A 72,089-nucleotide genomic window follows, 5' to 3' on the forward strand; every position below is an offset into this window, starting at 1 on the left:
TGTTTGTCCTTAGGATAATTTAGGTTAAATAGTGTGTGAGCTTAGGGACTGATGACCTTAGCAGTTAAGTCCCATAAGATTTAAAAATAAATAAATAAATAAAAATAAACTTGCGGGTTATTCTGCACCAAGCAGATTAGCTCGCAGAGTTGCTTCAGCCAAGCTCGAGACAGGTTGATGAACATTTTAGGATACGTAACTAGTTTGCGCTGAACGTCTCAAATATAGAGAGGCAGCACTCAGCTGGCAGGTGGTAGTTCGACATTTCGATTCCCCGTTCAGTCATCGGGATTTAGATTCTCCGTAGTTTTATCTGCATCGCGCAAGGTAATGGCCGAGATGGTCCTTTGAGAACATCGCGGACGTAATCCTTCCCCATTCCGCGCTTGTGTGTTGTCTCTAATTCCCTCGTCGTCGACGGGACGCTAAATATATCTTTTTGGGGCTCTGTAAAAACAGTACCCTTATACGATCGCTTTCTTGTCCGTCCTCCTACGAACGGGTAGACGTATAAAGATGAAATTTCCGTCACATGCAGATACATGGACCCTTGGTGGTATAAGACACAGAAGCTTCTAAGTCAATGAAATCATTTCTGTCGCATATTTTAATGCACCCTGAACTCACTTGTGAATAACTATAGTGTGTTTCCAATATTATGAAAAGGACAGTTGCTAATCACCATGTAGTGGAGATGCTGAGTCGCAGATAGGCACAACAAAAAGACTGTCAGAAAGTGAGCTTTCGGCCAACAAAGCCTTCCTCGAAAACAGAAAAAATACACACACACACACACACACACACACTCACACAAACGCAGCTCACACACACATGACCACAGACTCGATCTGGGCTCAGCAGCCAGAGACTGTGGTCATGTGTGTGTGTGTGTGTGTGTGTGTGTGTGTGTGTTGTCGGAGTGCCCGAGCAGTTCTAGGCGCTATAGTCTGGAACCGCGAGACCGCTACGGTTGCAGGTTCGAATCCTGTCTCGGGCATGGATGTGTGTGATGTCCTTAGGTCAGTTAGGTTTAAGTAGTTCTAAGTTCTAGGGGACTGATGACCTTTAGAAGTTGTCCCATAGTGCTCAGAGCCATTTGAACCATTTTTGAACTATACTACTCAATAATATTGTTACATTCCGTCCTGGAATTCACATCCTTTGATTTTGTCTATAGAGTATTTCCCGTTGATCTACAATGATTAAATCCGGCAAGAACTAAAATTTCTCAGTACAAGTAAAGGAAAAAAATACGAGAATCGTTAACTTGTAAATATATTATATGAAAAAAGTATATATTTTCTCGTTTTTATCCGACGTCAGACTTGAAAGTAAAACCATCAGTAGTTCTGCATTCAGGCAGTGATGGGGTCGCAGTGGTAAAAGTCAAACGTCAGGCAAGCAATAACTGCACTACTCCGGCAAGAACTAAAATTTCTCAGTATAAGTAAAGGAAAAAAATCCGAGAATTGTTAATTTGTAAATATATCATACGAAAAAAGTATATCTTCTCTCGTTTGTTATCCGACGTCAGACTTGAAAGTAAAACAATCAGCAGTTCTGCATTCAGACTGTGATGGGGTCGCAGTGGTAAAAGTCAAACGTCAGGCAAGCAATAACTGCACTACTCATATGACGCGTTTCGGAATTTATTTATCATCAGATGTCCAACCTGAAGATAGCTTGGTAAACGGCTGAAACTGGCAGCCAAATAAAACAAATTTGGAAACTAGACGGCTGAAAGGTGTTTAACTGGACATTCTTTGTTTTGTGTTGTTGGTTTCTTCTTCTTCTTCCGTGTCCGGATGCACCAATTATATCTTCCGTGTTGTTGGTAATTCTTCCGGGTTATATGGCCGTGGTCCATGGAATTCATCTATTCCTAAAGTTTCGTCCAATGCTACGTTGGACATCTTCAGAGGTATGGCTGGTCCTGCCGGCAGGACTCAGCAGGACCAGCCATACCTCTGAAGATGTCCAACGTAGTATTAGACGAAACTTTAGGAATAGAAGAATTACATGGACCACGGCCATACAACCCGGAAGAATTATCAACTACAGTACCATCCGGTAGTAAAAGCCTTCATTGTATGAAAGCCTTCATTCTTTGTTGTGTGTTGGTGTTACCTGTGCAAGAGTCCGGTCAGTAGGTTCGTCATAAGGGATATAAATGCCCTGTTTCCTTTTTCGCTATTATTTTTATACCCACTACTTCGGTACAAGCTCTCTTACCACACACACGCACACACTCCTCGCTGTAGCTCCTCCCTTTTAAGCGGTTCCCAGACACGACAAAAGTCGCGTGCGCACTTTGCATCGCGCAAAGCGCCTCTCGACTGCGCCAAAACCCTGTCCGTTCGCTCGTTTATCACTCTACTGGACGGAGGTGCGCTAGCAGCGCGCAGAATCCCTCACATTCACAGGCAAGATCAAGACTGCGTGTCGCAGCGCCTGCAAAACACTTCTCCGTCTGTATGAGCAGGAGGAGGCGGTGCTGATTAACGAGCGAGGCGTTTAGCCGCGCCGGTCCATCCTGGAAGCTCGAAGCCTCTGACCACCCGTGTGTGTAGGCCTGCCAACCCCACCACATTGCGTGTCCAGTGCCTGCTCTGAGGACCCGGGCTTTCACGCCCCGGCAAGAAGGGAGCTATGCGCGCGAAATTCGCTGAAGCATCGGGGCTCATCCCCGGAAGGCCACTAGCTAATCTATCACTCGAAATTAGTCCGGCGAGAGGGCGTCGCCGGATTACGTTACACACTCGGTGCGCGGCCTAAACGGCTCGCACTGTTTATAGCAGGTCTTACTGGCCCTTTTAAACACGTTTGGGACATGTCTTGCGGCAGCCATTTAGAAAAACGTCTCGTAAGTGCGAGCTGTGTTCGAAAAAATAACAAAATTTTTGTTTTTGTTCTTGAGAAATAATTTTACGAGTGCTATTTGGAAAGTAAGGTCGAATCGAGCTTGAAATAGAAACCGTGTCCAATGAAGCTGTTATATCCTAGCCAGTAATGCCACCCGAGCCCGCTGCCAAAAGGTTGGCAGCATCAAAGTCCGGACGCCGTCCGCATAAGCAGCGCCAGCGAGACAGCAAATCGCCGCAAGTCTGCGCGCGCCACCGCTGGCTTCTGGCTTCTTAAGCGCTGGAGTCGCGAGCGCTAGGACAGTTCTGTATTCGCCGCTCAGTTGTATAATCGCCACCGAATTGTGTACTTGCTAGTCAGTTGTGTGTTCATCGCAGCAGAGTTGTTGTTTGTCGTCAGCCGACGCTGACCTAGCCGCTCCGACGCGAACTAGACAGATCTCTGTAGACACGGAGTTCACTATTGTGTTTCTGTATCTTCGTCAATAAAGATAAGTACCGACTTTTATTTAATCAGAGTGTTTGGGTTTTCATCTTTCTGTTCACTGTTCCAGCGGACCGGTCGGCCCGCTATTAAAAGTGTGGCGGTGACTTCGTAAGCCGTTTCTACAGCGAATTGTTTGTCGCTACGAACGCCGCCACAAAAGAAGCTTTGTACAGATATACAGAGGGCTCCAAAATAATGTATCCACTGTTTAAAAGTCCATAACTTGTAAACTAATTGACGGAGTTGTCTCAATTTTGGTGAAAGTGTAGCTTAAAGTCCAACTTAAAGATATCACTGAAGGTGTTCGAAATGTTCACCATTAACATCCACACACAAACGATGCCGCCGAACTGCAGCACGAACTACTGACTGCAACGTCTTCAATTGGATACTTGCACATGAATGTACGATGGACTCTCGAAGTTCATCCAATGTGCGTGGCTTTTGTCGATAAACGGCGTCCTTTAGTGTTCCCCACAGGTAAAAGTCCAGAGGAGTTAGGTCTGGGGAACGTGGTGGATACTCCATAGCACCTCTACGGCCTATCCATCTTCCTGGTAGATTTTCGTCGAGATACGCCCTAACACGATTTTAGTAGTGGGCTGGGGCACCATCTTGTTGAAACTAAACTCTTCCGTCTCCATACAAGTCTCGGATGGCAGGTAAAATGGATGTCTGTAGCTTCTGAAGGTACACCTCACCGGTAACTGTGGCGTCAAAGAAGAATGGCCCAATCAAGTCCCGGTAAGACAACCCACACCACACATTTACTCCTGGCAAACTTGAGTGACTCACTCTAGTTTCACGGGAACACTGTCTCACAGACTTCTGTGGTGAGCGAGTGAATTCTTGTAACACACGACGGGAGTTAGTTGGACTTGTTACTGTTACAGGTTGTCCAGATCGTTGTTTGTGTACATTTTTAACACAGCCTTCTGCTTCAAATTTGTCTCGAATGCGACGAATCGTTAAACGTGTCGGTGGCTCTGTTTGATATTCATTTCGCCATTGCCGTTGAACCTCATTAACGCTTTCGTACTTAAAATACCACTTCAAAACTGACTTCCTTTCATGCGATGTAAGCCATGCGGCAGCCATCTTTATTTGAGTAACTAGGTGCAACTAAGAACAAAACACTGACTATCTGGCGACTGTCATCTGACAAAACAAAACAACGCAATACAACGCTTGAGTGTCGATTCCGGAACTATAGACTATTACACTGCCAAAGATAAGACAACTCAGTCAATTATTTTGCCAGTTATGGACTTTTTAAACAGTGGATACAGTTTTTTGGACCCCTCTGTAGATTTGTGATGAGGTGGGGCTTTATAGCTGCCAAATAATTGAGAAGCTTCATACTAGATGACCATCAGCCGTTTATTTTTATACTCAGAGCAACAAGTTTCGATCAGCAGACCATTGCCAAAGCAAACCTAACCAGCTTGACAACTTCGATGTAGATAGAAAAATATGTACTGAAGAGCCGAAGAAACTGCTACACCTGCCTAATATCGTGTAGGAACCACGCGAACACGCAGAAGTGCCCAACACGACGTGGCATGGACTCGACTAAAGCCTCAAGTGTTGCCAGAAGGAACTGACAGCATAAATCCTGCAGGGCTGTCCATACATTCGTCCGAGTACGAGGGCGTAGAGATCTCTTCTGCACAGCACGTTGCAAGACTTCCCATATGTGCTCAATAACGTTCATATCTGGGAAATTTGGTGGCCAGCCTGTTTCAACTCAGAATAGTGTTCTTGGAGCCACTCTGTGGCAATTGTGAACGTGTGGGGTGTCGCATTGTTCTGCTGGAATTCCGTCGGAATGCACAATGAACAGCAATAGACGTGAGTGGATGCAGGTGATCAGACAGATGCTTACGTATGTGTCACCTGTCAGAGCCGTATGTAGACGTTCAGGACTCCAATATCACTCCAACTGCAAACGCCCCACACCATTACAGAGCCTCCAACAGCTTGACCGGTCCCCTCCTAACATGCAGGGTCCATAGATACATGAGATTGTCTCCATACCTGGACACGTCCATCCCCTCGATACAATTTTCAAATGAAACTTCCGACCAGGCAACATGTTTCCAGTTACCAATAGTCCAGTGACGATGTTGATCGGCCCAGGCGAGGCGTAAAGCTCTGTGTCGTGCAGTCATCATGGGTGGGCCTTCGGTTCGGAAAGCCCATATCCATCAACTTTCGTTGAATGGTTCGCACGCTGATACCTGCTGATGCCCCATCATTGAAATCTGCAACAATTTGCGGAATTATTGCACTTCTGTCACGTTGAGCGATTCTCTTCAGTCGTTGTTGGTCCCGTCTTGCACGATCTTTTTCGGGCTACATTGATGTCGGAGATTTGATGTTTTACCGGATTCCTGATATTCACGGTACACTCGCGAAATAGTCGTACGGGAAAAGCGCCACTACATCACTACATGGGAGATGCTGTGTCCCATCGCTCGCGCGCCGACTATGGTTCAAATGGCTCTGAGCACTATGGGACTTAACATCTGAGGTAATCAATCCCCTAGAACATATTTGATACCACACACCACGTTCGGCGAAGACGCACAGGTGGTTTACGACGATAGAGGAGAGAGCCATGTGGTTAGATATTGAACACCATAAGCGACACCATTTTAGAGTTTTTTACATTTTGATGACTATGTGGCGATGCACCTTGGAAGACACGGCTGTAACAAGGGAAGTAGCCACGATGTTTTAATTTTATTGTCAATTATATTGTGACGGGAGCATGTTCCATTTTAGCGAGTTTTAATAGGTTCTTTTACTTTTTATTATTCTGATGATGGAAGCTTGACTTCCGAAACGCGTCAATCTTTGTGTTTTACACTAGTGGTTGAGCCGATATATTTTTTAACACTGAACATTCATAACCACGACCTCTAATCCAGTATGGATAAAATCAAAACAAAAATGGACTTGTACCACTATTGAAATAAACCCTTCATATACTGTGAATGTAGAATTAGAACCCTGGCGTGTAACGCATGCGCTCTCGTAGTATATGGGCCACGCGGTCAGCAATTAGCGGACCGTATCCGCTAGCTATAGGGGGACATAGGGCGAATCAAAGGCGACAGCAGTGCCGACAAAGCGTGACCGTGGTAACGGCGGACAGCGCACTGTAGACAGGTAACGGGCGTAGGCGCCGGCGATGCCCGGACAACAAGTGGCGAAAGCGGAAAAGTTCCAAGGGCGCGCGGTTGCTGCCCCTTGGCTGGGACTTCCCCGGGGTTGTCTCCCTGGCGACGGCCTTGGCTTTGGAAGCCGCTACTCCATGTGACAACTGCGTGTTTTTTAACAGGACATGCAACGAACCGCACTAAAATCAACATGTGTCATAGTATTATTCACTTTCCACTCAGCTCTCGACGGAACTCGAAAAGATGATATTACCGGATCGTACTTGCTGCTGTAATTTATAACGTCGAGAGAAACGTCATTCGAACGTGCTTCTTCACTCCATATTGTGCCTGGGCGCTGATGAACACGCTGTTTAGCGCCCGTAAACCTCGAACCACACACACACACACACACACACACACACACATATTGTGCCGAGTAATTTCATCCGGTATTCCGAAGGATGTAGGTTGCAGTAGGTACTGGGAGATGAAGAAGCTTGCACAGGATAGAGTAGCATGGAGAGCTGCATCAAACCAGTCTCGGGGCTGAAGACCACAACAACAACATTCCGAACGCCTTTGTGTCAAAAAGTTTGGTAGGTAAAGGAACTGCTTTGTTTAGCAGCAGTTGCAGTTGAGCTCCATATCCCTGTGAATACCGCAAAAAATAAAGAAATAGTATAGGCAGCAATTGAGAGATTTATACCAAATAAATTAACAAACGACGGAGCTGATCCTCCTTGGTACACAAAACGGGTTAGACCACTGTTGCAGAAAGAACAAAACAAACATGCCAAATTTAAACGGACGCAAAATCCCCAAGATTGGCGATCTTTTACAGAAGCTCGTAATTTAGTGCGGACTTCAATGCAAGATGCCTGTAACAGTTTCCACAACGAAACGTTGTCTTGAAACCTGGCAGAAAATCCAAAGAGATTGTGGTCGTACGTGAAGTATGATAGCGGCAAGAAACAATCAATGCCTTCTCTGCGTGACAGCAATGGAGATTCTATCGAAGACAGTGCTGCCAAAGCAGAGTTACCAAACACAGTCTTCCGAAATCCCTTCACAAAAGAAGACGAAGTAAAAATTCCAGAATTCGAATCGAGAACAGCTGCCAATATGAGTAACGTAGAAGTAAATATCCTCGGAGTAGTGAAGGAACTTAAATCACTTAATAAAAGCAAGTCTTCTGGTCCAGACTGTATACCAATTAGGTTCCATTCGCAATATGCTTATGCATTAGCTCCATACTTAACAATCATATACAACCGTTCGCTCGATGAAAGATCCGTACTGAAAGACTGGAAAGTTGCACGGGTCACACCAATATTCAAGAAAGGTAGTAGGATTAATGCACTAAATTACAGGCCTATTTCGTTAACGTCTATATGCAGCAGGATTTTAGAACATATATTGTGTTCGAACATTATGAATTACCTCGAAGAAAACTGGCTATTGACACACAGTCAACATGGGTTTAGAAAACATCGTTCCTGTGAAACACAACTAGCTCTTTATTCACATGAAGTGTTGAGTGCTATTGACAAGGGATTTCGGATCGATTCCGTATTTCTGGATTTCCGTTAGTCTTTTGACACTGTACCACACAAGCGGCTCGTATTGAAATTACGTGCTTATGGAATATCGTCTCAGTTATGTGACTGGATTTGCGATTTCCTGTCAGAGAGGTCACAGTTCGTAGTAACTGACGGAAAGTCATCGAGTAAAATAGAAGTGATTTCTGGCGTTCCCCAAGGAAGTGTTATAGGCCCTTTGCTGTTCCTTATATATAAACGATTTGGGAGACAATTTGAGCAGCCGTCTTCGGTTGTTTGCAGATGACGCTGTCGTTTATCGACTAATAAAGTCATCAGAAGATCAAAACAAACTGCAAAACGATTTAGAAAAAATATCTGAATGGTGCGAAAAGTGGCAGTTGACCCTGAATAACGAAAAGTGTGAAGTCATCCACATGAGTGCTAAAAGGAACTTGTTAAACTTCAGTCACACGATAAATCAGTCTAATCTAAAAGACATGATGTCAACTAAATACCTAGGTATTACAATTACGAACAACTTAAATTGGAAGGAACACATAGAAAATGTTGTAGACAAGGCTAACCAAAGACTGCGTTTTATTGGCAGCACTCAGAAAATGTAAGAGACCTACTAAGGAGACTGCCTACACTACGCTTGTCCGTCCTCTTCTAGAATACTGCTGCGCGGTGTGGGATCCTTTACAGGTAGTACTGGCGGAGTAAATCGAAAAAGTTCAAAGAAAGCCAGGACGTTTTGTATCATCGTGAAATATGGGGGAGAGTGTCACAGAAATGATACAGGATTTGGACTGGACATCATTAAAAGAAAGGCGTTTTTCGTTGCGACGGAATCTTCTCACGAAATTCCAACCACCAACTTTCTCCTTCGAATGCGAAAATATTTTGTTGACGCCGACCAACTTGGGGCGGAACGGTCACCACGATAAAATAAGGGAAATCAGAGCTCGTACGGAAAGATATAGGTGTTCATACGAGATTGGAATATTAGAGAATTGTGAAGGTGGTTCGATGAACCCTCTTCCAGGCACTTAAATGTGATTTGCAGAGTATCCATGTAGATGTAGATGTACATGTTGCATCTGTACTCTTCACACAACGTGTCCCACAAACACCTGGAGTCTTTAAATCCGTACACGAACTTTGTCGTTCTAAAGTTTCATCTGCCTCGCACCCTGCGTGTCTATTAGAACAGCATTTAATCCCGCATTAATCCCGCGCACAGTGATAACACTTTTATTGGGGGATTTGTACCACGGTGCTAAACAAGACACAGTGGTGAGGGGTCGGCTCTCTAAGCTGGCCGGAGTGGCCGAGCGGTTCTATGCGCTACAGTCTGGAACCGCGCGACTGCTACGGTCGCAGGTTCGAATCCTGCCTCGGGCATGGATGTGTGTGATGTCCTTAGGTTAGTTAGGTTTAAGTAGTTCTAAGTTCTAGGGGACTGATGACCTCAGATGTTAAGTCCCACTGTGCTCAGAGCCATTTGAACCATTTTTCGGTTCTCTAATGGTCCTACCCGCCCGACATTCCGGCAATGAAAGTTTGTCGGTTTGGTCAGTCGGTCAAAACGCCAACACACGTCCAGTTTGTCGGTCGGTTGGTTGGTGCGTGTGTAGGTAGGGTAGCTGATTCACATAAAGAAACTCGACCTTGGCGGTCTGGTCAACTGGGCTCTGCTATCGCTTGTCTGTTGCGATTGGTCGCTACCAGAGAGTAGTGGAGGTTCTGCGCGACGTGTGTGCTTTGCTTCTGTTGTTGCCTGAGTGAGTGTGTAGTTGACAACGGCGGGTGAGTTTACCACCGGTGCTGGAAGGTGTTTGCTGCCGGAAGAAGCGGTGTCCACCCATTGTGCGTGAACGTAACAAAATTACCTTCTTTTAGAAAATGACGGAGGTGGAACTGCTTCCCGCGGCGATATACGGTAAGAGTGCGCTTCTTGTAAAATGTTGCATCGTAACTACTATCCTCGGGAGACCTTTGTAGACAACAATTGGGTGATAACTATGTTAGTTACGTATATTAACTAACTAAACGCGTTAATCTCTGCCTGAAATACTATAGGCTTCTACTTCAGTGCTTCGTAGCTGTATTTATACCTAGCTTGTGATGAATTGTGTTCGTGGAGTAATGATCGTACGCGAGGTAACTTGGTAGCAAGAAATGCGGACGCGGTGATTGGTTTATGATTAATAATTAGTTTAAAGGTTGTCGGTGAGAGTTACGTAGTTGCCCCTCCCCTCTTCCATTCCTCGTAGTTAGTGTATGATATATGTAAACAACATGCGTCAAAATATGCACCGCATGCTTGTGCTTTACCTAACATACGTTTCCTAAATTTAATTTGCAATTTTTGTTTTTATGCTGAAAAGTGAGTAAAATGTGGCCAAATGAGTTTACTAATGGGGCGAACGTAAACATTAGGCTACGCTATATGTCAATCCTTTACTACGATCGCTATTTAACATTAGTTGGCTTAGAACCGAACTGTAGCCTTTAGTTACCAGTAATAACACTACAGTAAAATTTTGGCTAGTTCATGTACCAATTGCACAATACCACATCGATATCTTGGGTTGTTGACGAGGCGTGTTGTTAGCCTATTGTATTGAGCGTACCGTGTGCGGAAGATACAGTTGTCAATATATATATTTCGCCTAGTTCACAAAATAAATTTATTGGTGGTTATTGTATGTTTCGGCTCATGTCTTCGAACTTGCGTAGAGCTCAGAATAATGGAGAATGTGAATAATGAATAATCGGCACTTACCGAGTTTAGGGGGACAAAATTTTCCAAAATATTTTTTCTTTTTGATCTGTTAGACTGTTGATCCCGAAGATGTTATTTATTTGGAAATACGGAAGCGGCCGATTCCGCCCGTCTGCTTTGACCCAAGACGTCACAAGTATGGCGGAAACGACCATAAACCACGATTCCAATATGACGCATATAAAGTCGTTCGGTACACATTATGAGGACGAAAATACATCGAAAAACAAAGACACACACGTTCCACAAAAAGCCTAATGACACTAACGGGGCAAGCGTCGGAAATAGGCGGTTTTTGGGTGGGGCAAACTAAATATAAACAAATTTAGACACCCACCCCCATACAAAACCACGCAAAACGACGAAAAAAACCGACATCACAAATCTCCCCAAATACCACTAAACACAATATCATCTGGAATCGGACACTTCCCTTGGCCTATATAGCTCAACAGCAGCTCCCGATCCCATAAATTAGGACCTAACACTTCCCTTGACCTGTTGTTGTTGTGGTCTTTAGTCCTGAGACTGGTTTGATGGAGCTCTCCATGCTACCATATCCTGTGCAAGCTTCTTCATCTCCCAGTACTTACTGCAACCTACATCCTTCTGAATCTGCTTAGTGTATTCATCTCTTGGTCTCCCTCTACGATTTTTAACCTCCACGCTGCCCTCCAATGCTAAATTTGTGATCCCTTGATGCCTCAGAACATGTCCTGCCAACCGGTCCCTTTCTTCTTGTCAAGTTGTCACAAACTCCTCCCCAATTCTGTTCAATACCTCCTCATTAGTTATGTGATCTACCCATCTTCCCTTGATCTATATAGCTCAAAAACATCTCCAGATACAAATACCAACAGCCACACATTGGGATCGAACACTTCCATTGACCTGTTATCCTTACGACATTTCCACATACAGCTCTCCCTGGTCCGAGACACCGGAACTTTAAGTAAGCCTAATTTCTTCACGACATGCGGAACACTTCAAGACTTCATCAAAAAATCCGAATAGTTGAAGAAATTTTATTAGAGACAACGCACTGTCCCCCATCATAGCCGACAACCGAAAACTGTTGACCCTGTCTGTCATATCCATACCTACCAAAGAAATAAAAAAATAAATGTCCCAAAATTCACACACGACGCCACACTCGCAAACTAAACCAAAAACATCACCTAACACACCACCAGACAGCACCACCGATCGCATCAAAACGACACTTACAAACACACCACTCTCACAAACTAAATTCCGCGCCGTCGTGACGTCACACACAACAGCGTTACGTCACGGGTCAAAGCCGACGGGTGGGATCGGACGCTTCGGTCGACCCATTTATTTTCATTCCCGATAAAAACTTTTTAATATATCGAGAGAAAAAAATTTTTAATGAAAAATATTTTTTCCTCAGTTTTTGATCGTACCAAGAATATGTTACTTGCTAACATCATTCAAGCTAAATCGTAGCCCATCAAAGCACTCGGATAAAATCGCCTCATTCAGTTTACACTAAAGTTAAGTAACAGTGTAGTTAAGTGTTAGTTCGCTGTTTGTACTGTGCGTTTGTTCTACTAACTCGTAATAACTAGAATTTTCCCTTATTTGACCGAATTTCGTATGATAAATTTATTCGACGTTTGCCGTGACAGTGGTTTAGCTATTGAATGGGCTGAAAAAGAGATGAAAAATGTCGTATTCGTGATCAGCATAGTCAAATTGACGGTAATCGGTAAAAAATCAAAGATTTCATGGGTGCCCCCTAAACTCGATAAATGCCGAACAATCTCTACGAATGTTTATTATTGATAATGTCACTCGTTTATCTGTGAGCGTTTGAGGCCAACGGCACGAGTCGAACACACTATGACCACAAATTTATTTTTCTATCTAGGTGAGAGTACTCTTTAATATAAATAAGATCGGAGATCCGTATAAGTTTTTCCTTGATTACAAAGACATAATTAATTATTACGTATTGAAAATGCTGGGGTCTGTGTATAGATGGTTGACAAAGCTGGCAACTCTCATAAACATTTGCTTTGTAAATGCGTTTTATGCAGTGTGTGAGCGTATATCTGTAAACAAGGATGTTTCATTTTTCGTGGAACCTGCCTTCAAAAACGGTTTAATATACAGAAACATTTTCGCCAGATGATAGAAGACAAAGTATTTACGTTGACTGTTTAAAACTCAATGATGCGTTTTCGTGAGTTTTCCAGAGTTGACAAAGCAAACGAATGTGAATTTTAGGTAAAATGATTAGTACACTGCCGTTAGTAATGTCGGTGTGAAGTTGCTGCGGCCAACGTACGCTCCGTACGTGACTAATTTTTCTTCATAAGTAACTGAAAATGCAAAGTAAATTCAGAAACACACTATTACATTAGGCGGATCTGGAACGAATATTTTGGTACATACTATGTGCATATTTCGTGGATCAAACATGGAAAAATGGAAGGAGCACAAAACGTAACTCACAGTGGACGGAAAAATTAAATCGAAGCTGGATGTAACAGAAATTGTTCACAGAGTATGAAAATGAATACCGAAATGTTCTGGTCGTATCATTGCCACTTAGTTTTTTGGTCCGTACTGCCAAATCTTTTGTTCTCATAGTTAATGCTAGATATTTGTGCGTATTATGCACCAAACTACACGATGGAATTTGTTTAACTAGTCGGTAAGTTTCCAGCAATTACCTTGTAGTCCTAGCTTGTATTAGGATACGTGCGTTAAATATGCATATTCGTTGACTTCGCACTCATAGTCAGACTGTCGCCTTCCGACTTGACCTGGACCTCGGTCTAAATTACATTACTCTCAGTAATATCAAGATTTCAGGATACCACTCTCACAACGTCGTCAGTATTTTAATGTGACACACAACCCGATGTGAAAGAACCAAGTGGTAATTTTTTCCCCTTAGTATTAATGGACGACCGATTCCATCGGTACAACCACTCACCTCCCAACAAGTCATTTAACAGAGTCAAAATTTCAGAGAGCCACTATCAAACACTAGCCCATATTTTTGGCGTTATAAATCGACCGATGTGAGTCTTCATATGTTTTTGTTGTTGTGTTCATCAGTCCGGCAGTTGGAGTGGCCGAGCGGTTCTAGGCGCTTCAGTCTGGAACCGCGCGAACGCTACGGTCGCAGGTTCGAAGCCTGCCTCGGGCATGGATGTGTGAGATTTCTTTAGGTTAGTTAGGTTTAAGTAGTTCTAATACCTCAGATGTTAAGTCCCATAATACTTAGAGCCATTTCAACCATTTCGTCTTCAGTCGAGAGACTGGTTTGATGCTGCTCTCCATCTTCATCTCCCAGTGCCTACTGCAACCTACATCCTTCTGAATCTGCTTAGTGTATTCATCTCTTGGTGTCCCTCTACGATTAATACCATCCACGCTGCCCTCCAATGCTAAATTTGTGATCCCTTGATGCCTCAGAACATGTCCTACCAACCAGTCCCTTCTTCTAGCCAAGTTGTGCCACAAATTTCTCTTCTCTCCAATTCTATTCAATACCTCCTCATTAGTTATGTGATCTTCCCATCTAATCTTGAGCATTCTTCTGTAGCACCACATTTCGAAAGCTTCTATTCTCTTCTTGTCTAAACTATTTATCGTCGTTTCACTTCCATACATGGCCACACTCCATACAAATACTTTCAGAAACTACTTCCTGCCACACAAATGTATACTCGATGTTAACAAATTTCTCTTCTTCAGAAACGGTTTCCTTGCTGCTGCCAGTCTAAATTTTATATCCTCTCTACTTCGACCATCAACAGTTATTTTGCTCCCCAAACAGCAAAACTCATTTACTACTTTAAGCATCTCATTTCCTAATCTAATTCCCACAGCATCACCCGATTTAATTCGACTACATTCCATTATCCTCGTTTTGCTTTTGTTGATGTTCATCTTATATCCTCCTTTCAAGACACTGTCCATTCCGTTCAACTGATCTTTCAAGTCCTTTGCTGTCTCTGACAGAATTACAATGTCATCGGCGAACCTCAAAGTTTTTATTTCTTCTCCATGGATTTTAATACCTACTCCGAACTTTTCTTTTGTTTCCTTTACTGCTTGCTCAATATACAGATCGAATAACATCGGGGAGAGGCTACAACCCTGTCTCACTCCCTTCCAAACCATTGCTTCTCTTTCCTGCCCCTCGACTCTTATAACTGCCATCTGGTGTCTTCATATGTTACGTTAGTTTAATAACGGAAAGACTTGATAAGTTATTTGTACATTAAAATATATGTAAAGTGGCACTCTGCGGTTGTCAGACGACGAATCTAAAGGTTCGAAGTTACGGAAATGTTTTAGCAATTTGCAGTTACTGCCGCGCTTGGTGATGGTTTCTTTACGTGAAAAATGGCAAGCTAGACGGCGGTTTGGGTTCAACGATAAACTGTCGGTTCACATAGTGACATTATTTTACGACACTATCATTAATATCTTTTTGTAATTTTTAGGGTTGTGTACCTCGCGCTCATACACGTATGTTCATATAACTTTTCGATTTATCGACTTATTTTTTCATGACAGTGCGATTTATCGGAAAATTCGATATATCTACGTTTGGTTTCGTAAATGTCTGTATAAGTTAATCCATGTAAATGGCTGAGGAAGTTAGTTCAAAGCCTTGTAATGTACCGCACTTACACTGGCTGCGACACAACTCCTTCAGTTTACTTTCGTAGTTTTATGTAGTACTTCCGCCCAAGCTTTCAATCTTAGCTGTCCTTCGCTATCGATTATGAGCGTACTCGAGAAATTTTCATTGTGTCGACGTCTCATTTACAGTTATGTGGGTGTTACATAGTGAGACACAGCTTCCGTGTCTCCACGTCTGTAAGTCGCATTGGAAAGATGTGATGTATTCGTTTGGAACTGTCTTGTTTCTCCCGAGGGGCTTTTGCAGCCCCGAAGCCGTCATAAAAACAGATCGCGCCATTGTAGCGGATGGCAAGTGGCCACATGTAACACCAGAGCCTCGGCTGGGCCACGTTACATAAGGGTGCTGCCACCTGTTGCCTGGCCTCCGAAACAGATGCCACCGAGCGGCTCGGCCTAGCAGATTTAGGTAGACTTATCTCATTTAACCATCTAACACACTGCACGCACCATTTCAGTTGCTTCCATTCTCTTCTTGTCTGTCGTCCGCGTTCCGCGTTTCACAATGTCTAGAGCCCGTACAATTTCTGAAAAGAGTTTTTGACTCTTCAATTTATGGACAATGTAGATACATTTGTCTTTCAGAAAAGCTTTCCTCGGTACTGCTAGAGTACACACTACAACCTCTTCACTTCTGGCATGGCTAGTTATTTTGCTGTCCAAGTAGCACATTTTCTAATATATAGTTCCTGCAATATCGAGTGATTTGATTCGGCTGCATTGCATGTCCCGTTTAAACTTTCTTGTTATTCATTTTATAACCTCTGTTCAACTGACTCTCAAACCCTTTTCACATAACGCGCGGAACTTTATCAGCAACAAACTTTTTTTTTCTTTATAATTTCTTCTCCGTGGACGTTCGTTCTGACCCCTTTCATGTCCCTCTTCTCTTAGAGATCGCAGTTTGGTTTCGTAGATTATAATTGAAGACGTAAAATCTGTAAACGAGTCCGCGATGATATTATGGCACTGTATTTGTAAAGGATCTTGACAAATAAAATTCAGCACACACAATAGTTTCCGCTGTATGTATTTCATCCCTGGTAAATTCGGTGTTCCGAACAGTGAACTCCGTGAAAGGTCCTTTGAAAGCTACGTGTTTTATTTGTAGATTGAAAACAATGTCACTTTCATTCAGTGCATCATCTGCACCACGGTTCGTTATTACTCTATGAGCCTAATTTCATTCAGTGCGTATACTCGATAGGCCAGGTTCGGCCTGACAGGCCGTTTCTGGTGCTGCCTACAAAGTAAGGAAACAAAGTCTGAGTATGAAACATCCTGGTTGATTAAATCTGTGTGCCGGACCGAGACTAACTCGGGACCTTTGGAAGAGAAATTGCCCACGGGAGTCAAAGGTCCAGAGTTCGAGTCTCTGACTGGCACAGAGTTTTAATCTGCCAGGAAGTTTCATATCAGCGCACACTCCGCTACAGAGTGAAAATCTCATTCTGGAAAGTCTGATTAGTTCAGTGTGCATCGACAACACTAGCAATCCAATTTGGCTTGTTTTGGGAGCATACCACGTTAGAGTGCCTGTTTCGTTGAGACAGCCTTACAAAATACATTAAACGTATTCGCAGTTGCGAATACGGACAACTTCCAAATATAGGAGGGCAAGACGACAATGAAAATTTTTCCCAGACCGAGACGCGAACCCGGATTTCCTGCGTGTAGCCAGAGGTCACCTCAGCAGGTTTGACGGCCAGACCCAAACTGTCGAACAATATCGTATTTACCCTCCGACACTAGGCGAGCGATTTCCAATTGAAATTTCTCCCCTGCATGGGAATATATATAATAGATGTGCGAATGCCGGCCTTAGACACATAGTTAACGGCATACGAAATATGTGGTTCAACAGAACAAAGCCACTGCCGCCTGACGAACGAAATACGAATGTATGGAATTCCGGAAATATTATGACTGAACTGAGGAATTTATAGCAAACGGAATGCAGCATGTCATTCTCGATGCAGAGAAGCCTTGAGGCCTAGACGAAGCGAATGTTACAGGTCCATTACTTTTCATAATACAGAGGGGTCCAAAAAATGTATCCACCGTTTAAAAGTCGATAACTTGCAGACTAATTGACGGAGTTGCCTCATTTTTGGAGGAAGTGCAGATTAAAGTCCAACTTAAAGATATCACTGTAGGTGTTAGAAATGGTCACCATTGACATCCACACACAAACGATGCCGCCGAACTGCAGCACGAACTACTGACTGCAACGTGTTCAGTTGGAAATTTGCACATGAATGTACCATGGATTCTCGAAGTTCATCCAATGTGCGTGGCTTTTGTCGATAGACGACGTCCTTTAGTGTTCCCCACAGGTAAAAGTCCAGAGGAGTTAGGTCTGGGGAACGTGGTGGATACTCCACAGCACCTCTACGGCCTATCCATCTTCCTGGTAGATTTTCGTCGAGGTACACCCTAACACGATTTTAGTAGTGGGTTGGGGCACCATCTTGTTGAAATTAAACTCTTCCGTTTCCGTACAAGTCTCGGATGGCAGGTAAAATGGATGTCTGATGTTTCTAAAGTACCACGGCTTTGTCTTCATGGACTTTCGGCGGCCCAGTAGATGCAATTGTGGCGATTTAATGTACCATCGAGTTTGAACTGTGCCTCATCAGACCACACAATCATCTCTGCAAACTCTTCATCGTTGCGCACCATGTTAGTAAACCACAGTTCTCCATTCTACGATCTGGGTCGTCGTCGTTCATTGCGTGTAGTAATCGAGGTATTCAGCACTTCCACTTTGCTGTCTTCAAAATTCGCCGAACACTTGAGCGACTCACTCCAGTTTCACGGGCACACTGTCTCACAGACTTCTGTGAAGAGCGAGTGAATTGTTGTTCACACGATGGGAGCTACTTGGACTTGTTACTGTTACAGGTCGTCCAGCTCGTTGTTTGTGTACATCTTTAACACAGCCTTCGGCTTCAAATTTGTCTCGAATGCGACGAATCGTTAAACGTGTCGGTGGCTCTATTTGATACTCATTTCACCATTGCCGTCGAACCTCATTAATGTTTTCGTACTTAAAATACCACTTCAAAACTGACATCCTTTCATCGAATGTGAGCCTTGCGCCAGCCATGGTTTACTCGAGTAACTATGTGCAACTAAGAACAAAACACTATCTGGCGACTGTCATCTGACAAAATAAAACAACGCAATACAACGCTTCTGTGGCGATTGCCGGAACTACGAACTATTACACTACCAAAGATGAGACAACTCCGTCAATTAGTTCGCCAGTTATGGACTTTTAAACAGTGGATTCAATTTTTTGGACCCCTGTGTATATGTAAATGATATAGCAGACAACATAGGAAGTTCCATGTGAGTTCTCGCGAATGATGCGGTTTTATACAGCTAACTAAGTTGGAAATTGGATTTAGAATCTGATACGGATTCCATCGGTAGAACTAGAATTTATACTTCATGAAGGTTCCAATAATCTATTCGAAAAGGCAGTGAAGCGACATGAAATCGGTTACAGGGAAGGTGAGAGGCAGACATGCTGTAATCATAGTTCGATGTATCAGGTGACCAGTGAAATTCAACATCGTAGGAAGAACCATCCACCAGGCTGTGTTAGGCTTCAAGTGACCAAGTCATGGGAATGATCGTTATTGCTATTAAACTGAAGTGACACAGGTTGTGGAATGAGACACATTCGAATTTCTCAAAATCTCTTGACTGTATTGTCTGTGTCCACTCGCCATTCGTTTAGAAGCCGGATTAAGGTGATATCGTATGTCGATATAGGGCTTAATAAGCGTAACCACCAAAGTGTCGCAGTACTGGAAAGGCTGGCAACTTTAACGCCAAACTGGTTCCCCCCCCCCCCCCCCCCCCAACTTCCGTTTCTTCTCTGCTGTTACGGCCGCAGCTGACGTGATATGTGGCGCAAGCTACTGGCCAGCTACGCCTAACTCTTCTTGCATCCTCTGTCACCCTTCAGCGTAAAGCCCCCGTAACAGCAGGGCGAGCACCCCTGCACCAACATCCCACCCTTCTCTTCCGATCGCATAAAATATTCTTCACGTATTTATATATATTTTCGTCCCTGCTCCAGTTCTTCCTCTTTTCCCTTCGCGCGTCTCCTTTATCCCTTAGCCTCCGCAACGTCGTGGGTGCTCCACGCGGTACTGTTCTCTCCGTGTTTAGCCCTTTTGTTTTATTCATAAAGCCGTCTCTTCTTTTTTTTGCGCGCATCGCTTTCACCGTTTTTCCCCCCCCTTCAGTTCTTCTAAAAGCTTCGAACAGCGGTTCTTGTGAAAGTCCAACCTCCTCCACGCACAATGCACCTCGCATCTGCTACCTACTTTGCAGAAGTCCTGCCGTGCGACAGTGTTGAAGGGGAAATTCCCTCCTTCCCATCGTCCGTACCTCCCTCCTTAAATGCAGCGACTATGATGGTGGGTGTTCATAGAAGTTGTTGTGACCAGCTGAAATTAGTTCGCTCTGGGTTCTTCGACTGTTCCTAGAGAAGCCTCATCAAACACGTGAAATTTCCATGGAACGTATATAGTCAACAATCAGCTGTATAATGGACAGACGACAATGAAAATTTGTGCCGGACCGTGAGTCAAACCTAGAATTTCCGTTTATCGCGAGTGGTCGCCTTAACATTGGGCTACACGAGCGCGACTCACGGCGAAACCCAAACTTCCATATGTTGTCAAACATGTGTGTACAACTTACACTTGTACAGTCATTATCTGTACTGAGCCCCCTGATCATTATGACCACCTACCTCATAGTGGGTATCTTCGGCACCGGTAACAGCCGTGACGCATCGTGACATGAAGCAAAACGGGGACTTGCTAACTTGCTGGAGGGAGTTGGTAAAATATCTACACACACAAATCACCTAATTCCCATAAATATTGCAGAGGGGCCGGTTCAATCACATCCCAGATGGGTTCCTTTAAACAGTCCAACATACTCCTGGCTTTGTGACAGGGTGCATTATCTTGTTGAAAAATGCCAATGCCGTCGGGGAATACAATCATCATGAAGAGGTGCAACCAGTGTATGATACTCCTTGCCTATCATGGTGCCTTGAACTGGACCCATGGATGTCCACTTCAGAGTGTAATGGAGCAGCCAACACCTTGTCTCCATCCTGTAGTACAGGTGTCAAGGAGTTGTTCTCTTGGAAGATGACGGATTTGCACCCTCTCATTGGCATGATGGTGGTGGTGTCAGAACTCATCAGACCATGCAATGTTATATCACTGCACCAATGTTCAATGTCGATGGTCAGGTGCCTATTTCAGTCGTAGATGCTGATGTCGTGGTGTAAACAATGGTACATGCGTGGGTCGCCGGCTGCGAAGGCTTATTGTTAGGAGTGTTCAGTGCACTGTGTGATCACACACACACTTTTTCTCTGCCCAGCAGTCAGATGTTAGTTCCAAAGTTCGCCACCTGTCCTGTTTTACCAGTCTGCCCAGCCTATGACATCAATCACCTATAATGAATGGTGGCCACCCAACCCCATGACGCTGGGATGTGGTTTCACCACATGTTAAAGGCACTCACCACGAGAAGTCGCAAATACCTGATGTGTCATGCATTTTCTGAAATGCTCTTGCCGAGCCATCGCAATCAACTGTCGGCCAAACTAATATCTCGTACCCTCTCCATTCCACACATGGACAGCATGTTCACAATACTATAAGAACCGTACTTGTGTCTGACTAGCATTCCTTCCTCGCCATGTAATGCTGTTATTGCCTTGATGAGTTTATAATGATAATAGGTCAGAGGTCATAATTTTATGGCTGATAGGTATATATTCCTTTACAGGTGAGGTATTTTAATTAAGTCACTTGCCACATTTCAGCAGAGAAATAAGATATTGTGGTGCCTGTGTTATTCAGAAGTGCAATGCAAAGTTCATTGTGACACACAGGCTGTAACTTGACAAGTGTCTTTTTTTCCATATGCTTCGGTTAAGAATTGGCACAGGGTTGGCATGGTCAATAAACAGGTTTAGAGTGATTAAGTTGGATTACCCTCCTGTGGCTGACCTGTTACCTCTGAACAGGGATTATCTCTACCCCAAATATCTGCATGGAGTGAAATTCATGTGAAGTTTTCTTAAAATTTACAAATTGTGTAACTGGGACAGAACCTGGGTGCCAACCTATTACGCACCTATTGGGGTGTGGGAAACTGTCTAAACACCACATCCAGACTGACTGACACACAGACTCTTGCCATTAGTTGACTGGGTGGATTTAATTGAGAGCCAGTGCACCTCTGTGCTTCGGAAGCAGTGCTTAACGTGCACGGTTACCTAGGGGGTCATAAAATTGATATATATCCTCACGATATATATTTAGATGTAGATTACAATGATATCTAAATAGGAGTTCTTATTTCATCATTATGTCATCGTCTGCTAACTTAATAATTTCATGCTATTAACATTTATACAAGTGGCAGTCCTGGTCTAGTGGATGGAACACTAGATTGGTCCTGGGTTCAATCACAGATTGGGATGTGGGGTTTTTCTCATTTCATTTCCTCCAAAATGGCTTCAGGTCCACTCAGTGTGCTATCAAATGAGTGTTAGGAATCTGTCCGATGGGGAACAGGCAACTGGGACCCGGGGTTTACCACCCACACCTCCTTTTCCCCAGAGTGAAGAAAGACTGCACACTAGCTACAGTGAGGTCAATAGCTTGGTCATGGGCTTCTGACACACGTTGTACCTCCACTTTTCCTTTAATGCGTACACACATGCCACTGTCTTGATTCACCAGTCAGAAATTACTTTCTCCATATGGTTAAACCCACACTATGTAGTGAGTTATTCACAAAATATGTTTACCATATGCCATTAACATTAGAGATTCACTGCAAATTGTGTAGGTTTAACTAAAATGATCTTCTGAAAAGAAATTGTTGTTTTAGTTAATTATGGCATTGGTGATTTCATAATTGATTTTGGTTCTGCTGGTTTCAAACTTCAATTTGAGGTAGCAAGGGTTAATTGTTTCATGTGTGTGAAGCCTCTTACCATGTAAGTAGCAATGTAATCACTGTTTTTAACAAATAATTTTGTTTCTGTATTTGGCAAGTTGGAATACTCTTGCTATAGGCAAGCTGTTGACGGTTGTTAAATGCAGCTGCAGGGAAAAATAGACAAGGACAAAACTAAATAAGTTGTTTACTAACTGAAGAATAAACATTAACATGGACCTTGTGAAGTATCGGTTGATCTCATCAGGATATTTGGAGCGTATGTAAACTATGTTCGTGTATCATACAAATTCATCTCTGCAATGTTTGCCATCTGTAGTCACTTTATAGTGTGATTAAAATGCTCATTCTAAAAGATATTTTCTTACGACCTGATCTTTTCTTAAATGGTTTTCTGAGATGTTTAACTAAACTAGTAGTATGTGGTATTTGTAGCCAGACTTTGTGCTCTTTCTTCATATCAGTTAAACACTAAATCCACTTTATTATTTTACGTGTGAGTCATTTCTGATATCAATGATAAACTGAAATGGAAATGGAAATGTCGTGTGGATAGGGCCTCCCATCGGGTAGACCGTTTGCCTGGTGCAGGTCTTTCGATTTGACGCCACTTCGGCGACCTGCGCGTCGATGGGGATGAAATGATGATGATTAGGACAACACAACACGCAGTCCCTGAGCGGAGAAAATCTCCGACCCAGCCGGGAATCGAACCCGGGCCCTTAGGACTGACAGTCTGTCACGCTGACCACTCAGCTACCGGGGCGGACGATAAACTGAAAATAGGAGGTACCTTCAGTTTATCAAGAGAGGTGCACTGCTGAACATCTGTGGAAGTTATGGAGGAAGGGTTAGAGTTTACCAACAGTTAATCTTGTATTTGGGAGACAAGAATAGGTTCTCAGGGTCAACAAACAGATTCAAATCTGAAAAGGGTTTTGTGAAGTGGAGTGGGCACAGTCCAAGCTTTTCTAGCTATCACTGACCTGCCTCGTGGCGGGGCATTCAAAAATATTTACTTATTTCACAAATGTCATAGCAGGAGATCTGGAAACACAAGGTAAATGAAATCAGCTTGTGACTTAGACTAGACAGGAAATTCACTACAGACAAGCATTCGCACACAGTTCCTGACTGGACATAATTTTAAGTTTCTTCCCAACATTAGTCAGAATGTTTTGTTGCAGTTTCTTAGCATAATCACTGTGTCGTGTTTCCATATTTACTATTCATTAGTCATCAGTGTTTCATCAATCAGTACAAACCATTAACTTTTCTTTCTGATGCTTTCAAAATTTATCAACTGATCTAATTGTGTTCAGTATTCATGTTGTTCTAAGAATGAAGTCTCAGATGAACAAGGGATTGAAACTAGTAATTTCATATTTTCACCCTGCTGTTTTTCATTATATACATTAAGTATACACCTGCATTACTGAAGGTACAATGATTCTAAATAGGCTTACAACAAGAGCACTTAAATGGCCAAAATATCATCACAGTAAACATCACATGTGAGAAAGATATGCAGGAAACTAGAGGAAACATATGTATAAACATATTGCATTTATGAAAAAAAGTGAAGCATGTCTGTCACTTTGATATTTTATTACCTGTTTGTTAGACTTTAAAGCTGTAAGATATATTTATTAAAATTATGTAATTCAGTTTCCATTAGCTATTGGAGCTAATGAGTAAAGTGACAAGAAAAATTGTGTATAATTTTCTGAATACATCAAGACCTAAATTTTTGAAAGGAAAAGTAATTCATACTAGCATCATTACTTCTAAGAATGCTAAGATTTAAAAGCTTATGGTATGAATATAAACTGTAGGTTTCTATAGAAGACTAGTTACCTATGTTAGAACCACTTGTGCTGCACTATTTATTTACTGTAGAATAACACGAAATTTTTTAATCGTCAAATGACAGCATACGTGTGTTGAATAAGATCACATTCTAATGGTTCATCAAACAGTCAAGTTAACATAATTTAATTAGCTATTAACTTAAGTTAATTACCTATTAAGAACTAATATAATGCAACAATATTTACTGCTTTTGAAACTGTGTATTATAGATAAATTAAGTGGTAGTAATTACACAAGTGAAAAAAATTTGCATGTAAAAACAAACAGATTTTTATGTTTTGGGAAGGTTGTTGCAGCAGAAAAATTAATGATCTCAGCATTCAGTAACCTATATTTCATAGTGTGCTTCAGCAACATCATTCAAATTATTATTATTATTTCTTTTCTTTCTCAGACGTTACTTCTGGTTAAAAATGGAAAGTGACGCAGATCATGATCAAGCGTGACTTCCTTTTAACTGTACGCTACATGTTACATTGCATTTAGGGACTTTTGGGTAATTGGACAAGTATCAATAATTACAGATTTCTGTAGTCGTATATATACGTTTGAATGTAGCTGTATTGTGTTGATGTACTGGTGGATATTGTGTGGCATGACTGCTGTAGTCGATAGAATAATCGGTATAATGTCAACTTTATCCTGATGCCACATGTCCTTTACTTCCTCAGCCAGTTGGATGTATTTTTCAATTTTTTTTCCTGTTTTCTTCTGTATGTACGAGGGCAGTTCAATAAGTAATGCAACACATTTTTTCTCTCGGCCAATTTTGGTTGAAAAAACGGGAAATTTCTTGTGGAATATTTTCAAACATTCCTGCTTCGTCTCGTATAGTTTCATTGACTTCCGACAGGTGGCAGCGCTGTACGGAGCTGTTAAAATGGCGTGTATAACGGATGAGCGTTGCAAACAATGGGTAGTGATCGAGTTTCTTTTGGCGGAAAACCAGGGCATCCCAGATATTCATAGGCGCTTACAGTATGTCTACGGTGATCTGGCAGTGGACAAAAGCACGGTGAGTCGTTGGGCAAAGCGTGTGTCGTCATCGCCGCAAGGTCAAGCAAGACTGTCTGATCTCCCGCGTGCGGGCCGGCCGTGCACAGCTGTGACTCCTGCAATGGCGGAGCGTGCGAACACACTCATTCGAGATGATCGACGGATCACCATCAAACAACTCAGTGCTCAACTTGACATATCTGTTGGTAGTGCTGTCACAATTGTTCACCAGTTGGAATATTCAAAGGTTTGTTCCCGCTGGGTCCCTCGTTGTCTAACCGAACACCATAAAGAGCAAAGGAGAACCATCTGTGTGGAATTGCTTGCTCGTCATGTGGCTGAGGGTTACAATTTCTTGTCAAAGATTGTTACAGGCGATGAAACATGGGTTCACCACTTCGAACCTGAAACAAAACGGCAATCAATGGAGTGGCGCCACACCCACTCCCCTACCAAGAAAAAGTTTAAAGCCATACTCTCAGCCGGTAAAGTCATGGTTACAGTCTTCTGGGACGCTGAAGGGGTTATTCTGTTCGATGTCCTTCCCCATGGTCAAACGATCAACTCTGAAGTGTATTGTGCTACTCTTCAGAAATTGAAGAAACGACTTCAGCGTGTTCGTAGGCACAAAAATCTAAACGAACTTCTCCTTCTTCATGACAACGCAAGACCTCACACAAGTCTTCGCAACCGAGAGGAGCTCACAAAACTTCAGTGGACTGTTCTTCCTCATGCACCCTACAGCCCCGATCTCGCACCGTCGGATTTCCATATGTTTGGCCCAATGAAGGATGCAATCCGTGGGAGGCACTACGCGGATGATGAAGAAGTTATTGATGCAGTACGACGTTGGCTCCAACATCGACCAGTGGAATGGTACCGTGCAGGCATACAGGCCCTCATTTCAAGGTGGCGTAAGGCCGTAGCATTGAATGGAGATTACGCTGAAAAATAGTGTTGTGTAGCTAAAAGATTGGGGAATAACCTGGTGTATTTCAATGCTGAATAAAACAACCCCTGTTTCAGAAAAAAAAGTGTTGCATTACTTATTGAACTGCCCTCGTATGTTGTATTGGGTATGGATATTTCGATTAGTTGTGTTAATATCTTCTTTTTATTGGTGAGTATGATGTCAGGTTTGTTATGTGGTGCTGTTTTATCTGTTATAATGGTTCTGTTCCAGTATAATTTGTATTCATCATTCCCCAGTACATTTTGTGGTGCATACTTGTATGTGGGAACGTGTTGTTTTATCGTCATTATTATTACCTTCTTTCCTTTATCAGACCTTAGGTCTGATTAAAAATTGAAAGTGACGCGGACCTTGATCAAGTGTGACTTCCTTTTAACTGTACGGTATATGTTACGTTGCATTTAGGAACTTTCGGGTGATTGAACATGTATCAATAATTACGGATTTCTGTAGTTGTATATATAAGTTTGGATGTAGCTGTATTGCATTGATGTACTGGTGGATATTGTGTGATATGACTCCTGTTGTTGGTGATATAATTGGTATAATGTCAACTTTATCCTGATGCCACATGTCCTTGACTTCCTCAGCCAGTTGGATGTATTTTTCAATTTCTTCTCCTGTTTTCTTTTGTATATTTGTTGTTTTGGGTATGGATATTTTGATTAGTTGTGTTAATTTCTTCTTTTTATTGGTGAATATGATGTCAGGTTTGTTATGTGGTGGTGTTTTATCTGTTATAATGGTTCTGTTCCAGTATATTATTATTATTATTATTATTATTATTATTATTATTATTATTTTTAATTTACTGAAATTATATGCCACAGTATCTTGGTTGGTACAAGTAGTTAAAGGTAGTATAGATATTAGTAATGGGAGTAATGAGATTTTGAAAACAGCATGAGTCCCATTACTTTCCATGGTTTGGATTAAGTACTGGCTGGAACACAACTGAAATAACATAATAGGTGTGGTATCAGTCAGGAAAAGAATGAAGGATTCTCTGATGTCGATCTCAAAGTGAGAAGTAGCTGTCGGAATGTTCTCTTATATGAGCTGTTTATTCATATTTGTGATTCGAAAAAAAATCAGGAAATAATTTTGCAGAGCAACAGTTGAATGCTTACATTAATCATCACGCCGGTAACACCAGTCTGCTGTCCATCGGGTCTGGCTGGGGAAATGCAGTCTCTACTGCTATTTCAGGAGGAGCATCTCTTCGTAATGACCAAGTGAATTTTATCACAACTCAGGGTAACGGCAATGTCTTTCTATACTAGTAGCTGTAGTGGTAGTACTAGTTTCTGTAGTTGTAGTTGTAATGGTAGCAGTTGTAGTAGCATTTGTAGTAGCATTTGTGGTGGGAGGAATGAGGGATTTTTAGAATGCTGTTGATCCCATTATGTTCTATGGTTTTGATTTAGTACTGATGTAATGTAACCAGAACATTGTAATGGTTACTGCATCAGTCACTGAAATAATGAAGGCATCTCTAATGCAGATAAAGAGATGTTGCATTCAGAATGTTTACTTACACAAGCTGTGAATTCATCTTTGTGGTTATAAAAAAATTAGGAAATAATTTTGCAGAGCAACAGTGGAATAAATATATTAGTCATCAAGCCGGTAACACCAGTCTGCCACCCTGTGATTCTATTTGGGTAAACGCCATCAGTAGTGCTATAACAGAAGCAGCTTATCATCACGGTTTGGGAAATGAAGTCAACAGTGCTATCTCAGCAGGAGCTTCTCATCATAAGTACCAAGCAAATTTTACTGCAGCTCAGGGTAACGACAATGTCTCACTATAGTATTAACATCTCAAATATTGAAATGGTATGTGACAGTTTACCTAGAGGAGGAAAAACTTTTTCTGTGCAGAGTATTCCAACCAGCTACCGGCTGCTTTACAACAGACGTGCTCCATTGCGGCATCGATGGGACATGCCTCCTTGGCACCCAGCAGCTATGTTAACACACATTCCGTGGGACCTCCAAAGCCTCCACTGCCAGTTATCGCTTCCAGCAGTCCTGCTGCCACAGCAGGTGCCAAACCGGTGTCAGTTTCGGCCTCGTCGAGCCCGACGAGGCCCTCGACCGGTTCGGGACCGACAATCAGCAAGCGGGCTCGCACGGCGTACACTTCGCAGCAGCTGATCGAACTGGAGAAGGAGTTCAGCATCAACCGCTACCTCTGCCGCCCACGGCGCATTGAGCTGGCAGCTCAGCTGGGTTTGACTGAGCGCCAGATCAAAATCTGGTTCCAGAACCGTCGAATGAAGTACAAGAAGGAGAAGAAGGCCAAGGAAGCAAGTAAGGGACCATTTGCATCACTATTACCAAGCATGGTGTGCCAGCTCAAATGGATATTATCATATAAAATTGATTTTCAAGCATAAAAATATCTACTTTCTACCCATAGTGGTCATTTATTTGTAAAACTCTGCATTTGTGTACTGCTGATGCTTAAATGATCTGCAATCGTATATCCCAGAAAACAGAATCTTAATTTGGTGACAGTTAAAGTATTATAATCATGCCAGAAAAGTAATAAAACTTTCTTAAAAGTTAACAACTGGTTTTCTGGGAATGGGCTGTAACTTCCTGCACGATGATGATGATGATGATGATGATGATGATGATGATGATACAGACTTTGAGGGATGATGAAGATGGGTAAATATATCAATTTGAGGTAAGGGTCCTAAGTATGGAAATGACAGAGTTCAGAGTTAAAGTGAAAATCATTCCGATACCCCAGACAGTGGAATGAAAGTACTGGTTCTGTTCCCAGAATGAAATTTTCACTGTCCAATGGAGTGTGCACAGATATGAAACTTCTCTGACAGATTAAAAGTGAGTGTCAGACCGAGACTCAAACTTGGGACCTTTGCCTTTCAGAGGCAAATTTTCTACTCGCTGAGCTACCAAAGCACAACTCACAAACTGCTCCCACAGCTTTATTTCCACTAGTACTTCGTCTCCTACTTTCCAAACTTGCTTTGGCAGCTCAGTTGGTAGAATACTTTCCTGTGAAAGGCAAAGGTCCGGAGATCAAGTCTCGGTCTGGCATACAGTTGTAATCTACCAGTTAAGTTGCATATGGTACTGTTGTTGGTAAGATTGTAGAATAGGCAACTTTCAGAGGTGGTAGTGGGTCGAAACAAAAAAGAAAAGATCTAGCAAACAGTGTCTAAAATGCATAGCCTAGGAGCCGTAAGCATCTGTCCAGTGTAAGAGTACTGAAGATGAAAAAGCACTCACAGCTTGTACGATACGTGTTTAACACCGTAATGTGTTATTGGTCCATACTATAACCTCTGAAAATTGCCCACCCTACAATCATTGCAGCAAGCAATACCAGTACATGTATTCCACTCTGAAGTATTACAAAGATGTTCACTTACAACTTTCAACTTGGTCATTTCCAGATAAGGATTCCTTACCACAGACAGATACAGTTGCTCTTTCCCAATATCCATGAAAGCCTGTAGCATCATCACAGAAACATCCTGTATCAAATTTAGGTCTGCACAAGGCCTGACGACACAGAAGTTTTATACATAGGTAAATCAATAAATGGAACAGAATGTTACAATTTTTTTTGGGTTTCATGTTCAGAAACATAGCTTGCTAAAACACTAAAGCTCTGCAACACTTGTGGCCTATTCTCTTGCAGTGGAAGCTGCAGAGGCAGCAGGCAGTGACCAGGAGCTCTCCGCCCACCGTCGTCAATCGTCAGCACGCAGCACACATTCTCAGCAGAAGAGCACGTCATCTCCCCCACCACTAAAGGGCCTGGCCAACCCTGGGCCATCAGCTGTCATATGTGCTACCATGCCAACAGCAGCAGCAACAGCAGTTGGAGGTGGTGGGGGATGTACACTTGATGGGTATCAGGTGAGCTGTCTTTTCCGTTTTGTGTGTTGCAACATACCACCTCCCGACCTTATAACCTGTACTGTATTAAGTCATTTATGCTAGTGTACTAAATACATTTCACACAATAGAGAACATGCTTCAGAATCAGCCCACCTATGGAATATATCCTCAATGTAATGCCTTCAAAACTGGATGTCTGGTAATTGTTACATCTTTGATCACCTGGATTCTGTGAACCAATCCATGATGGCAGTAGTCATTCCACACAAACAGTTACTTTTATAGGGTAACTATGCATGTATTAGCTGCGGAGAGAAAACTTAAGTGCAAAAATTAAAATGAGCTACTTAATTGTATACTGAGGAACTGATTTTAAAATAGCTAGGAATCAAATAATGGTACTGAGAAGAGTCATATGAAACATAAACTGTATTTGTCTTAGGAGTTTGTCACATCACAATGTCCGAATAATCTCTCCTCCATTTTCAAGCCGTGTCAATTCTAATAAAATTCTTAAGTTTTTGATGGCAATCTCCGCAGTGGTCATCAGGAGTAAAAACTAATGAGTACTGGGGCTGACAAAGTTTTCCAGTTACGCAGGCAAGATTGCAGCATCTGGCACCAATGAGAGAGGGCCGAAATGACATATATGCAGAAGGTGAGTTGGGCAGCTCATAGCAGCTCCGGCCTGCCCCGGGAAGAAAAGATGTATGCTTGACACTTGCAGTGATGAGGGTGTGGCAGTTTTAAATGTCTGTTTACCTCTGGTGCCACTTCACATCAGCCAGTCATGCAGTGTGCCAGAGTTGCTATGAGGCTGCCCAACTGACCTTCCATACATGTTCCATTTCGGCCTTCTCTGATCAGTGCCAAATGCTGCAGTCGTGCCTACACACAGAGGTGACAAACATTGTAGGATACCTCCTAATACCAGACCAGTCCTCCGTGTGCCTGGCATAATACAGCAACCTGACATGCCATGGGCTCAACAAATCATTGGAACTCCCCTGCAGAAATATTGAGCCATCCTGCTCCTGTAGCCATCCATTGTGAAAGGGTTGACAGTTCAGGATTTCGTGCATGAACTGAAAACTTCATTATGTCCCATAAATTTTCAATAGGATGCCTGTTGGGGGATATGGGTGACCAAATCATTTGCTTGAACTGTCTAGAATATTCTTCAAACCAGTCGTAAACAGCTGCAGCCCTTCGACATGGCATCATTGTCTGGGAATACGAAGTCATGAATGGCTATAAGTGGTCACCAAGCAGCCGATACTAACCATTTCCTATCAATGATTGGTTCAGTTTGACAAGAAGACCCAGTCCATTCCATGTCCACACAGCCTGTACCATTACGGAGCCACCAGCAGCGTGTACAGTGTCTTGTTGACAGCCTGTGCCATGGCTTCATGGGATCTGTGCCCCACTTTATCCAGCTTCTGCCAACTGCAATTGGGACTAATCTGATCAACTAGTCATCTAAGGTCCAACCAATAGGGTTACAAGCCCGGCAGAAATGTTGCAGGCGGTGACATGCTGTTGGTTAAGGCACCCGTGCACGTCATCTGCTGCAATGGCCCATAACACCAAATTTCACCATCCTGCCATAACAGATATGTTCATCATAGGTCCTCATTGATATCTACGGTTATTGTTTGTTTGTTAGCACTGACATGCTAAGCAAATGCCGCCATCTGTGTCATTAACTGAAGGCTGTCGGCCACTAAATTGTCTGTGGTAAAAGGTAATGCCTGATATTTGGAATTCTTGGCACACTCTTCACAGTGTAGTCTCAGAATATTGAATTTCCTAATGATTTACAAACTGAAATGTCTCGTGCATCCAGCTCTCAATTACCCTTTTGCATTCAGAGTCCCTTCATGCCTGTCATGTGGTCATAATAATGTTGGAAAACTGATACAAATGACAGCTGCCCAATCATCATCTCCTGTTCCCTCAGTCTGTCGTCCATCTCCCAGAATGCCGGCCCCGGTCGGGTTGTACGATCGCAGTTAGCATCAGAGAGCTTCTCTCCGGGCTTGGGGTTTTCCCTTTTCCACTTCTTTTCCGGGCCCCTCTGTGTACACCCCCGTGGTGTGTGCCGTGCCCATGCCTTCGGCTCTAATTGGCACAGGGCCCGAAGGACTCGGTCCCTCCTGAGGCCTTCCACCGTCGCTTTCTTTCCATCCTTGCCACGTACCAGGGCTTTGGTGTTGTCTACACTGACAGTTTCATGGTTGCTGGTGGTGTCGGTTATGCTCTCACTCTAGGGAACCGTTACAAATAACACTCATTGTCGGCTGGCTGCAGCGTTTTCACTACTGAGCTAGTCACCATTTCTCGTGCCCTGGAGTATATCCTCTCTTGCTCAGGTGAGTCCTTCATTACCTGTAGCGACTCCCTGAGCGGTTTACGAGCTATCGACCAGTGTTTCCCTCCCTCTCGTCTGGTGATGGCTATCCAGGAGTCCCTCAATACTCTTGCCCGTTGTGGCCGCTCTGTGGTCTTTGTGTGGACCCCTGGTCATGTCGGCATCCCGGGCAATGAACGTGTTGACATGGGGTCAAACAGGCTGTCGGTGCACCAGCCTTATCGATTGTGCTTTCAGAGAGTGACCTCAGAGCAGTTTTGCGGCAGAATGTACTTCACACCTCGGGTGAAGAATGGCGCACCCTGCCTTCACCAGACAAACTTCAGGCCATCAAGGAGGCTACCGGTGTGTGGCACTCCTCATTGCGGGTCTCTCGCAAGGAGTCTATTGTCCTCTGCCGGCTGCGCATTGGGCGCACCCGGATGAGGCACAGCCACTTATTTTGCCGTGAAGACCCACCTCTATGTCGCTGCGGATCCGCTTTGATGGTGGTCCACATTTTGTTGGCTTGTCCCCTTTTAGCTGTGCTCAGGCACACATTTGTGCTGCCTGATACACTCCCTGCCCTTTTAACAGATGACTCTGCCGTGGCTGGCTTAGTTTTGTGTTTTATTCGGGCAGGGGGCTTTTATCATTTAATCTGAGTTTTTGTCATTTTTTTGTTTTGAGTCTGGCCTTTGGCCTACGATTTTAGACTGGGTTATTTCATTAGTGTGTTTCTAGGTGGTTGGCTTTTCCTTTTTTGTCTCTATGGTCGGCGAACCGCTGTCACACTCTGTGTGATTTTAATTCCTTTTGTCTGGTCTCTGTCTGAGTCTTGGGGTGCACAAGTCATCAGTAAGCAACCTCCTTTGTAGACTGACTGCATTTTTCTAGTATTCTACCAATAAACCTGTCTTCCACCTGCTTTACCAACAACTTGAGTCCATGTAATCACTCCACTTCATAACCCTACAAAGTGTTAGACCCAGTTATTTGTATGATTTGGCCAATTCCATTTGTGACTCATTGGTATTATAGTCAATGCATCCACATTTTTTTTGTTTTTTGAAATGCACTGTTCTACATTTCTGAACATATAAATCAAGTTGCCAAATCTTGCACCATTTTGAATCGTACAAATGTCTGATTGAATATTTCTCTTAAGCACTAATTAGCATGCTTATGTTGATGGTGTGCCTCTGTAGGGAATGACATGACATTTATCAGTATGAAATAAATGTAAATTGGGGAAATAGCTCAATGATACGGATGTTTTCACATAATCCTTTGCAGTAAAATCCTTTGAATCACATAGTCACTCCTATGTGTAACTGAGCACTGTTTGGTGAGACAAACTTCTTGGGTCAACTGAGCCTACTAGTACCAGATGGCAGCTTTGTACCACAATGTAATGATGTGCCATGTGAGACCAATCATGAACAGAAAGCTAACAACAATTCTTTGAGTCTACATTAGTTTCTGAAATGTGGATTGAAGAGACATATTAATCTGAATTGTACATCAAGGTCTAGGTTAGTTTGGAGAAGAAATGAAGGAAGATCAGGGTTCAAAGTTCTGTTCTGTCAGTGTTGATGCTACTAGAGAGTGAGCACAATTTCACATTGTTTCAAAGAATGGGGAAGGAAATCAGGTTTTCCCTTTGACAAGAACCATCCCAGTATTCAGGAAAACAGAGGAAAACTTAAATCTGGATGGCAAGATGCAGATTTCAACCATCATCATCTTGAATGATAGTCAATTTTATTAACCACTATGCTATCTTTCACAGTTAGTCGGGCTGGAAGGTGACAGTTTGGATGCGAGTTGTAGTAGTATCAGACCCTTCAGTTAATTGAGCTTCCCTGTCTATGTTGATAGCGGGATGAGCTTGACGCAGGCCGCGTTTGTGAATCTGATTAGTGGCTAGTGCCTGGCTTATCAGTCAGCAAGTGTGTTAGTATTCTGCATTCACTTATGTAGTTTCGATTAGTAGTCTTATTCTTTACTGACCTTTAGCTGGTTTGTGATGAAGATGTGCTGAAGATGTCACAGAGGACACGGACATTTTATCTGCTGTGTACAAAGGATTATTTAAAGGACTGTGCATCAGATATTCTACACATACTACAGATATAATTTTAGAGGCTTGTTAGCTCGATGGTGGTCAGATCATAATCTAGCTATCCGGAGTTCAATCCCAGGACAGAGAACCTTGTCATTTACTGCTTGTGACCTGTGTAAATAATTTATTAGAAAAAGGTTAGTTTAAGATTAGTGGAAGAGAATAGGATACCATATCAAATAGAACCATGCCTAGGAAAGAACTAGTGTTCTGGTTTATGACAGCTTCTAATTTGCTGCTGTGTTAATTGATTTGGGAGTGTAAAAACGTCATCACTGTCGAAACCAGTGTTCGAAATTTACACTTTAACATGTAAATTAATTTGATGTATGAATTCCTAAGTTGTTTCTCAATCACTTCCAGTGTGGTCATGTGGTGCATAACTGAGCAATTTTATACACTGTCTATAGATAAGGAGTGTGTGTGTGTGTGTGTGTGTGTGTGTGTGTGTGTGTGTGTGTGTGTGTGTGTGTGTGTGTTTTTGCGTGTACGTTGATTATTGTAGCTGCAAGGAATGATGTTGATTAATGAGGTGATATTTTACAGAACCCAGGTCCAGACTTCAATGAGTTGCTTGTGACACACAAGCCGGTCCAGCAGACTCCACACGTATCACCTCCAGTACAGATAAATCCAAACTTTACACCAGCTGAGGCTTATGACAGCTCAAATTATTTCTCACAACAGGTGAGTGATAAAATATGTAAAATAGGTTCTTTATACACTACTGTCCATTAAAATTGCTACACCAAGAAGAAATGCAGATGATAAATGGGTATTCATTGGACAAATATATTATACTAGAACTGACATGTGATTACATTTTCACGCAATTTGGGTGCATAGATCCTGAGAAATCAGTACCCAGAACAACCACCTCTGACCGTAATAACGGCCTTGATATGCCTGGGCATTGAGTCAAACAGAGCTTGGATGGCGTGTAGAGGTACAGCTGCCCATGCAGCTTCAACACGATACCACAGTTCATCAAGAGTAGTGACTGGCGTATTGTGATGAGTCAGTTGCTCGGCCACCACTGACCAAACGTTTTCAATTCGTGAGAGATCTGGTGAATGTGCTGACCGGGGCAGCAGTCGAACATTTTCTGTATCCAGAAAGGCCCGAACAAAACGAGCAACATGGGGTCGTGCATTATCCTGCTGAAATGTAGGGTTTCGCAGGGATCGAATGAAGGGTAGAGCCACTAGTCGCAACACATCTGAAATGTAACGTCCACTGTTCAAAGTGCCGCCAATGCGAACAAGAGGTGACCGAGATGTGTAACCAATGGCACCCTATACCATCACGCCGGGTGACACGTCAGTATGGCGATGACAAATACACACTTCCAATGTGCGTTTAGCGCGATGTTGCCAAACACGGATGTGACCATCATGATGCTGTAAACAGAACCTGGATTCATCCGAAAAAATGTTTTGCCATTTTTGTACCCAGGTTCGTCGTGGAGTACACCATCGCAGGCACTTCTGTCTGTGGTGCAGCGTCAAGGGTAACCGTAGCCTTGGTCTCCGAGCTGATAGTCCTTGCTGCCGCAAACATCGTCGAACTGTTCGTGCAGATGGTTCTTGTCTTGCCACCATCACCATCTGTTGACTCAGGGATCGAGACGTGGCTGCATGATCAGTTACAGCCATGTGGATAAGATGCCTGTCATCTCGACTGCTAGTGATACGAGGCCACTGGGATACAGCACGGCATTCCGTATTACCCTTCTGAACCCACCAATTCCATATTCTGCTAACAGTCATTGGATCTTGACCATTGCAGGCAGCAATGTCGCGATACGATAAACCGCAACCGCAATCGCGATAGGCTACAATCCGACCGACCTCTTTCAAAGTCTGAAACATGATGATATGCATTTCTCCTCCTTACACGAGGCATCACAGCAACATTTGACTGGAGAACTGCTGTTTGTGTACGAGAAATCGGTTGGAAACTTTCCTCATCTCAGCACGTTGTAAGTGTCGCCACTGGTGCCAACCTTGTGTGAATGCTCTGAAAAACTAATCATTTGCATATCACAGCATCTCTTTCCTGTCGGTTAAATTTCATGTCTGTAGCACGTCATGATCGTGGTGTAGCAATTTTAATGGCCAGTAGTGTATTTTACAATTGGAATGTGATCTATGTTTTGTAGGTATTTGACTTTGAAAGTAAACTACCTTCGTGTCATTCTTTATTTTATCCCAGCATATTATACATCAAATCAATCCTCAGGTGTAGGTGTACTGCCAGTTGTTAATGGACAGAGTATGCAACATATCTTAGTTTGATCCTGTCACAGTTCTAAAGTGCAGTGTTGAACTGACTGCCCACTGTTTAGGGAGGGTTATTATATCTACTTCTTTGACACCCATTGCTGCACTACTTCTGAGTGTTCGATCCATGGAAACTAAATGGATTATTTTGTCACTACCTTCATACTTCAATATCTTACGTTCTAAAACTAAACAACTTAAATCTTCATCCGCAAACTGTAAAAAAATTGCTGTTACTGGGTGAGACACTGTAAAACATACATAAGTTTTCAACATAAATGAAGACTGATTGGAATAGTTGGCTTAAGGTTGATTTTCACAACTGTGGTCCTTAAAATGGTTATATATGCCATTAATTTGTTTTCCCATTGCAGCAAAAGCATGTTGTCTGTTTACATCAGTCTGTTCCCGCAGCAAGATTAAGAGATCATATGCAATAATTAGGAAATGAAAAATTTCTATGGATCAGTTCATTACCATCCCATGTAGGCTTTCACGGCCGGCGTCTTCATCAGTAAACACTTCCGGGCTAAGTTGCCGTGGTCGATCTGTAGAACTTCTTCTCCCTGACGTTTCGTTCTCAACTACGGAGAACATCTTCCGAGGTGAGTCGACGACTGGCTGCTAGGAGCTGGGGCCGCCGCTTATCCACAAACATCAATACAATTTTAATCGTAAAGGAGGAGGATTAAATTTGGACAAGATATGGCGGTCGATATTGCATCAATCACGTGACAATTGATTGCCTGCAATCGAGAGAACAGCCAGAGATAGCTACACATCGACGCCACGTGACGTGCTGTGGCGCCCTCTACGATCTCCATATAAGCGGCAGCCCCAGCTCCTAGCAGCCAGTCGTCGACTCACCTCGGAAGATGTTCTCCGTAGTTGAGAACGAAACGTCAGGGAGAAGAAGTTCTACAGATCGACCACGGCAACTTAGCCCAGAAGTGTTTACTGATGATGATCAGTTCATTAGTTCAGAAATGTAAAGTTACGTACTTGGTAAACCAGAATATTGTAATCCTGTGGCTAAAATGTGTCTGACTGAGAACTAAAATTAGTCATACAAATATCTAGGTGTGTCAATAGGTGGAGAATAAGAAAGTTGAAACTTCCTGGCAGATTAAAACTGTGTGCCGGACCGAGACTCGAACTCGGGACCTTTGCCTTTCGTGGGCAAGTGCTCTACCAACTGAGCTACCCAAGCATGACTCGCGCCCTTGCCCGCGAAAGGCAAACATCCCGAGTTCGAGTCTCGGTCCAGCACACAGTTTTAATCTACCAGGAAGTTTCATATCGGTGCACACTTCGCTGTAGAGTGAAAATTTTATTCTAGAATAAGAAAGTTGGTTGCAGGTAAAGCAAGTGTCAGATTCCAGTTAGCGCTCTAGGTATACAACGAAAATTATTTGCAAAACAGTTTTATGATATGTCTAGTGGTGTAGGGTGCACATACTAAACAGAACTGTAGATATTGAACATACATAATAAAGACAGCAGGAATGGACTGATCTGTGTGACCCCAGAGAGAACCTCATAGAACTGACATAACATTTGAACTGGTAGACACTTCAAGATATCAACTATATCAAAAAATTGTGCTTAAAAAGTTTGAATAACCAATATCAAGTTGGGAATCTGAAAATTTACTATAGCGCCCTAGGTATCAGTGCTGTAAGGACTGCGAATACAAACTCACATTAAATACAGTGCCCAAAGTTGCATGGAACTGATCATTTGCAATGCTACACATGTGACTGGAAGTAACCAAGTGATGTAGGGTAATGGGGACTTCCATCTGCTACACTTTTCAGCATGTTGTATGAATATTGACACAACTTTCTATTTTCATTTATTTTTTACTGAGCCTGATGAACTAATAATTTTAGTTTATTGATGACACCTTCTGGTCTTATTAAAAATGTTGTCTCATTATTTCTGCAATGCCATTAATGCATTAACTGATCTTAAATTTGCAACCATCATTTACTGATAAATTTTCTTCAAATTTACTGCAGCAAGTACTGTTTATAATCAGTGCCTAATTTTTAATCTGATCAATTTTCATATGTGAAACAGTTGTTGATTTTTGGATTGTCTTCTGTTTCCAGATGCAATATGACTACTTACAACCAAATGTTTCTGAGGATAGACTACAGCATTACCAAATGCATGTTCCACCACAAGTGTATCAGCCAACATTCCAGTCAATGTTGCCTGCAGGCTTTCCACAGCCAGATGACCTTCTGTCGGTGCTACCTGGCTCTTCCATGGACATCAAGCCACCGGTAATTCAAAAAATGGAGCATATGGATACATACCAGGAACCTCTGCAGGCAGGTTTGGTACCCGCATACAAGCAGGAGATTTTTTGGGACCACCAGGATCAGCAACAGCAACAACAACAACTACGCCCACCACCCGCATATCCGGACAACTACGCTGAGAATAACAGCAGTGCCAGCTACTCCACTGTGTCTCCGCCGAGCTTGACAGAACTTTAATATCGGAGTTTGGATGCATTACCAAATGCATGTTCTACCACAAGTATATCGGCCAATGTTCCAGTCAGTGTTGCGCGCCGGCTTTCCACAGCCAGATGACCTTTTGTCGGCGCTACCTGGTTCTTCGATGTGCATCAAGCCACCGATAATTCAGAAAATGGAGCATATGGATACAGACCAGAAACCTGTGCAACCAGGTTTGGTATCCACACACAAGCAAGAGATTTTCTGGGACCACCAGGATCAGCAACAATGCTCACCGCCTGCCTATCCGGACAACTATGCTGAAAATAACAGCAGTACAGCTACTCCACTGTGTCGCCACTGAGCTTGACAGAACTTTAATATCAGTGGTTTGGATGCATTACCAAATGCATGTTCCACCACAAGTATATCAGCCAGTGTTCCAGTCAGTATTGCCTGCAGGCTTTCCACAGCCAGATGACCTTCTGTCAGTGCTACCTGGCTCTTCCATGGACATCAAGCCATGGATAATTAAAAAAATGGAGCATATGGATACATACCGATGTTTGGTACCTGCATAGAAGCAGGAGATTTTCTGGGACCACCAGAATCAGCAACAGCAATAATGTCTGCCACCCACGTATCTGGACAACTATGCTGACAATAACAGCAGTGCCACCTACTCCACTGTGTCACCACCGAGCTTGAACGAACTTTAAAATCAGTGGTCTGGATTACAAAATTTTATTTCAGAACATTGCACTGTATCCCTTATTCACGTAACTTGTACATCCAGTGCTTTTTATATTTTTCAGTAATGGTATTGACTATATTCAGAATGTTTTTTTCCTTATTGCAATTGAAAGTTTACTTTGCTTTGATACTCCTCTACATCAACATCATGGCTTTGTCACAGTCATGAAGAATTTATTAAAACACTTTGGTATTTGAGCTTGGTAATAAGGCTATCATCCACTTAAATCTTAGATAATTTGTGATTAGTAATTACTGTGTAAACAAAATTCAATAGGCATGACATGTTAAGTAATAAAACAGAACTGATCTACAGAAGTGAAGACTAAAATTTTTGTACCTTGTAACCACTATTCTAAGGTAAATGTAAAAGTAGTTTTAAAGCAGTATATGTTCTTCTTTACACTTTGTTTCCTTGTCCCTTTTAAACAATACTGACAACAAAGACAACTTTAATGCCTATCAAATGATAGCAACTAGTTACCCAACTTACAGAAATAACAGGAGGATGACGAAAGCAGAAATAATAAAAAAAAAAATATAATAATTTCATCAGTTCATTTGCTTTCCATGTTGCTGAAACTACCATGCCATGTTGCATATAAGGCAGTCTAGTTAACTGTCAACTTAAGACATACAGTCTAGTACAATTACATTTCCAGTAACAATTTGATTATTGTTTTTGCTGGATTTGGGTGCTCAAAATTTCTTGAAATTCATAAGAAACATTGTTCTACACAATGGACCCTCATAAACTATTTTTTTTTTTAATAGAAAACTTTGACTCCATAATTGTTTTGAGATATTTCTTTGAATGCAGAGATTTTTCCATTGGTCCTGAAAGGCACTATTCACATGCTCATTTATTTTTTAAATTAATCTAATGTGAGAGCTATGTTTACAAAGTGGCATATTGGTTTTGACATACATAAATGAGGACAATATGATTTCTGAACTTTGAAGAAGTGAGCTGTAGCTCATGAATGTTGAAATACCTACAAAAAAGAAACATAACGACTGTAGATACTATGGAGCAGTTAGTATTGCTGTCTCTCCATTTCTGCTGGGAAAACAGCAGAAGAAACAAAGAAACACAATAATTTCTACACATCTCATTGTATTATTTAATACGTTGTGCAATTTTACATTCTTAATTTTTTGCAACTGTATATAGAGGTTTTTAATGCAAATGTTGGAATCATCACTTCCATCTTAGCAAATACTGCAAGCTGTAACTGGTTTCAATACGATGAATCACTGAATGTAAGTGTACTAAAAAAATTTATGCTAAGCAAACAGATGAGACAGTCATAATAGGGATAAGTTGTCATTTCTGAAGGAACAAAAAATTCACCATACTACAAAATTGTATGTTTGCAGTGGATACAATATACTGTTAAGGGCTGTTGTGGTCCGAACAGCTTTTCACAAAATTGTTACAATCCAGTCACATAACTGTAACATTCACATACATTGGGATATAAGTGCAGACCTAACATTTCTCATCAGCAGAACATACAGAAGGTACAGATAGAAAAGCTCACCCGGAAACCTGTTGTTAAATGTATGACTGCCTGCTTACTACAGGGGCTTAGTATTGTCATCACTGATTAATACATACACAATTATACACTTATTGCTAACCAAATGAACAGCAGTCCATAGATACTCCAACAGACTGAAGTTTCAAATGGACGCCACCAAATTTTGCAGCATGAAGCAAGCAAGAAAGAAATGCAGATCAGCAGCAACAAGATATCTTTGCAAAAATACTATGGAGACAAACTCTTGAGTAGCAGTCTATCCTTTCCACATACTGTTATAGTTCCATTATTGACTTCACATCATTTCACATTTAGCAGTTTTGACTAAAGAACTTAGCACACAGACAGCAAATACAAAACACTGCAAATGGCAAAATTGCTTTCCTTTCACCATTCCTGACCCAAGCAGTGGTACAAATATCCTTATAAATTGTCAGTGGTAGGCAGCATCATTTGGGTTTCTGTTATCAAAAATGATTGACAAAAATCTTCAGGTCTCTGAAAATAAAGTAGTCAGTAGTGTTTTAAATAACTGATGGTGCAGTATAATGACTAGATATCCCACTACACACACGATCCACATTTGGAGCCACAGTGGTTAGCACGCTGGACTAACATTCGACACGACAATGGCTCAAATCCACATCCTACCATACTGTATCAGGTTTTCTGTGACTTCCCTCAAATAGCTAAGACAAATGCCAGAATGTTTCCTTCCCCATCCTAGCAACAATCCACCCTTGTGCATGAGCTCCAAATGACCTTGATACTGATGGATGTTATAACCTAATCTTCATTTTTATACAAAGAATGAATATCACAAGAAACTACACCTTATTAAGGAGGTCAGTTGTGAATATTCCTCAGTTTTGAGGAAAGCATGATTCACACCAGTGGCAAAAAGCAATAAGCAATTCTAAAAAAAATTATAGCTTCTTAATATTTACACAAATCATGCAGACATGAGATACCTCACAGTGAGAAATGGTAATATCACATAAGTTAAGCACTTGCACCTAACAAGCTCCTCATCCAGGCCCTGATGGCACAAGTGGTGTCGACTGGCTGCCGTATCATATTCTGCCAAACAGTCTTATGCAAATGTGGTATGGAGCAACTTGTGGCTAGCAAACTGCTCTCCTGTCCATTTTGCTGACTTTCCAGGCATTGAAGCTGTTACTTCTCAACCACTTAGCTTCTCTATTGACATCACGAGGCTGAGAACTACTCACATGAAATAGTGGTGAACACTGGTACTATAACTCTTGTGTACCATTTTTATATCTTCAACATGATCACCTGCAATATCTACAACAAGAAATCCCATTCCACCAAAGTCCAGCTTTTGTCGCTGCCAGTTATTCTCACAGAAATACCTCACCAGTGTGCGATTTGCAGGGGGGGATGGGGGGGAGATTTCCCCCCCTCTGCATCAGACCATCCCCTCCTCTGGTTTTAGTTTATGCATCCCAACCTGGGATGTTTATTTCCCATGCACTGGAGTAAAACTTTACAATAATTTAAATTTGTGGAGCCGAGCACTGAAAGTTTTTAATACAGTCTTACTATCAATACTATTATTATGCTCGGTTATTAATTTTGAAAAAGTGTTATGTAGTAGGTAAGCATTTGAAAACATTTAGAACTAAATGACAAGACGACGCACGCCACATTTCCGTAGCATGCCACAATGTTGAAAGACGTCGCCCCAGCGTAAACGAGGCTTTCTAAGCCACGTCTGTATTGCATGGTGGATGTGATGTGATGTGTTGCGTATGAAACTAAAACCTGCAATCAGATCCAAACGACGTGGAAAACTGTGAAGAGGTGTCATCCTTCAGCACGATAACACTCGCCCACATTCTGCCAAATGGACAGCCGACGCAATAAAGGAGTTGAGATTCGAGGTGCTGGAACATCCACCATACAGTCCAGACCTGGCTCCAAGCGATTTTCACATGTTTGGACCCTTAACGGAAGCACTACAGGGAAGATGATTTGAAAGTGACGAAGATGTCATTGCTGTGGTGCAAAATTGGCTACAGATGCAACCGATAAACGTATTTACTGATGGAATAAAAAAAACTCGTAAAACGTCGGGAAAACTGCGTTGAAGTCTAGGGAGGTTACGTAGAAAAATAACGCATGTTTCAGTTTTCTATCATCAGAATAAGTGCAGCTTTTCACAAATGTGCCTTTACTTTTTGAATTCCCCTCGTATGCCTGTATGTTGATGATTTTGTAAATAAGCTTCACCTATAATGTACTTTTAAAGATATAACAAGGGATGGCTTTTCTGATAGTGCATACTCGTGAATAGTGAGTTTTGGCATTAACATCTATTTATAAATAACTGTTTAACCATGGGTAACACCACGGTCAAAGCTAGTAACGTATATAATTTTATTAACCTCTTAAGACATCCCCCCCACTGGTAAAAGCACAAATCGCACACTGTACCTCACAGTTGAGTCATTATCCATTACTGCCTGTGGGACTGAGAAAATGGAGTGATAGATATTGAAGAAAACATTCAGTGTCCAATATGTAAAAGTTTACTTAGTTACATGTTCCATAGATGATTCAAATAATTTTGTTTATCAAAATGATGTGGAATGATTGAGTTTACATGATATGTATACGTGATTACTTTAACAATTAATGAACATATTATTTTTCAGTCCTAAAGGAAAGTACTAAAGTGCAGATGATCTATGTGCCCTGAAAAAATAATTTAGTTCTATAACACATTAAAAACATGTGAAATTTTGGACATAAATCATGAATAGACAACTCATATTTAACCAAGAAAGACCTTCCATGTCATAAATGGTACCTGTAAATCAAAGTTACTGGCACAGACTGCATACAGACAGACATAGGTGTTCCTTAAAAGGACAAATGGAAAAAGAAAGTGGGTAAAATACTTGCTACTCATCGGTTATCATCTCTTGGCTAACTACAAACAGCTGGCAGTTAAAATGGGGAGTACATTTCACAAAATCAAAATATTTCTATATACCTTTTATAGAATTGTTTGTGTGTTCATAGAAATAGTTTGCTTTTATCTAGGTTGAAAACGACCTGACTCTCCTGCCCATAATGCTGAACATATGATCTTACGCAGTAAAGAATGGACAAATATTACACAATAACTTTAGTTTCTTAACAGGAGTCTAGGAAAAAATTGTGACAACATTTCTTTTTAACAACGTATGGAAATTCATTTCACATATAGACCCTTGACATGCCTCTTTGCCCATCTGTCCCCCCTCCCCCCCCCTGTCCACCCCAAGTAACTTCCAAAAAAGGTAAAGCAGCAAATACATTCTGGGGATATCAATTTTCCGTGCTTCACAGAACATATTTCATTATGTAGGTCACGATACATTCTTCAAAATGCAGAAATTTAAATTGATTGATAGTGTTTAAACAATTTGTCTGACTACTACTTAACAAACAGAATGCAAAAAGTGGTTATGATTAATTCAATCAATACTAGAGGAAGAGAAATCTGTGGTGACTGGGGACAGATCATGACTGGATTCTGACAGGGTTCACACATTTGCCTATAACCTTACACATGAGGTAGAACCAATAGGGCCAGTGCTGTTTCTAATGTTAGAATTAATGGTATTCAAGAGCAGAAAATAGCAGACGTTGTTAATGATGATGGTAAAACACTTATTAAGTGATTATTTGCAAATAGATTCTCCCTTACTTTAGAGATAAATAGAAATGGAATATTGAGCTAAGTGCAATGATTAACACAGTGCACAAAAAAAGAAAGTTCAAGATATTTTGGATATATATTGGTGAAGATTTGAACTAGAAAACTATGTTTCAGGTAGGTACAGCAGGTTTTGCTGTTGACACAGTTCATAATACGGGAAAGAAAAACTTTGAAAATAAAAGTGATTAGTGTTGTAAATAAAGTATATTAGTAGTAATTTTTTCCCTGCTCCATATCCACCTGGAATAGATCAGAAATTGGTACTACTTACATAAAGTTAAGAGTAGGTCCAGAGTCAAATAAAAGACATTAACATATGTTACAATCATAAGGATGGTGCCGGGATGTAATTAAGAAGTACACTTCTTAATATAAATCATAAAAATTGAGATTCAGTTTATGGGAAAATGAATTATATAGAAATAGTACAGAATAGCGGTTGTCAATAACAGATGTTGATGGATTTGTACAAAATGGCAGAACCAATTTGAAGAGTTTGTTTGTATAAGTCATCGTGTCATTGATTGTATGAAAATATGAGTTAGCATTATGAAATAGTGTTGTTATGAATACTGTCATGTTAAACAGAATGATTTTTAAAATTAAAATTTAATTTAATTTAAGAAGAAAAGGTGGAAACATGGAAAAATATATGAACTTTCTGTTATTGCTGTGACATGAAATGCCATCAAGACCTGAATTACCTGCTAATGAATTAAAGTATGTATATTCAACAGAATTCATATGCTCTATATTCAACAGTTTACAATATGTTAAATATAGCTATTTAATGTTTGCATGTTTCCTTGCCTCCAAACATTTCTTGTTAACATCAAAACAAAACAAAAATGTTGTTGAGAATGGAAGAGCAGCAGTTTCTTGTATGAGTTAGTATCTTAGGACCTTTGGTTAGTGTGGCAGTGTATAGCAGTCATTTCATGACTTGGATCAGACATTGACTGGACACAAATTAGACAACTGCTCATTTCACACGATAATAGAAAAGAATGACACAACAGAATCAGTTCTTAAGAACTGAAATTTTAAGTATATTGAAATTGCAGCACATTAAAATGAAATATATTATGAAGGCGATTCATAGGGACATATGCAGTTACACTAGGAAGTTTAAACGACACAACAGAATAAACATAGCCATATTTGCATCAAAGAATATTGAGAACTCAGAAATAAATATGCATGGTAATCTGACAGCTAGTGAATATGTAAGTAACTGAACTCTGTAACCTTTGACAATGACACCATAAAATGATTTGCATTCTAATATCTAACCTCCTGTCATCACAGTACATTGAGTTGGAAAACGTGGTGACATGCCTGTGATTTAAAAAGCTGCAATAATGTGAATGCTAGGGTCAAAAATTTTGTGACACAACATCATTACTAAAGCTGTTGATTGAATGTTTAAAATGTGCTCCCAAAAATATCAGTGGCTGTAAACACAGTAACATAAAAGTTTGGCATCCACCAAAAGATCTACATAAATTCAACCTCAGATTGTTTCTTCTGGAGAACTCCAATTATTCTCATGAACTTTTAAGTAAAAAGTGGTCATGCATCAAAAAGAAAAAGATTTTTTGTAATTATTAAATTGAAGTACAATTTAGCAGTAACATGAAAAGTATGAAAGCTAATGGCCTTGCCACAGTGGTAACAAGAGTCCCCATCACATTACCAAAGTTATGTCGGGCTTGGCTAACACTTGGATGGGTCACTTTCTGGGTCTGGCAAGTGGAGTGCACTCAGCCCTTGTGATGCCAATTGAGGAGCTACTTGATCAAGAAGTCACGAAAACTGACAATGGCAGGAGAACAGTGTGCTGACCTCATGTCCTTCCATATCCACATCTGGTGATGTCTAAGGATTGAGGAAGACACGGCAGTCTGTTGGTACCGTTGGATCTTGAAGGCATGTTCGGACGGTGTATTTTTATGAGTAGTACCGACAAGTAACATACTGCCTTTAATTGAAATGAAGCTACTGTGCTGTGTCATAATATGTATATGGAATACATTGTGCCACACACACGGACAATTTATATACACTGACGAGCCAAAAAATTGTGACCACATGCTTATTAGTGTTTTGTCCATTTTTGGAATGCAATACAATTGAGATTCTGCTTGCTATGGATTTGACTTGTCCTTGGTAGGTTTACAGAGATGTATGGCATCAGATGTCTATATGTAGGTCACGCAATTGCTGTAATTTATGCACGAATGATTTGTAGACACAGAGGTAGTTCCCAATAGCGTCCTAAATGTACTACATAGTGTGCAGATTTAGACAAGTGGCACCCAGTGTTCAGTTGCTAATGTGCTACAGTACATAGCAAATATGTGCCTAAAACCATGGCCGGTCGTTGTGGCCGAGCGGTTCTAGGCGCTTCAGTCTGGAACCGCACTACCACTACGGTCGCAGGTTCGAATCCTGCCTTGTGCATGGATGTGTGTGATGTCCTTAGGTTAGTAATGTTTAAGTGGTTCTAGGGGACTGATGGCCTCAGATGTTAAGTCCCATAGTGCTCAGAGCCATTTGAACTATTTGAACCTAAAACCATGTCACTTCTCTATGAATGCAAGCCAGAAATTCCACTAAAATTACACCATTTCTCTTCGAATGCGTGTAGGTTTTGAAATAAAATGGACGAAAACGCGTTCTCTCCGCCAGTTTCGAGTGCTGAAGTGGTTGTCAGCGATACTGCTTTAACCCAGAGTTGGGACACATCAGACTGTTTTTGATCGAGTATGCTCTAATGTGATGGCTTTTTCAGTGTAACATTTAAACATAATATTTGACCATGAAAACATCTTTACATTGCAGCGTCTATCTCTTATGCTATGGGTGATGTGGCGCATGCTGAAAATCGCAAAACTACCCTGTTTTTTCAAATCAAAAACGGACCTCATTGCGATCTGCTTATAACTGTTTCCACAACGAAACTTTGTCTCGAAACCTGACAGAAAAACAGAAAATCCAAAGAAATTCTGGTCGTATGCGAAGTATGCTAGCGGTAAGACATAATCAATGCCTTCACGATAGCAATGGAGATACTATCGAAGACAGTGTTATTAAACAGAGTTATTAAACACAGCCTTCCGAAATGCCTTCACAAGAGAAGACGAAGTAAATATTCCAGATTCGAATCAAGAACAACTGCCAACATGAGTAGATATTCTCGGAGTAGTGAAACAACTTAAATCACTTAATGAAAGCAAGTCTTCTGGTCCAAACTGTATACCAATTAGGTTCCTTTCAGAGTATTCTGATACAATAGCACCACGCTTAACAATCGTATACAACCGTTCGCTCGACGAAAGATCCGTACCCAAAGACTGGAAAGTTGCACAGATCACACCGATATTCAAGAAAGGCTGTACGAGTAACCCACTAAATTACAGCCTCTTATCATTAACGTTGATATACAGCAGGATTTTGGAACATATATTGTGGTCGAACATTATGAATTACCTCGAACAGAACGGTCTTCCGACACACAGTCAACATGGATTTAGAAAACATCGTCCTCGTGAAACAACTAGCTCTTTACACACACGAAGTGTTGAGTGCTGTTGACGAGGGATTTCAAATTCATTCCATATTTCTGGATTTTCGGTAGGCCTTTGACAGTGTACCACACAAGCGGCTTGTAGTGAAATTGCGTGCTTACGAAATATCGTCTAAGTTATGTGACCGGATTCGTGATTTCCTGTCAGAGAAGTCATAGTTCGAAGTAACTATCGCAAAGTCATCGAGTAAAACAGAAGTAATTTCTGGCGTTCCCAAAGGTCGTGTTATAGGCCCTTTGTTGTTCCTTATCTATATAAACGATTTGGGAGAGAATCTGAGCAGCCGTCTTAGGTTGTTTGCAGATGATGCTGTCGTTTATCGACTAGTAAAGTCATCATAAGGTCACAACTAACTACAAAACGATTTACAAAAGTTACGTATATGGTGCGAAAACTGGCAATTGACCTTGAATAACGAAAAGTGTAATGTCATCCACATGAGTGTTAAAAGAAATCCATGAAAACTTCGGTTATACGATCAATCAGTGAAATTTAAAGGCAGGAGAGCTTCTGTGAAGTTTGGAAGGTAGGAGGCGAGGCACTGATGGAATTGAAGCTGTGAGGACGGATTGTCACTCGTGTTTGGGTAGCTCACACGCAAAAGGCAAAGGTCCCGAGTTCGATTCTCAGTCGGGCACACAGTTTTAATCTGCCAGGAAGTATCAAATTTAAAGGCCGTAAATACAACTAAATACCTAGAAATTACAATTACGAAAAACTTAAATTGGAAGGAACATACAGAAAATATTGTGGGGAAGCCTAATCAAAGACTGCGATTTTTTGACAGGACACATACGAAATGTAACATGTCTACTAAGGAGATTGCCTACATTACGCTTGTCCGTCCTCTTTTAGAATACTGCCGCGTGGCGTGAAATCCTTACCAAATAGGTTTGACGGAGTACATCGGAAAAGTTCAAAGAAGGGCAGCACGTTTTGTATTATCACGAAATAGGGGACAGAGTGTCACTGAAATGATACAGGATCTGGGATGGACATCATTAAAACAGAGGCGTTTTTCGTTGCGGAGGAACCTTCTCACGAAAAAATCAACTTTCTCCTCTGAATGTGAAAATATTTTGTTGATGCCCACGCACATAGGAAGAAACGATCACCACGATAAAATAAGGGAAATCAGAGCTCGTACGGAAAGGTATACGTGTTTGCTCTTTCCCCGCGCGCTATACGAGATTGGAATAATGGAGAATTGTGAAGGTACTTCGATGAACCCTCTGCCAGGCACTTACATATGATTTGCAGAATATCCATATGCATATATATAATTAAACTTTCAAAACGCTGTATAAATAACATCTCTGGTCAGAATGACGTCTAATTGCAACAGAATATTATCGGAAGGGGGAAAATAGTGTGAAAATTTATCGATAGATGGCGCTGTATGTGTCAGAATACGTAAAGGAAAACACCTGTCATGCGCACGACCTATTGAAGTTGGTATAAACACGCTGGGTATACGGCTTTTCGCGTCTGCGACGTTCGCCATGACTGTTTCAATGCAGGATCGCGCTCTGCCTGTAAAACCGTATTACAGCCATGACTGTTTCAATGCAGGATCGCGCTCTGCCTGTAAAACCGTATTACAACAATGATGACTGTGCCCACGTCGCTCTGCAGAAGTTCCGCACACTGAAGGGTTTGAAAAAAGTAATTGGTCCGACGACTACCGTATGTCTCGAGAAAATGATTCGGAAATTCGAAAAGACGGGTTCTTTTGGTGTGCAACCTGGTAGAGAGACGAAACGAATTGATTCGACGTTGGTGGAAGCAGCGGCCACAGCAATGCGGGAGGAGACGAGTGGTGGTGTGAAAACGTGTAGCGCACGGAGCATTGCCGATACGTTGGACATACCCGTGAGCGCGGTGAGTAAAATCTTATGAAATATCCTTCTTTGCCATCCATTCAAAATTGCCCATGTGCACGAGTTGCTTCGTGTTGACCTGCCAGCAAGAGAGACAATTGCTTTAGAATTTCTTGCTCGCATGGAAGTGAACAATCATTACCCGCGGAAGATTTTGTGGACAGACGAATCCCACTTCCATCTGACAGGATATGTCAATACACGGAATTGTCGAATATGGGGAACGGAAAATCCACACGCAAATGAACCAGTACCACTTCATCCTGAAAATGTCACTGTAAGGTGTGGGTTTACGGCATCGTTTATCATAGGGCCATATTTTTTCGAAGAGACAGGTGCTTCCGGTCCTGTTACCTGTACCGCCACTGGGAAGCGCTGTGAGTGTCTTTTGGGCAACCACGTCATTCCAGCTCTCCAACAGCGTCGATGTGTAGCTGTGGTCATTCTTATGCAAGATGGCGCACCTCCGCACATGGCAAAACCAATTAAGCAGCTGCTGAATCGCCAGTTCGGAAATGCTTAGAATTATCAGCCGCCATTTCCCTATAGCCTGGCCGTGCCAACCACTCGAACCTAATCCGTGTGACTTGGTTGTGGGGCTATTTGAAAGATGTTGTGTTCAGTGTTCCGATTGCAAACTTAGCTGCATTGAAGGCACGCATTTGCGCAACACATTCTGAAAGTGACCCCGGAAACACTTCGATCAGTTGTGGAACATGCTGTTTCTCGATTTCAACTTGCAGAAAACGGTGGACAGCATATCGAACATGTTTTGCGCCAGTCACACGGACGTTAATAATCCGATTTGATTTTGACTGATGCTTTTTATGTCGTTTATAGCCTCAGGAGAATTAAAAACCGATTTTTCCCATTCGATATGACATGACATTCCCGTGGTGGATGGGTTTACGTAGATAACAGTACATCATCTGTACACCCATGCACATTGAATAGTACAGTTTGTTTAACGTCAAACGTACACCTTATGCGTTGTTGTATGATTCATTTATCATTTGTAGTCGACCACTATTAAATTATGATGCTTACAGCGCCCTCTATTGCTACATTTTGTAACTATTTGTTTTTCTTCTGCTATATGGTTTCCCCCTTCTCCGATAATATTCCGTTGCAATTTGACGTCATTCTGATCAGTGGTGTTATTTCTACAGTGGTTTGAAAGCTTAACTTAAATTATAATTACCCTGTATAAACACATTTTGGTTAGAAATATGTTACGGGGTGTAAAAAAAGGTATGAAGTGTTAACAACAGTTTTTTGATATCTTATTGATAATTTTAAGTTGTTCACTGGTTTAGATAACTAGTTTACTTACTCACAGTTGAAAACATTGAAACAAAGACCTATAATCCATTTATCTTCAGGTAATGCACTCAATACAAGTTAGTGAAATATTAACTCATAAACAAAAGGATAATTTGCCACTTTAGTTCATTTCGTTTTCATTGTATTTTCTCTGCCACAATCGACAGAAAACATTTTATAAATTGTGCAATCTTCATGTAACGAAAACTTACATGTTAGGCAACATAATTTTTTCCGCTGTCTTCAGGTTTAATTCTCCGGAATGCTTATACTTTTTTTTGTGTCATCTGAGTCGTCGGGATCTGAAACGTTGTGCATGCCAAGTCGTTGGAATGAAAATACAAATAAAATAGAAATGTTTTCTCTTATTTAAAACTGTTACTTGATTTGTACGGTAATAATTCCTAGCGAAAAATGTGCGACATATGTATCGTGTTTTACTGCTGCATGTATCCCGTTCTGTAGAGAGCGATACGCCACACCTTATGACCTTGTTAGCCAAGATAGCTGCAATATAATCAAACACGACCAATGCAGCGTGCTGTTAATACAGCTCAAACATTTTGAAATACCTGATTGTTCAGCATACACCAAGGACTAGTCGCGACGCTGAAAACGATTTTGAAGGGGTATTTATAGACTTAGCTCAGTTATTCCCCATAGGCTATGCAAAACTTCCTCCATCGAAAATGAACACTTTTATTATGGGCTGGTGTCCACTGGGCAACTGCAGTGCCGATATGCGCATACTCAATTTGTGTTTTCCGAAACTACGATGAGTGCGCAGTTTATACGGAATGCGGAGCCTCTCCCGGATTTACGCTAGGTTTAATGATGAAGCGTTGGCCGATATGCAATGGAAGATTGGTACAACATCGCTATGCGAGGTTTCGCAAAGGAAACCACACAAAGACTAAAACAAAATTTTAGAAACAACAACAGTTACAGCCAGCGGTATCAGAAATGCAGCAAAACATACGAATGTCGGGTGTTGATTCAGTTTAGGAGAGACCGATCACACAAAACCAAGACGCGAGGGAGCCAAGAACGCAATGAATAATTAGTGTTGAGATATTATCTACCTCTCCTACTGGAAATGTAAACGTCTCGTCAGGTGCTCCAGAAAGAGATTAGGTTAAACCAATGACTAAATTGCAAGCAGGCTGTTCAGGTTTTTATGTTGGTGACGCCACGTAGTGCTCTGTTCGCTGACTGCGCTGTGTGCAGTCGTGGCTGGTTGGACTCATTGTTGGAATATTCGCTTGTGTAGTGTTGGGCAGTTGAAGGTGAGCCGCCAGCAGTGGTGGATGTGGAGAGAGAGATTCCAGAGTTTTGAGAGGTTACTATAAGCGGATGATCTAGACGAAAAAAGGAAATTTGTAAAGATGGAGTATATATATATATATATATATATATATATATATATATATATATATATATATAAATGAGGGCTATCCACAAAGTACATTACGTTTTGGAATTAAAAATAAATAAAGTATTGGAATTTTTTATTATAATATACAGATGAAAGCCACACTTAAATACTACTTTTCTACATAGTTGCCATTTAAATTAAGGCACTTATCTTAGCGATGGACGAGCTTGGAAATTCCTTCGTCGTAAAATTCGGCCGCCTGCGCCTTCAACCACGTGGTTACCTCTTCCTGAAGCTGTGCGTCGTCATCAAAACGCTGCATAGCCAGCCACTTCTTCATTGCTGGGAATAAGTGGAAGTCGCTCGGTGCCAGGTCGGGATTGTACGGCGGATGAGGAAACAACTCCCACTTAAAAGATTCGAGAACTTCACGAGTGGCATTTGCCGTGTGGGCCCGGGCGTTGTCGTGAATCAGCAAGATCTTTGAGCCCAACTTTCCCCTACGCTTGTTTTGTATTGCTCTTCTGAGGTTGTGCAGAGTTTGGCAATACCTTTGAGAGTATATTGTAGTGCCTCTTTCCAGAAAATCCACAAAAATCACAGCTTTTCTGTCCCAAAAGAAGAGGTAACCACGTGGTTGAAGGCGCAGGCGGCCGAATTTTACGACGAAGGAATTTCCAAGCTCGTCCATCGCTACGATAAGTGCCTTAATTTAAATGGCAAATATCTAGAAAAATAGTATTTAAGTGTGGCTTTCATCTGTATATAATAAAAAAATTCCAATACTTAATTTATTTTTAATTCCAAAACGTAATGTACTTTGTGGATAGCCCTCGTATATATATACACCGGGTGATCAAAAAGTCAGTATAAATTTGAAATCTGAATACATCACGGAATAACGTAGTTAGAGAGGTACAAATTGACACACATGCTTGGAATGACATGGGGTTTTATTAGAACCAAAAAAATACAAACGTTCAAAAAATGTCCGACAGATGGCGCTTCATCTGATCAGAATAGCAATAATTAGCATAACAAAGTAAGACAAAGCAAAGATGATGTTCTTAACAGGAAATGCTCAATATGTCCACCATCATTCCTCAGCAATAGCTGTAGTCGAGGAATAATGTTGTGAACAGCACTGTAAAGCAAGTCCGGAGTTATGGTGAGGCATTGGCGTCGGATGTTGTCTTTCAGCACCCCTAGAGATGTCGGTCCAAGCATGACGAAAGTGGCGGCTGAGCTCACGATCATCACCAAACGACGCGCGCAAGAGATCTTTCACGCGCCTAGAAATATTTTGTTTTATTTTTGGTTCTAATAAAACCCAATGTCATTCTAAGCATGTGTGTTAATTTTTGCCTCTCTATCTACATTATTCCGTGGTTTATTAAGTTTTCAAATTTATACTGACTTTTTGATCACCCAGTATATATGATGACTTTTGAACACTATTAAGGTAAATTCATTGTTTGTTCTCTATCAAAATCTTTCATTTGCTAACTATGCCTATCAGTAGTTAGTGCCTTTAGTAGTTAGAATCTTTTATTTAGCTGGCAGTACTGGCGCTCGCTGTATTGCAGTAATTTGAGTAACGAAGATTTTTTCAGGTAAGTGATTCATGAAGGTTTAATATTTCTTAAATTTAAAGAACCTCTCTCACACCGGCCTGATTTAGCTTCACTTATCAGGATAGTAAAAACATGCGTATATTAAGGGAATTTTCATTGACAAAGCAGGCTTATCACATTCACACAGTTCAATACTGTTCTGTCCTGATTAAATTAAGCTTAACTTAATTTCCATAAGGCAGTGAAGCAATTTCGAAGTCTCGGTTCGACGAAAATTGTCAGTCGATCTCCTGGAAACATTTGTAATAATTATTAACTTTCGGTGATCACATGGGGAAGACCGGAGATCTGCTGGTAAGACCGTGTTAGCCTATTTATTTGAAGTAACTGGATATCTTGAGCATTCAAAACGGCAGGTTCGTCCAGTGTAAATCGGACGTTCCCCACTGATCCCGTGCAACACAGCCTAGTAAGCAGACACTGTCAATAATAATAATCCGTTAAATAATACGCGAACACACTTACTTTAGTTTAGTTCATGTATTAAACTCCTTCTCATACAGAATCTCATCAAGATGGCGACTCGCTCAACAATACATACATATAGATCCTTCTTTTACGACTAATCGGCAAGAAGTTTTTATTCTTTTCATAAGAGAATACATAGATAGCAGAGAAGCTATTCCATGGAGTAAATGGACGCTCCAAGGAATAATTGGGCTTGAAACTACTTTGCATTGATAATCGGTAAGATAAGAAGAGATATTTCGAGATATGTACTGAGTTATATAATTTCTAAAATTTCTGAAAATATCGTGGAGAGACCGCTGCAAGAGACATTACAAAGGGTATAGGTTATTGTTAGTCAGGGCCATAATTTTGTAGGTATTATTGAAAGACAGATTGCGTTGCGCTAAAAATATTGTGTGTCAGTTTAGTGATGATCAGAATAAGTAAAGAGAGAAATGTCTGAGTACGTTCAGTTTTCCTCAGCTGTTTGAAAATCAAATAACGTAAGAGGTTTTCCAGCACTGTCATTTTCAATTTTTTCTGACGTATCAAAATTTAACACGGGAGAAGATACTGCATACGAAGTAACACGAAGTGCCAGAAAATTTAAGTAGGCTCGTTCAGACTGCTTTCAAAACCGAGCGATCACTGTCCAGGATAAACGCGCTACTACACGACTGGTTAAGCTGCACTTCGGTTTTCCCCCCAGCGGAGCAAGTTACAAAATAAAGCGGCACAAAGTAAGAAGGTCCGCTCGATTTCACAGTATAAGGTACACGAGTACAACAGGACAATGTGTGGTGTCACCGCAAGGCACCACACTTGCTAGGTTGTAGGCTTCAAATCGGCCGCGGTCCGTCAGTACACATCGGACCCGCGAGTCACCACTGTCGACGCTAGCAGACCGAGCGCCGCCACTCGGTTGATCTTACGAGACGAGCTGGCGCACTGGCCAGTTCTACAGCCGACTTTAATAGGAATGGTTCACTTGTTATAGCTTTAGAGATCTCACGTGCAGAGACGCTAGTTAGCTCAGTCTTCAGCTAAGTCAGTAGCTACGACCTAGCCAGGCGCCACATACAGTTTACGCATTGACAATTGCTCTGTATGTGTGAAGCAATCACAATTGTAAAGAAGTATGCGCAGTTCAGTCTATAACTGCACTTGTAAATATTATTGTACAAAGTCAAGATCGACGTTCATTCCTGTGTACTAACTTTCTAATCACCTAAGATGTTCCAGATACATCCCGTCAAGTATAGTTCATTGATCAATCACGTCAGCCTACGTGATCAACGTGTGCAGTTAATGGTCACACCTCGTGATCAGATTAAGAGCAAAATTGCGTGACTCAGCCGGGTCACCCTTTTTTCATGAGGCCTATAGTTCCACCTCATACATAACACAATCAACATCCTCACCACTGACGTCTTTAACAGGCAATAATCAACAACACCAATAAAAGCGGGGTTAACAGGTTACACCTAATGTGATTCTTGAAGTTTTCCCGGCGTACTAAGTATTCTATGAAGTTTCGGGATTGCGGCCGGATCATGTTGACGTCTTGCCACAAGATTTCGGCTGGCAACCGTACAGCCATCTTCAGGTGGCGAACACTTACAAGAAGATCGCCGGACTGTTGCCAGCCCAAAAAATTGTGGCAAGATGTCAACATGATCTGGCTGCAGTCCCGAAACGTGGTAGTACGAGGCGTGTTTATTAAGTAAGTACCGTTTTGAAATTAAAAAAAAGACGTGCTAAGATATCTCAATAATTTAATTTTGATATGAAAGCCTGTACGTTAATCTACACAATGACGCAATTACAGTCTGAGTCTTCCTTCTTTACGTTGTGTACTGACTGTTTAAGATGCCTCCGAGAATCGTGAGTCCCGCCGACTGTGAAGTACGGGCTGTTATAAGATTTCTTGGCCTAAAAGCGATCGATACTCATCGTGAGATCTGTGCAAAGGAGAAAACATTATGAGTGATGGAATGGTAAGAAAGTGGGTGAGAGCATTTAAAGATGGCCGCACAAATGTGCATGATGAACAACGGAGTGGGCGTCCTTCGGTCGTTAATGAAAGTTTGGTGCAGAAAGTGGACAATAAGGTGAGAGAAAACAGACGCTTTACGATTTACTCCTTGTGGGATGACTTTCCTGATGTTTCTCGTAGGTTTTGTATGGCATTGTGACCGAGCACTTGAATTACCGAAAATTGTGCGCACGTTGGATACCGAAAATGTTGACGGATGCCGGCCGGTGTGGCCGTGCGGTTCTAGGCGCTTCAGTCTGGAACCGCGAGACCGCTACGGTCGCAGGTTCGAATCCTGCCTCGGGCACGGATGTGTGTGATATCATTAGGTTAGTTAGGTTTAAGTAGTTCTAAGTTCTAGGGGACTGATGAGCTCAGATGTTAAGTCCCATAGTGCTTAGAGCCATTTGAACAATTTGTCTGGGTCATTTTGTATCAAGCTACAGGCATTTATCTTCGACACCTGCCCGTACCTCAGCATCGTCAGCGAACAACCGCAGATTTCTTGTCCACCCTGTCCGCCAGATCATTTTTGTATATAGAAAATATCAGCGATCCTATCATACTTCATTGGGGCACTCCTGATGTTAACCCTGTCTCTGATGAACACTCGCCGTCGTGAACAACATACTAGATTCTACCACTTACGAAGTTATCGGGACAGTCACTTTTCTGGGAGCCTATTCCGTGTGCACATACCTTCGTTAAGCAGTCGAGTAACGTGTCGAATGCTTTTCGGAAATCTAGAAATATGGAATCTCCCAGTTGCCCTTCATCCATAGTTCGTAATATACACTCCTGGAAATTGAAATAAGAACATCGTGAATTCATTGTCCCAGGAAGGGGAAACTTTATTGACACATTCCTGGGGTCAGATACATCACATGATCACACTGACAGAACCACAGGCACATAGACACAGGCAACAGAGCATGCACAATGTCGGCACTAGTACAGTGTATATCCACCTTTCGCAGCAATGCAGGCTGCTATTCTCCCATGGAGACGATCGTAGAGATGCTGGATGTAGTCCTGTGGAACGGCTTGCCATGCCATTTCCACCTGGCGCCTCAGTTGGACCAGCGTTCGTGCTGGACGTGCAGACCGCGTGAGACGACGCTTCATCCAGTCCCAAACATGCTCAATGGGGGACAGATCCGGAGATCTTGCTGGCCAGGGTAGTTGACTTACACCTTCTAGAGCACGTTGGGTGGCACGGGATACATGCGGACGTGCATTGTCCTGTTGGAACAGCAAGTTCCCTTGCCGGTCTAGGAATGGTAGAACGATGGGTTCGATGACGGTTTGGATGTACCGTGCACTATTCAGTGTCCCCTCGACGATCACCAGTGGTGTACGGCCAGTGTAGGAGATCGCTCCCCACACCACGATGCCGGGTGTTGGCCCTGTGTGCCTCGGTCGTATGCAGTCCTGATTGTGGCGCTCACCTGCACGGCGCCAAACACGCATACGACCATCAATGGCACCAAGGCTGAAGCGACTCTCATCGCTCAAGACGACACGTCTCCATTCGTCCCTCCATTCACGCCTGTCGCGACACCACTGGAGGCGGGCTGCACGATGTTGGGGCGTGAGCGGAAGACGGCCTAACGGTGTGCGGGACCGTAGCCCAGCTTCATGGAGACGGTTGCGAATGGTCCTCGCCGATACCCCAGGAGCAACAGTGTCCCTAATTTGCTGGGAAGTGGCGGTGCAGTCTCCTACGGCACTGCGTAGGATCCTACGGTCTTGGCGTGCATCCGTGCGTCGCTGCGATCCGGTCCCAGGTCGACGGGCACGTGCATCTTCCGCCGACCACTGGCGACAACATCGATGTACTGTGGAGACCTCACGCCCCACGTGTTGAGCAATTCGGCGGTACGTCCACCCGGCCTCCCGCATGCCCACTATACGCCCTCGCTCAAAGTCCGTCAACTGCACATACGGTTCACGTCCACGCTGTCGCGGCATGCTACCGGTGTTAAAGACTGCGATGGAGCTCCGTATGCCACGGCAAAGTGGCTGACACTGACGGCGGCGGTGCACAAATGCTGCGCAGCTAGCGCCATTCGACGGCCAACACCGCGGTTCCTGGTGTGTCCGCTGTGCCGTGCGTGTGATCATTGCTTGTACAGCCCTCTCGCAGTGTCCGGAGCAAGTATGGTGAGTCTGACACACCGGTGTCAATGTGTTCTTTTTTCCATTTCCAGGAGTGTATGAAAAAAGAGCAAGCTGGGTTTCGCAGAAGCGATGCTTTCTAAAGACGTGCTGATACGTGGACATGACCTTTTTAAGTCCCTAGGAAATTTAAAACACACATCAAAAAGAGTTTGCATCATCCCAGTTCCCAGAACTTCTGACGATTGACTTTGACTACAGATATTGTATCACAGACACACGCCCTTTGACTGTTCAGAGATGTCACTAAACCTTCCCAAAGACGTAAACAACAATGCATGAACAGCGCCTGTTAGACGGATGGGGTCCGACAGACGATCAGTTCCAGTCCACCAAGAAGGAGGTACAAGACTCTTGTCTGTAGTTCAACCATGCCTAGACGGTCAATACCGCGGTTCGATCGCGTCCGCATTGTTACTTTGTGTCAGGAAGGGCTCTCATCAAGGGAAGTGTCCAGCGGTCACGGTGGGAACAAAAGCGAAGTTGTTCGGACATGGAAGAGATACAGAGGGACAGGAACTGTCGATGACATGCCTCGCTCAGGCCGCCCAAGTGCTACTACTGCAGTGGATGACCGCCCAATAGGCTGCATGATGTGCTACTTCATTCCCGACGTCCACGGTCCATCTTTGCAACCACGACACCATGCAGCGCTGTACAGATGGACCCAACAAGATGCCGAATGGACCGCGCAGGATTGGCATCACGTTCTCTTCACCGATGAGTGTCGCATGTGCCTTCAACCAGACAATCGGCGGAGACGTGTTAGGAGGCAACCCGGTCAGGCTGAACGCCTTAGACACACTGTCCAGCGATTGGAGCAAAGTGGAGGTTCCCTGCTGTTTTGGGGTGGCATTAGGTGGGGCCGACGTACGCCGCTGGTGGTCATCGAAGGCGCCGTAATGACTGTAGGACACATGAATGCCATCCTCTAACCGATAGTGCAACCATATCGGCAGCATGTTGGCGAGGAATTCGTCTTCATGGACGCCAATTCGCGTCACCATCGTGCACATCTCGTCCCTCAGGATAACGACATCGCTCGACTAGAGTGGCCAGCTTGTTCTCCAGACCTTAGCCCTATCGAACGTGTCTGGGATGGATTGAAAAGGGCTGTTTGTGGACGACGTGACCCACCAACCACTCTAAGGGATCTACGCCGAATCGCCGTTGAGGAGTGGAGCAATCTGGACCAACAGTGCCTTGATGAACTTGAGGACAGTATGCCACGACGAATACAGGGATGCATCAATGCAAGAGGACGTGCTACGGGGTATTAGAGGTACCGGTGTGTACAGGAGTCTGGACCACCACCTCTGAAGGTCTCGCTGTTTGGTTGTACAATATACAATGTTTGGTTTTCGTGCGGAATAAAAACGGCGGAAATGAAGTTTACGTTGATCTCTATTCCAATTTTCTGTACAGGTTCCGGAACTCTCGGAACCGAGGTAATGCAAAACTTTTTTGATGTGTGTATATTAGAACTCAGAACATGTTCTGTAATTCTGAAGCAAACCGATGTTAAGGATATTGGTCTGTAACTCTGCGGGTCCGCTCTTTTAGTCTTCTTATGTACAGGAGTCACTTGCGCTTTTTTCTAGTTGCTTGGCACTTTGCGCTGGTCGAGAGATTCGCGATAGATGCAAACTAAGTAAGGAACCAATGACGTAGAGTAGAGAATAGGGATTCCATCCGTACCGGACGGGCAAGTTATCAAAATCTGTCGTACATAGAATAGCCTTGTATGAACAGCAGGGCTTTTAATCCGAGAACACTTACTATACAGGAAGGCAGAGCAGTATTGCTCTGTAGAACCTAGTTAAATATCAGCTACCGCCTGTACAGCTGGCGACCGTTATGATTCTTGTAGGATTCTGGCAGGATCTGTTACAGCGGAGCCATTGACTGACCGTCGGATTAACCTGCCACTTAAAAGCACCACAGAAACTGAACTGTGGTTCGAATGATTGGTACCCCTTGACTGTGAGGTCTCAGATTCAATCTTTAGCAAACTCATTTGAAAGTGTTGTGTTAATAATTACGACAGGAAAAATATTATCTGCTAATGATCCACCATGTGCATAAGGAGGGCGACAGAATATGAGTGTCCATGAGCTGCTGATATCAACCTTGTATGTGGTGTATGTATTACGCTTCCACAAAATTGACATCGCCGACATTCAAGAACTGTTCGGAACAATCCATCAACTTGCACCATGAACTCCGAATAAAAATGACGAGCCACAGAGATCACGAAGGGTCACACCACCAAGATCGAAGGTGAGTTACTGTGAGTTACAAACCGCGCATGACGTTCAGTTATGTATCCCCTCTTAAAGAATGCAAATAGAATCATATTGGTGAAACGAGGTGATTCAATGTGATTGAATGCAGCCATATAGCCATGTAGTGATACTGGCTATACTTTAAGGTTTAGCTGCAGATAATGCGGTAATATGTTTTATAGGCACGGAAAAAGCAAACATCCAGAGCCTGAAGTTATCCAGTGGTTCCAGGTGGTATGAATTGCAATCTCACACACTTTTAAGGAGGGATAGTTTTCTTTAAAGCAGTGTGATTCTTATACGCAGACCAGGAACTAAGCAAAACCAATTTATTTTGACCGGCTATTGGCCAAAATCAGTTCTCTTACCACAGCTGTAGTTCTCTTACTCCCATTTTTCCACTCTTGCTTACTGTGACGTAAATATTCCCTACTGCTACATCTACATCTACATCTATACTGCCCAAGCCACCTGACGGTATGTGCCGGAGGGTACCTTGAGTACCTCTATCGGTTCTCCCTTCTATTCCAGTCTCGTATTGTTCGTGGGATGAAAGATTGTCGGTATGCCTCTGTGTGGGCTCTAATCTCTCTGATTTTATCCTCATGGTCTCTTCGCGAGATATACGTAGGAGGGCGCAATATACTGCTTGACTCTTCGGTGAAGGTATGTTCTCGAAACTTCAACAAAAGCCCGTACTGAGCTACTGAGCGTCTCTCTTGCAGAGTTTTCCACTGGAGTTTATCTATCATCTCCGTTACGCTTTCCCGATTACTAAATGATCCTGTAACGAAGCGCGCCGCTCTCCGTTGGATCTTCTCTATCTCTTCTATCAACCCTATCTGGTACGGATCCCACACCGGTGAGCAGTATTCAAGCAGTGGGCGAACATGTGTACTGTAACTCGCTTCCTTAGTTTTCGGATTGTTCCAATGAATCTCAGTCTGGCATCTGCTTTACCGACTGTTAATTTTATATGGTCTGAGAGGCACCTACATGCCTTGCTCATACTGTGGCATCAAACAGTCAGGCCTGCAAGGTGAGTGTTCTGCCATGCGAGTGGATTCATTCTTATTTATCAAGTAAGATGAACTCTAGTACTCACAATTAAGTTACAAGTTATTCTCCTGTTTGAATATTACGCAACGGAAACGCACATCTGACTGTTAGTAATTTACACAACACTGACTGTTCACTACGCACTGGCAATACCACATTTTCTTTCTTATTTAACGGCTTTTATCAATACGTGGCCATCGCACTGAATATGAATGGCGCACACATTATAAATTCTGGATATCATGGCAACATACAATTCGAAGTCCACCAATCTTCTTCTTTTCACTATCTTATTTATTCCGATAAATTCTATAACCTAAACACACAAATTCTATAACCTACAACAATAACACATGAGAAATTCCGCCCAGTGGGCATGGCTTTACATTGGTGATTCTCTATCTTATGGTCTTGTTATTATTTAATGCTACAGTGCACTTTCTGGATAGGATGGTGGATCTTTTGCTATATCTCACACTTCGACTCTCGCAGCACATTACACTTGTCCACATTGAGATTCAATTGCCATTCCCTGCACCATGCGTCAATTCGTTGCAGATCCTCCTGCATTTCAGTACAATTTTCCATTCTTACATCCTCTCGGTATACTACAGTTTCATCCGCAAAAATCCTCAGTGAACTTCCGATGTTATCCACAAGCTCATTTACATATATTTTGAATAGCAACAGTCCTACGACACTCCCCTGCGGCAGCCCTGAAATCACTCTTACTTCGGAAGACTTCTCTCGATTGAGAATGACATGCTGCGTTCTGTTATCCAGGAACTCTTCAATCAAATCACAAAATTGGTCTGATACTCCATATGCTCTTACTTTGTTCATTAAACGGCTGTGGGGAACTGTATCAAACGCCTTGCGAAAGTCAAGAAACACGGCATCTACCTGGGAACCCGTGAGTCTCGTGGCCGAATAGCGCGAGCTGGGTTTCACACGATCGTCTTTTTCGAAACCCATGTTGATTCCTACAGAGTAGATTTCTAGTCTCCAGAAAAGCCATTATACTCGAACGTTGTAAGTGTTCCAAAATTCTACAACTGATCGACGTTAGAGATGTAGTAGGTCTACAGTTCTGCACATCTGTTCGACGTCCCTTCATGAAAACGGGGATGACCTGTGACCTTTTCCAAACTTTTGGAACGCTACGCTCTTCTAGAGACCTGCTCGCGGGAGATCACGCACACTAGAGAGAATAGTAGGGGCAGAACTTCAGCTTTTAGCAGGAACAATAAATAACTTCCCAGCGAATTTATCATCCAGATTAAAAATTGGCATAATTGTATACGAAAGACATTGATGTTAGCTGATCTTGAGACAACTCCTTTGGTACCTCTAATCGCAGGGTTCGTTTCATATCGAGTTCCTCTTCAAACCCAGATTGGTCGGAGTTAAAAACAAATTCCTCACTGGACGACGAGACAAGTTTGTTTACCTCATCTACAAATTTTCGGGCCGATTCCGCGGTTTGCCGTGCATCGTCAGGTTGACGCCTTCTTTGAAATTTCGTTATCTTTCAATTTTGTTGCACTGCTTGCAGTTATGCAACCATCCACTGCGATCGAGCGAGGTGGCGCAGTGGTTAGGCACTGGACTCGCATTCGGGAGGACGACGGTTCAATCCCGCGACTGGCCATCCTGATTTAGGTTTTCCGTGATTTCCCTAAATCACTCCAGGCATTTGCCGGGATGGTTCCTCTGAATGGGCACGGCCGACTTCCTTCCCTAATCCGATGAGACCGATGACCTCGCTGTCTGGTCTCATTCCCCAAACAACCCAACCCAACCATCCACTGCTTCCTTTCAAATCACTGTAATCTCCGTTGCCCGCAGTTTGGTCATTATCAGTACGTCCTGTAAATAGTATCGTGCATTCTCGAAACGCGCAAACAGCAGGTTTTGTAAGAAGTGCGCCATGTCATCCCTTGAATACCAGTAGTTTTTGTTATGCATCAGGGGAACAGATCGTTGACACCTTTACTGCGGGACGGATACAAGCTGGCGGCTGTCCCATTGCTCTCTGGGAAACATTCACGTGGGCATGCAAGGGACCCCTGAAGCTCTCGCAAGTACAGCATCGCTTCTTGAAAAAAGTGAAATAGGTGAGTATAGTGGAGCCACTATACGTACGCAGAGAATTGTAATTACTATTACCTCTGTACTGTAGTATATAAGAAAAGATTTCATTGTCTCCTTCGTCTTCTTCTTCTTCTTTGTCTGCCGTGCCTGGTTGGTTCTGATGTTGCATTTCGATTACGGTATGTAAAGAATTATTTCTACTGTATGTAGTGACTTTAGAATTTCTGCTAAATGTATACACTACTGGCCATTAAAATTGCTACAACACGAAGATGACGTGCAACAGACGCAAAATTTTACCGACAGGAAGAAGATGCTGTGATATGCAAATGATTAGCTTTTCAGAGCATTCACACAAGGTTGGTGCCGGTGGCGACGCCTACAACGTGCTGACATGAGGAAAGTTTCCATCTGATTTCTCATAACAGCAGTTGACCGGCGTTCCCTGGTGAAACGTTGTTGTGATGCCTCGTGTAAGGAGGAGAAATGTGTACCATCACCTTTCCGACTTTGATAAAGGTCGGATTGTAGCCTACCGCGATTGCGGTTTATCGTATCGCGACATTGCTGCTAGCGTTGGTCGAGATCTAATGAATGTTAGCAGAATACAGAATCTGTTGGTTCAGGAGGGTAATACGGAACGCCGTGCTGTATCCCAATGGCCTCGTGTCACTAGCAGTCGAGATGACAGGCGTCTTATCAGCATGGCTGTAACGGATCGTGCAGCCACGTCTCTATCCCTGAGTCAACAGATGGGGACGTTTGTAAGACAACAACCATCTGCACGAACAGTTCGACGACGTTTGCAGCAGCATGGACCATCAGCTCGGAGACCGTGGGTGCGGTTACCCTTGACGCTGCATCATAGACAGGAGGGGCCTGTGATGGTGTCACTCAACGACGAACCTGGGTGCACGAATGGCAAAACGTCATTTTTTCGGATGAATCCAGGTTCTGTTTACAGTATCATGATGGTCGCATCCGTGTTTGGCGACATCGCGGTGAACGCACATTCGAAGCGTGTATTCGTCATCGACATACTGGCGTATCACCCGGCGTGATGGTATGGGATGCCATTGGTTACACGCCTCGGTCGCCTCTTGTTCGCATTCACGGCACTTTGAACAGTGGACGTTACATTTCAGATGTGTTACGACCCGTGGCTCTACCCTTCATTCGATCCCTGCGAAACCCTACATTTCAGCAGGATAATGCACGGCCGCATGTTGCAGGTCCTGTGCGGGCCTTTCTGGATACAGAAAATGCTCGACTGCTGCCCTGGCCAGCACATTCTCCAGATCTCTCACCAATTGAAAACGTCTGGTCAATGGTGGCCGAGCAACTGGCTCGTCACTACTCTTGATGAACTGTGGTATCGTGTTGAAGCTGCATGGGCAGCTGTACCTGTACACGCCATGCAAGCTCTGTTTGGCTCAATGCCCAGTCGAATCAAGGCCGCTATTACCCCCAGAGGTGGTTGTTCTGGATACTGATTTCTCAGGATCTATGCACCCAAACTGCGTGAAAATGTAATCACATGTCAGTTCTAGTATAATATATTTGTCCAATAAATACCCATTTATCATCTGCATTTCTTCTTGGTGTAACAATTTTAATGGCCAGTAGTGTAGTAGGTCACAATCATCCACTTCCTGTAAATACTATCGATCATCCTCGAAACGTGCAAACCTGCTGTTCCTGTAACAAGTGCGTCTTGTCTTCCCTTGAATACCCGAAGTTTTTCTTCTGCATCAGGAGAGATGCTACTTGACACCAGTATTGCGGGACGGAGACAAGCTGTCGGCGGTTCCGTTATGCTCTGGGGAACATTCAAGAGGGCATTCAAGGGTCCAGTGAAGATCTTGCAAGTCACCCTGACGCCCAAGTAGTATTGCAGATCGGTTGCAGACCATGCACATCCCTTCATGACGACCATATTTCCCGGCGGCAGTGGCATTTTTCAGCATGACAATGCGCCATGTCACAAGCCCTGGGGCGTGATGGAGTGGTTCGAAGAACACAATGGCGATCTACAATTGATGTACTGCCGCCCTCCCCCCCCCCCCTTCCCTCCCTCAGCTCCACAGATCTGAACCCGATCGAACACACCTGGGACGTGATTCAACTTATCGTCAGTACTCATCGCGTCCTCCCCAGAATTTACGCGAATTATGTGACTGGTGTGTGCAGACGTGGTGCTAACTACCTCCAGTGACCAACCAAGATCTAATTTCTTCCATGCCACGATGCGTCGTGGCTAATAGGTATCTTCGTATATCCATATTTAAATTGGATGAAGGTGGGACACAGCTGGTATAATTTTTATTAAAAATGAAACTCTTCCAGCTGTACTTGAGATTTTATATTTACCTGGCTACTAGTTTTGACGTTGCGTCAACCCCATCTTCAGGCCCGTACACTTTGATGAAATCAATTATGTGTGGCTCAGTACCAGAAGTCCGCGGTGAGACCAACACGTGCTCCACATGGATGGCGGGCCGTAACTAGCTAATAGGTTATTGTTGTTGTTGTGGTCTTCATTCCTGAGACTGGTTTGATGCAGCTCTCCATGCTACTCTATCCTGTACAAGCTCCTTCATCTCCCAGTACTTACTGCAACCTACATCCTTCTGAATCTGTTTAGTGTATTCATCTCTTGGTCTCCCTCTACGATTTTTACCCTCCAAAGCTAAATTTGTGATCCCTTGATGCCTGAGAACATGCCCTACCAACCAGTCCCTTCTTCTCGGCAAGTTGTGAGACAAACTCCTCGCCAATTCTATTCAATACCTACTCATTAGTTATGTTCAAAAATGGTTCAAATGGCTCTGAGCACATTGGGACTTAACATCTTAGGTCATCAGTCCCCTAGAACTTACAACTACTTAAACATAACCAACCTAAAGACGTCACACAAATCCATGCCCGAGGAGGATTCGAACCTGCGACCACAGCAGTCCCGCGGTTCCGGACTGAAGCGCCTAGAACCGCACGGCCACCTAAGCCGGCATTAGTTATGTGATCTACCCATCTAATCTTCAGAATTCCTCTGTAGCACCACATTTCAAAAGCTTCTATTCTCTTCTTGTCTGAACTGTTTATCGTCCACGTTTCACCTCCATACATGGCTACACTCCATACAAATACTTTCAGAAACAACTTCCTGACATTTAAATCTATATTCGATGTTAACAAATTTTTCTTCTTCAGAAACGCTTTCCTTGCCTTTGCCAGTCTAGATTTTATATCGTCTCTACTTCGACCATCATCATTTATTTTGCTCACCAAATAGCAAAACTCCTTTACTACTTTAAGTGTCTCACATCTTAATCTGATTCCCTCAGCATCACCCGACGTAATTCGACTACATTCCATTATCCTCGTTTTGCTTTTGTTGATTTTCATCTTATATCCTGCTTTCAAGACACTGTCCATTCCGTTCAACTGCTGTTCCAAGTCCTTAGCTGTCTCTGACAGAATTACTATGTCATCGGCGAACCTTAAAGTTTTTATTTCTTCTCCATGGATTTTAATTCCTACTCCCAATTTTTCTTTTATTTCCTTTACCGCTTGCTCAATATACAAATTGAATAACATCGGGGAGAGTCTACAGCCCTGTCTCACTCCCTTCCCAACCACTGCTTCCCTTTCATGCCCCTCGACTCTTATAACTGTCATCTGGTTTCTGTACAAATTGTAAATAGCCTTTCGCTCCCTGTATTTTACCCCTCCCACCTTCAGAATTTGAAAGAGAGTATTCCAGTCAACATTGTCAAAAGCTTTCTCTAAGTCTACAAATGCTAGAAACGTAGGTCTGCCTTTCCTTAATCTAGCTTCTAAGATAAGTCGTAAGGTCAGTTTTGCCTCACGTGTTCCAACATTTCTACGGAATCCAAACTGTTCTTCCCCGAGGTCAGCTTCTACCAGTTTTTCCATTCGTCTGTAAAGAATTCGCGTTAGTATTTTGCAGCCGTGACTTATTAAACTGATAGTTCGGTAATTTTCACATCTGTCAACGCCTGCTTTCTTTGGGATTGGAATTATTATATTCTTCTTGAAGTCTGAGGGTATTTCGCCTGTCTCATACGTCTTGCTCACCAGATGGTAGAGTTTTGTCAGGACTGGCTCTCCCAAGGCCGTCAGTAGTTCTAATGGAATGTTGTTTAATCCCGGGGCCTTGTTTCGACTCAGGTCTTTCAGTGCTCTGTCAAACTCTTCACGCAGTATCATGTCTCCCTTTCCATCGTCATCTACATCCTCTTCCATTTCCATAATATTGTGCTCAAGTACATCGCCCTTGTATAAACCCTCTATATACTCCTTCCACCTTTCTGCCTTCCCTTCTTTGCTTAGAACTGGGTTTCCAGCAAAGCTCTTGATATTCATCCAAGTGGTTCTCCTTTCTCCAAAGGTCTCTTTAATTTTCCTGTAGGCCGTATCTATCTTACCCCTAGTGAGATAAGCCTCTACATCCATACATTTGTCCTCTAGCCATCCCTGCTAAGCCATTTTGCACTTCCTGTCGATCTCATTTTTGAGACGTTTGTATTCCTTTTTGCCTGCTTCATTTACTGCATTTTTATATTTTCTCCTTTCATCAATTAAATTCAATATTTCTTCTGTTACCCAAGGGTTTCTACTAGCCCTCGTGTTTTTACCTATTTGATCCTCTGCTGCCTTCACTATCTCATCCCTCAAAGCTATCAATTCTTTTTCTACTGTATTTCCTTCCCCCATTCCTGTCAATTGTTCCCTTATGCTCTCCCTCAAACCTTGTACGACCTCTGGTTCTTTCAGTTTATCCAAGTCCCATCTCCTTAAATTCCCAACTTTTTGCTGTTTCTTCAGTTTTAATCTACAGTTCATAACCAATAGATTGTGGTCAGAGTCCAGATCTGCCCCTGGGAATGTCTTACAATTTAAAACCTGGTTCCTAAATCTTTGTCTTACCATTATATAATACGCGGGATAATACATTTTGTCGCTTGCAGGGTTAACAGAGCTGAGACAAAGAAATGTCAAGTGTCCATTTTAGAAATATAGCACGGAGATTTAGCAAACTGTTATTGAATGATGCGATATCGCAGTTAGAGACGACACTGAGGTGTACACTGGAGAGATTATAAGCCATGAATGAATGTGAGAGGAGGATTCGGCTAGGGTCGTTACGCGGCGTGCGTTCTTCGCAGCCGGCGAATGGCGGCGTTGCATAGGGGAGCGTTTGTCTGGGTCTGAGTTGGGGGGAAAGGTTGGGAGGGGGGGCAGACAGCGACGCTCAGCTGTTGGCCGTGACGTCACACAAGATGGATGGCAGCTTCCCCGCACCGCTGCCCTGTTCTGTCACGCTAATGGCAACAGCCGGCGACGCGGCGTTTGTCTGCGCAGCCTTCGCCGTGACGAAACAGGTCTGTGTCGTCACGAACTGATGACGCGATCCGACTATGAACATTTTATTTGTGATGTTTGTTTGTGCACCGCGGTTTCTACTAAAAATAAAGCAGCGCATGAATGTCAAATGTGGACCTCGGCTGCAAACAGTGGTAAGCTGAGTCTCAGCTCGCTCACCGATAGATCTGTACCTACAGATTGGAAAATTGCGCAGGTCGCACCAGTGTTTAAGAAGGGTAGTAGGGGTAATCCATCGAACTACAGACCTATATCATTGACGTCGGTTTGCACTACGGTTTTGGAGCATATACTGTATTCAAACATTATGAATCACTTCGAAGGGAATGATCTATTGATACGTAATCAGCATGGTATCAGAAAACATCGTTCTTGTGCAACGCAGCTAGCTCTTTATTCGCACGAAGTAATGGCCGCTATCGACAGGCGATCTCAAGTCGATTCCGTATTTCTAGATTTCCGGAAAGCTTTTGACACCGTTCCTCACAAGCGACATCTAATCAAGCTGTGGGCCTATGCGGTATCGTCTCAGTTGTGCGACTGGATTCGAGACTTCCTGTCAGGAAGGTCGCAGTTCGTATAGACGGCAAATCATCGAGAAAAATTGCAGTGCTATCAGGTGTTCCCCGGGGAAGCGTCCTGGGACCTCTGCTGTTCCTGATCTATATAGGGTGTTACAAAAAGAAAAGATGTTATGTGGACATGCGTCCGGAAACGCTTAATTTCCATGTTAGAGCTCATTTTAGTTTCGTCAGTATGTACTGTACTTCCTCGATTCTGATGATCAAATTGTAAATTTTCACAATCAGCATGTGTGGGCTGACGAGAATCCGCACGCAATTGTGCAATCACGTCATCAACACAGATTTTCTGTGAACGTTTGGGCAGGCATTGTTGGTGATGTCTTGATTGGGCCCCATGTTCTTCCACCTACGCTCAATGGAGCACGTTATCATGATTTCATACGGGATACTCTACCCGTGCTCCTAGAACATGTGCCTTTACAAGTACGACGCAACATGTGGTTCATGCACGATGGAGCTCCTGCACATTTCAGTCGAAGTGTTCGTACGCTTCTCAACAACAGATTCGGTGACCGATGGATTGGTAGAGGCGGACCAATTCCATGGCCTCCACGCTCTCCTGACGTCAACCCTCTTGACTTTCATTTATGGGGGGTATTTGAAAGCTCTTGTCTACGCAACCCCGGCACCAAATGTAGAGACTCTTCGTGCTCGTATTG

General features: G+C 42.6%; 1 protein-coding gene across 1 annotated transcript; it reads left to right on the plus strand.

Moving 5' to 3' along the window:
* Window positions 1-28,331: 28,331 nt before the first annotated feature.
* LOC124719102 (homeobox protein Hox-A2b-like) lies at window positions 28,332-39,543 on the plus strand. Its single transcript, XM_047244794.1, has 4 exons — window positions 28,332-28,707; window positions 30,074-30,294; window positions 35,301-35,441; window positions 39,151-39,543. The coding sequence occupies exons 1-4, from the start codon at window positions 28,332-28,334 to the stop codon at window positions 39,541-39,543; spliced, it is 1,131 nt and encodes a 376-aa protein (XP_047100750.1).
* Window positions 39,544-72,089: the final 32,546 nt, after the last annotated feature.

Source organism: Schistocerca piceifrons, chromosome 10 (genome assembly GCF_021461385.2).
Source record: "Schistocerca piceifrons isolate TAMUIC-IGC-003096 chromosome 10, iqSchPice1.1, whole genome shotgun sequence".
Classification (NCBI taxonomy): Eukaryota; Metazoa; Arthropoda; class Insecta; order Orthoptera; family Acrididae; genus Schistocerca; species Schistocerca piceifrons.

What these genes read in the sequence shown, in the direction of transcription:
- LOC124719102 (XM_047244794.1), top strand. Translation starts at nt 28,332, where the DNA reads ATGGGACATGCCTCCTTGGCACCCAGCAGCTATGTTAACACACATTCC. An exon ending in GAAGAAGGCCAAGGAAGCAA is followed by an intron (nt 28,708 to 30,073) that starts GTAAGGGACCAT and finishes ATTCTCTTGCAG; the next exon opens with TGGAAGCTGCAGAGGCAGCA. An exon ending in GTACACTTGATGGGTATCAG is followed by an intron (nt 30,295 to 35,300) that starts GTGAGCTGTCTT and finishes GATATTTTACAG; the next exon opens with AACCCAGGTCCAGACTTCAA.